The 72,089-nt window shown below is 34.9% G+C and overlaps 2 long non-coding RNA genes across 2 annotated transcripts; one reads left to right on the top strand and one right to left on the bottom strand.

The window, feature by feature from the left end:
* Window positions 1-32,079: 32,079 nt before the first annotated feature.
* Window positions 32,080-35,889, bottom strand: LOC145088533 (uncharacterized). Its single transcript, XR_013701168.1, has 2 exons — window positions 32,492-35,889; window positions 32,080-32,382 (listed from the first exon to the last, which is right to left on the bottom strand). It is a non-coding gene; the product is annotated as an uncharacterized LOC145088533 (long non-coding RNA).
* A 23,857-nt stretch (window positions 35,890-59,746) lies between these two features.
* Window positions 59,747-69,666, top strand: LOC145088531 (uncharacterized). Its single transcript, XR_013701167.1, has 2 exons — window positions 59,747-60,648; window positions 69,227-69,666. It is a non-coding gene; the product is annotated as an uncharacterized LOC145088531 (long non-coding RNA).
* The last annotated feature ends 2,423 nt before the right edge of the window (window positions 69,667-72,089 follow it).

Here is a 72,089-nt window from a genome sequence, read left to right as displayed (position 1 = left end):
TAACGACCCTCCACCGATCAAGCAAGCGGTGGGTGTGAGTGTACACCCATTAAGCGCCATTTTATAGGCCGCAACCTTATACCCACCTTATAGATCGGCTTCGTGAATGAGGCCTACTAACGGTAAGACTAGCATTTAGTTATACACACACACACACACACACATATATATATATATATATATATTAATCTTGTAATATTATATTAGTATAGGGTTGTATTTTAAACTTTTAAAATCTAGTGTTTTGAAATCTAAATTGTCTAAATTAAAACTTTTAATCACAAAACATAAATTTCAAAAGTTGAGGACAAGTTTTAAACATTTAAAACATGAAGGATCAAATAACAAATAATCTCAATTAACAATTAATTCCATAATTATCCATATTTGATTTATTTAATTATTTCTTGCAAGATAATTACCAATTTAATCAAAATAATTAATTAATTATCACATAAGGAAATTAAATATTTAATTAGTTGATAAATATCTTTAATTAGATCAAGATTATAGTCATATATATCAGAAAATCGGATTAAGATTGATCTAATATGATAAAGGTAAGTTTCCATAAGATAAGTATGGAAAAATCCCGAATCTGGCCTTTCCTGACGCTCGGACTCGCCGAGTGCACCAAGGGACTCGCCGAGTCAGGCCAACTCGCCGAGTCCACTATGGAACTCGCCGAGTCCATGACTCAGAAACACAAAAATCGAATTTTGCACACAAGTTTCAAACAAACAAGCAACAATTTAATAGAAACCAATCTAGGCTCTGATACCACTGATAAGTTTTAGCCATAAGAACTTTCCTATGTGCGCATGCAAAACCCTAATGCTTGGATCTAGGTTTTCTAATTAAACATGCTTTGAATCCAATACTTCTAATGACTAATTAGGTATAAAACAATACAAAATCAGATCTAGAAGTTTACCTTTGAATCTCTTGTTTTCATCTTGTTGTCTTGGAGCTCTAGAGTCACAATTGTCACTCCTCTAATGGCTTACAAACACCAAATAGCAATGAAGATGATTTGAGAGAGGGGAGAGGAGGAGGAAATTGGCCAGGGTTTCTTTCTTCTTAAGAGGTGCCGATTTCCCTTTGCCATAGGGTCTATTTATACTTGTAGACTCCTTAAGGGTTTCACCTTAAACCCTAATTGGATAATCCTTTCCTTAAAGCAATCCAAATCCTTACCATAGATAAGCCTTGGACGATTTTGAGCTATCCCAAGCTCTAGAATCCGTCCAATCCTTATCTCTTAAGGATTTACAGTCTAAAGTGTAACTATCAAACAATTGACAGTTTATACCCTCTTATTTAATTAATCTCTTTAAGTCACCAAATTAATACTAATTAATTTATGACTTATATTAATCAAATAACAATATTATTATTCCTTATATTATTCTCATAATATTAATAATATTTATTCTCTCATAATAAATCATCCTATCAAGTTGCTATGGTGAAGGCAACCCAAAAGGACCATGCACAATCAGGTCAAATACTTGCCTAATATAGTTGCAGCTTTAGACACTATTCCAACAAAAGCTTAGTGAGCTTCCCTAAATACCAAATATAGCATACATATAACATAACAACACGTGGTTGTGTCAAGTCCGTATCAACTCAAAAATAACAGCAAGTAGCTGTGTCAGGTCCGAATCAACCCTTGAGTCCGTATCAACCCCAAGTCCATAATGACTCCGAGCACAAACTAGCTCAATACATAAATCATACAATCACATCATACAAAATCATACGACAACATACAATTTTACTCATACAATACAATAGGTCAGCCTTGGTGTCTTCGGCCCACTTATGGTGGTAAGAAGACTCACCTCATAGACAGACGAAAATTGCAATGACATGTTGCTCTAAAACCCATGCTATTGGTCACCTTTACAATTAACAGTAACAAAAGCTCAGACTACCATTCAAATGCTTTAAATACCCCTAGATCAAACCCTAGTCAAAATCCATGTCAAAGTCAACCGAGTCAACCAGGTTCACCCAGTCAGTACGTGGGGCGTACTTCGTAGTTGAGCGAGGATCGGGGAGATGACCTCGTACGTGCAGCGTACCCCTCGATATGCCCAGCGTACGTGACTGCTCACTACCCCTCTTATTAACTACTTAATCCCTTAAGCACTTACGTCCAAATTTTAGATCTAGCTAACAAAATATGTTCTTAACCATAAAGTTTCCAAGTTTATGGTTTAGCATGGATATTAAGACCTTAACTCCAAAAACCCTAGACTCTTAACCCATTAAGACAATCTAGCATTTGCATGGAGAGAAACTAATGATCAAAAACCCAATTTTATGACTTAACACCTCTAAAAACCTCTAGAAGGACAACTCAAATGCCTTTTAGTACCTTCTACTCACAAGGACCAAGTTTGGGACAAAAAGTGAACAACTTTGAGCTAAAAAAGATCCATAAGCTTTCTACACCAAGGTTGAAGCTTTTTACCTCCACAAGGTGCATAAGGGAACAAGATGATGGATCAAAAGCCTTAAGTGAAACATTACAACCCCAATGTTCTTCCTTCTACTCCAAGAGCTTCAAATAGCACCAAAAATGGATTTACAAGCTTCACATTGCACCAACACTCTTTAGGGTTTCGAAATGAGAAAGGAGGCTGAAGATAAGAAGGTGCATGTGGCCATAAATGTGTTTAGATAGGGTTCAAACCCTAAAATGTAGGGTTTGTACCCTGTCTGCGTACGCCCTGTGTACCAGTGTATGTGCATCATACTAATGCGAACCCGAGTATGCCCTGCGTACGAAGGTGTATGCCCAGCGTACCCAAGCTGACTCTGGAATTACGGACTAATTTTACAAATAAAATACAAATCAAGGGTTAAAATGAGTACCTGAATAATAGATGTTACAACTCTCCTCCACTTGATCAAGACTTCGTCCTCAAAGTCTGGTGTCGTGAATAAATCTGGGTAGTGCTCTCGCATCTCCGCCTCAGGCTCCCATGTCCGTTTAAAGCCTTTTCGATGTTGCCACTGGACCTTGACCAATGATACTTCCTTGTTGCACAGAGCCTCTGTCTTCCAATCTATGATTGCCACCGGTCTCTCCATATAATTCAGGCGATCATCAACCTGAATATCATCTAGAGGAACAATTGCGGACTCATCGGCCACACACTACCTATGACTCGATGCATGATCTCCCCCCCAGCAAACTAGGGTCCTACACCTTTTTCCATACTACATCTCAAATGGTGGTCGGTCAATACTGGTATGGTAATTATTGTTGTAGGAGAACTCGTCCAGTGGAAGGTAAGTATCCTAACTCCTACTATAACTCAAGAGTTTTCTAATTTATATATATTTATCACTTACAACTCAAGAGTTTTTAACTTATGGTTATTAATTAGCAATCACTAATAACTTTTTACTTTCCTTTCATTTATAAGGTTGTACAGTTTTGCTCATTAAAAACATTTTTGTGTTATATATATAATTATAAGACATTATAGTGTTTGATATCATAATATATTTGTATCATATCATTTTAGATCACAGAGATAAATTTAATTATTTGCTTTTGGATCCTAATAGGTTTTTAGATCATAGCAATTTTTAAATCATAATAATTATTGGTTTATAAAAAGGATATTTGAATAATGAATAATGTAGCATAAAATACATATAGTTTTTATAACGCACTACTAAAAAAGTACACAATATAGGTTTTACTCATTTGAATCATAGTAGACCATTTGCACCATAACAATAAAAAGTACAATGTTATGTAGAATTCTGACATTATAATGCATGAATAAAACAATTTAGAAGTAATGCATATTGATCATTTGAATCATAACATACTGGTATATTTTGTACGGTCAAGTTCTATAATTAGTTGGATCTTCAAAAGTCCAATGATATAACTATGAATATTTGTATGAGTGTAATGTCATAGTTTTAAACGTTTGAAAAGACAATATTATAATTAGCTAAAACAAAAAATTATGTTTTTTATTAATTTAATACCATAATTTTCAAATTACACCCACAAACTTACATCACTCTATCACTATCTGCTAACCTTGTGAATGCTACGGCTATACCCACAGACTTACAACACTTCTCACACTATATGCTAACCTAGTGAATGCTACGGCTACACCCGCAGACTTACAACACTTCTAGCACTATCTGATGCTAGTGAATGCTACAACTATCCCTACAGTCTTACAACACTTTCCATACTACCTGATCGCTAGTGAATGCTACGGCTACCCCCGCAGTCTTACAACACTTCCCATATTACCTGATTGCTAGTGAATGCTACGGCTACCCACGTAGTCTTACAACACTTTCCATACCAGTCGAACATGCAATCGACCTAACACACAACTGGACTTAATTCATGGCTAGAATCCCAACTTGATTCCCCAAATTTTGCTATCAAGCACCGAGAAGACGCGATTCACATGTTGGGGAGTTTTACCAAACTCCCAACTCACACAACCCTCAAACCAAACAACCACTTGGGTTGTCTTCCTTCCTAAAAACGATGCGAAACTTATCCCATTTTCAAACCGCTCCGGCTTCTGAATTCCAGGATAACTCTCCCCCACTTAGATTCGACTAAGTCTTCACAATACATGAAAGTTGGAGAATTCCCAATAGTCCTCGCTTTCTAACGATCGATCTAATGACAACCAACTCTTTCCAACTAGTGCTCCATTACCAGCCAATCCCCAGTGATCACACACTTCTAAGAACTAGTTGAACACTTCCCGAATCCCAGCGAAACCGATAGTCTCTAATGCTTGAATGATCCCACACTCAAATATTGAAGACCTAAAGATAGGCGATCAACCTACTATCTCAGCAACGAGCTACTTCCCTTGCTGCCCTCATCCGCCAATCAATAACGGTTACTAAAACCACTGAATCCTGACAATGCTGAATAACCATCCTGTGGGACCCTGTTCACATGCCTCCTACCTAATACCCCTCTTCCCAAGGTGCTCCAAACAAATCTCCCACTCTCGGACTCTAAAAATCATATCATTCAGGGTCTCACACCCTGACTCACTCACCAGCTCAGTCGTCCACAACTGAACTGCAGTAGCTGAAGCAACCTCTACCCTATATCGGGCTACAAACTACTCCCAAGACATAGTCTCCAATCCCAAAAGTGCAATATATCGCACAATCAACCCTTACCGCCCGATACAAGAGATCCAAGGCGAATCGGATCTTAGCTCCTATGAGCAAGGACGGTAATCGTGTGCACCTCACAAGATACTCATGCCACATCGACTCGCCCGCGCTGAAATATTGCCACCAACCCCTGCGACTAGCTGACCCCGAGCCGGAACACAACCTAATCATAGGGTTACAAGCCTGTTCACTCCTTCGAGCTCGAAGACTGAAAAGGCACAATCCTTGCCCTATAAAATGACATTACAATCCATCAATTAACCATTCTACTTCTAGCTTCAAAAAACCCTAGCTGAACATAATCATTACTCATTTCTGAAGTCCCCGCGACTCACATTCCGACCTCAAGCCTAACCCCCAAAGCCTCCAATCTAAGAACTCATGTGCTAGCCTCTCCCGCTCAACCCGCGGTATGTAACGAGTACGGACATCTCCCTGATCCCAAGTAACTGTAGCCCTCAGCTCATCAGAATATGTCTTAGTAACAAGTCTCGGTATTGGAAAGCTCGACCAGCTCCTCCCCTTGTCGTTGTTACAACTGCTGTAACTGCCACGACAACTGTCTCGGCAATGACTGCATAACGCTCGTCGAAATACTCAACCATGGCAGTCTTAATAGACCCAAACATCTCCGGAAACTTTCCCAAGACAACCCCGATCACCTCCTACCGGATGATCTCACTAACACGGTCCTCTGATAATGCTGGCCTATCCTGGCTACCAGCTCCCGATCCTAACATGGATCCGGTCTCAAGACATCTCGTAACCACGATTCTGGTAAGACACACGAAATATCTCTGATAATCCATATAATGACAGGGGACCAACTCCCAACCCAACCCTAGGGGTTGTGACTTCCTTGCTACGCATATGGGTCATGTGCTTTCAGTAGTACGGGCCCATACTACCTTCCACGCCTACCCATATTTGTGTCAAGTATCACCACAACAACCTAACAATATACATAAACATAGCGAGCGCTCAATTCTCACTCCTAGAGGAATGCTAAATATCTCATAACTGGCCTACTGGCCTCGCACAACCCACCCATCTATGAAACTTCCACCAACCCCGCAACACTAAGGTATGCAAGCGATACACAACGCTGGACCCCATAGACTTTCAAATACCTGATCCTACCCTAAGCCCTTCATCAAACAAGAACATGAAATAAGTCCAAAGCAAACATTCTCAGGCTATAAGATCTTAATTATGTATGACCGTAATGCATACACTAAGCAACTAAATTAATGATGTCAATTTCATATAAGGAAATCCCTAGGCTATCATGCATCATATAATCAGGCAATTATATCATGCAATTCCTGAAGATCCCTAGCCTAGTACTAGCATGCTGTTCTAACATATCACAATATCAATAACTGTATGGTATTTAGGGGGTCTACTTACTGGCTCTGGCTGATCGTACACTCTGCATCCTCCTTTAGTATTTTGAAAACCATTTAAAAATCATTTTGAAAATCCTTTCCTTGATTTGAGACTGGATTCACACGAGTGTTCCTCCAATTCACTCAAACCAAGGCTCTAGTAACAACTTGTAACACCCATAAAAATCAAGCCAATTTAAAACTTTTTCAAACATCCAAAAGTCATTAGTTATTACAAAATGTTTTCAAAATAGTTTAATATCAAAGTATCCCAGAAACCATAAGTCCAAATGACAAGGAAGTGTAAATACCTGCATAGGTGGGTTTTACTTTCCCATCCTTTAAGTCTTGCTGTTACTTTGGGCAGTTCTGCTTCCAATGCGACTTTTCATGGAAATACAAGCATTTAGCCTCTTTTAGGCTAGAAGAAGCAGTGAAGAAACCTTTCTTGGTTCCACTTGAAGAGGAGCCATCAAGTGTCTTACCCTTGGTACCCTTCGAAGGGCTCTTCCTCCTTTTTCACTCTACCTTTCCCGATTGCCAGGACAGGGGTGGAGTTTGGAGTAGGAGTTGGAGTAGGAGTGGTAACAACCGACTTACCTTTAAGACCACTTTAACTTCCTCCTTGTTCAGGTGGTATGTCATGGGGAATTGATCATAATACGATGGTAAGGAGTGCAAAATGATATCTATTGCTAACTCCTTAGTGAAGTTCACATTAGATTCAGCAAACGGTCCACATACCTTTGCATTTTCAACATATGGCACGTGATGGGTTCACCATCCTTCATTCGGGTTGTTATCATAGAGGAGATGATTTCATATCGCTCTTAACGAGCACTCTGATGGTAGCGGTCCATCAAATCCTGGCGCATCTCAAAAGGATAGTAGTCCTCATAGGAATTTTGGAGCTCGACTGTCATAGTGGCTAACATGATGCATGCCACTTTGGTAGCATATCTTTCATGTGCCTCATATTCAGCGACCTCCTCAGGAGAAGCAGACGGCTCGGGTACCTTAAGCTCCTTGTCGAGGACATATTCTTTGTCCTCATACCGAGTGACCATCCTGATGTTCCTGATCCAATCCATAAAGTTGGATCCATCAAAGATGACTCTCCTACAAAGGTTCATGAGAGAGAAGGAGCCGGTAGGGTTTGAGCCAGAAGCAGCATTGCTGGAAGACATCTAAAAAGAAGAAAACAAGTTTAGATTAGATATAAAGATAGTCCTTAATAAAACACCCAAATGTAATATTAAGGCTAGGATCCAATCACAATATATCATAACTTAGAAGAAGGATGTCGTAATCTAAGCTATAACATATTTGAAAGGTATGTGAATGAAGATTCACCAATTTCCACCATGAAAAACGAAATACATAAATTTTTAGGTTTTTTAATTGGTTTTTAGAAACTCCTAGATTCTTTTGAGATTCATTGAACTTTTCAACGACATGTTTCAATCTCGAGTGTGCCCTTCATGTTTTGTGAATGGGATGTCGCGGATCACAATACAAGGTGTGAAGTAACCATGCAAATTACTTGGTACCCTTAATGTTTTTCACTCAATCGATGTGCCGGTTAGCCACACGCGCTCCATCCACCTATGAGAAACCTTAAGTCACCCTTTGCCTACCTTGTTAAGTCCAAGTTAGTGTCCCGGTTAACCACACACGCTCCACTAATGACTTAATCAAAGTGCAAAGTGTAATTTCATGGGTTAGCACCTTATTCACATTTTCCTAAAGTAACTAAGATTGAGAATCTATAAAAACATTTAGTTACTTTATAATAATCATTATACTTTTAATGATAATTTTTAAGTCATTGTCCTACACGTTCGGCTAACGACCCTCCACCGATCAAGGAAGCGGAGGGTGAGAGTGGACACCCATTAAGCTGCCATTTTATAGGAAACAACCTTATATCCCCCTTATAGACCGACTTCGTGAATGAGGCCTACTAACGGTAAAGCGACTTGATCTTACACACACACACACACACACACACACATATATATATATATATATATATATATATATATATATATATTATTCACTTATAATATTATAAAGTATAAGGGCTGAATTTTAACTTTTAAAAATCTATGGGTTGGAACTAAAGTTTACTAGATGACTTTACATGTTTCAAAACTTAAGGGAAAGTTTTGTAACTTTACAAAACTTTTCAAATCATAACTTATGAGTTATTGTTTATTAAAATTGAAGACTCTTCATTTTTTTTGTAACTTATGTGTTCTTTTAATGGATTTATTACAAAGTGAATTTTGGTTATCCATAACTTGAGGACAAGTTACGGACTCCATTAAAACACATCATGATCATGAATTAACTACCAATCAATAGCACATAATTTCTATGATCTTACAAGAACTTATAAGAACATGAATATTCATATCAAAATTTCAAGAACATATGAACACATATAAGCATGAAATTTTGATATTAGCCATTGTAAATGGATTAGAACAACCATTACACCACCTAAAACAAGTTGTAAAACACCAAAACAATTTAGGGTAATGTTTCTAGTCCATTTCCAACAGCAAAAATCTAAAATCTACACTATGCCGTGCCAACTCGTCGAGTGCAAGAACTGACTCGTCGAGTTGGTTGAAGATATGCTTGGACTCGGCGAGTCCCCTGTGCAGACAACAAGAATTTCGACCTTTTTCAGCTATTTTGCATTAAGTATCAAACAAAAAAGCCTAGTCTCTGATACCACTGTAGGGTTTTGAGCATTCTAACACTCCTAAGGTGTTCATGCAACCCTAGAAACCTTGGATCTATGTTTGACTAAGATACATGCAAAATTGATTTTCCAAGGTTCATAATCCTATCTAGCATACAGGGGGAACTTTTAAACATAAAAGTAAGCTAGAAAACATACCTTGTAGTAGTTTGGATTCCTTGAAACCCTTGTGAGCCTAGCACCCCAAGTGTGATGCTTCAAATGTCTCACACAACACCAAATACACTTGGAATAAACTTGAATGAAATTTAGAACACTTCTAAAATCGGCTTGCCCTCTTCTTTCTTGCTTAAGTGCCGATTTTGGTGAACATAAGGATCCTTATATAGTGTGTTACAATTAGAGTTACACCATGTAAACCCTAATTGTCATGACCTTACATTTCCATGACTCATGGGTTGTATAACCACCATGGAGCATCCATGGTGCATCCTATGGGTTTTAGCCCAACTTGATAATCAATGGAGCATTAGACCACTATATAAGTATGAATGATTTACACAATCAACCCATATATTTAATTAATCACCTTTTGATCACTTAATTAATTATTGATCAATACTAATTAAATAATACTATTAATATATTAGAACTTATAATATATTAATAAACCATAAGTGTTATTTCTCTCATTTTAGTCTATCCAAATGCATGATGCCATGCAACCCAAATGGACCATGCCAAACCGGGTCAAGTACATACCAGAAATAGTTATGGACTTAGACACCTTATCCAACAATTACAACACAATCCAAATAAAACACACACACACAGCCGCTCTGTGGTGGCAGGCGGTGGTCGGAGGTAGCAACCACACCTCACGTTGGTGGTGGTGGCTTTTTCAGATGAATAAACACCCACACGCATCTATTGAACATGTAACAACAGCACCCGGATACTAACACAAGGTAAATCCTAGAAACACACCCGAGATGGCTGCCCTCAAGGTGGCAGTGACAGTCGAAACACGGCAGCAAATTTTCAGCCTCTTGGAGTGACGACGACAGCGGCCATCGGCAGCAAAAGATGGAGGCGAGGAATGCACACAAAGTCCAATGGGGAAAACAACGGCAACGACGTCGTGATTCTCCTTACAGTCTCTCCTGCTTCGGCATCCATCAACCGGCTCGCCGGTTCTTCAATCATAGGCATCTCCGACAGCGATATGTGGCATAGTGATGGCGAAGGAGCGACAGCAACAGGCTCGGCAATGCAGCGACACGACGGCGACAACGTCTCTAACGACCAGAGATGGCAGCTACGATCCACTTCCCTTCGTTAACGATTGAACGAAGACATCACATGGTGGTCTCCATCTTCAACAATGACGAAAAGGCACAATGGTGACGCGGTGGTCGGAGGAGCAAGAAAGAATAGGGTGGCGGCCGGTGGTGGGAGGCATAAGGGGGAGGTGACGGTTGTAACATGGATTAGGGTTAGGGTTTGGGACGGATGAAGCTTATATATCTGATGCCCTACAAGCTTCTCTCCATAATGCCATCTTTGGTCCCTCCCCTCCCTTTTTCTTTCAAAATGAGTCTGAAATTTACCTTTTTAACCCTAGCCATCCAAAAACCCTTCAACTTAAGTCCCACATTTTACTCTTTATCCCTTAGCATTAAAATCCATTATAATATAGGTACAATATTTACCAATTACACCCATGCTTCCATCCTTTCAAATTTGTAATTCACCAAACAACCCCTTAGCCCCCAAAATCTCTTCAAATGAAGTCCCAGAAGTTACCATTTAGACTCTGCTTTCAATAATACTTACGAAACCAAATCCGGAACTTACACTTTTAACCCTCAACTTCTAAATTATGCCAGTTAACTCCTCGAAATCAACACCATGCTATAAAATTATTGATTTTAGGGCTACTATACATTAATTAATTAATTAATTAATTAATTAATTAATTTAATAAACGGGGTGTTACAGATGATAGTCCTTAGGCTAGGTCCCTTATATTAGATGTTTTAGGGACGTAAAGTGAGGATAACGGGAACGGGTAATCGGGTTTGTTTGGTTTGATGAAATAAATAAACTTATTTATTATGGGTTGAAAACCCTATGTGCTTACCAGACTCCCCAGCCCGACCCACTCAGTTTCTTGTATTACAGGTAGTGGCAAGAGCATAGTTGGATGATCTGACGAGAGATTATGGATTTATAGGCTAGTAGAAACTAAATAGAATGTTGTAAGAACTATATTGTTTTTTAGGCCAATTTTGTTTTGCGTCATATGATGTTTTGTTTATGATTTTGATCTGTATTGACAACGACATCCCAAAGTTTGCAATGTAATGAAAATACGTTTCTTCGGAAATTCTTTGATAAAACTTTATCATATTTTCTTTTGGGAACAAATTCCGCAACACTTTCTTTAAAAAGTTACTTTGATTTTATTATAAAGCATAAACAAAATCGTTCTTTTCTGTCCGTAAAAATGGAGATGTCACAGTTGGTATCAGAGCATTAGTTTAAGCGATTTCATAGGATTTTTAGACTTAAACTTAGAATGCTAAGTGATGATCGTGAGATGAGTGTCTACAATATTTTAGACACGAGCAATAGTTTATTTTAGGAAATATGCCTAAAATGTTTTTATATGCTAAATGTTATATGTTTGCCGTATATGCTATTAATTGTTCGGATCTATGGTCTATTACCGATCGGATCTGGAAACCTTATGTGTTCAGGATTCTAAGCGTACAACTATGATATTAGAACTAGCATGTAACGTTTTGTGACAACCCGAAATTTTCATTGGTACGAACTCTACCATCCAACACTTCAATTAAAAGTTAAATACTTTTCTGCTAATTTTTAGCCAGTTTAAAGTCCGTTTGAGTATTTTAATTAATTATTCACGAATCGGACGGATAAAAGGAAGTCATTTCTAGTTAATCGGGAATGTAATGGAACGATCAACACCTTGAATTGGTGTTCACGGCCAAACAAAGAGAGTTTGGGCCGTGAACTCTCTTAGGGCCGAAAACTCATCCCTTAAGCATGAGTTTACTCTCCATTCTTTCATTTCCTAACTTTCAAAGTCAAGAACCAATGCCATTCTCTCTCAAGTAACATACCATTCTTCACCCGATCTTCCGAAGATGTAAGTATTACTTGACTTGATTTGTAGTTATAACCGATCTCCTAGTCATTATACATCATTTCATCCATTCAATTGTTGATTTTCATTAGATCTTCAAAACACCAAGAACACCAAGAACACACACTAGTGTTCTTGGACCTTAAACACCCTAAGTGCACTTGCCCTAGCTTCTTGTATGCTCAGTATGATCTTAATAACACTTGAAAATCATCAAGAAACCATAGAACAAAGGAGTTTACGACCAAGGATGATCTTGGACCGTAAACCCCTTTCAAGGTGGTAAATTGGACCTTAGTTCCTTCCTATGCCTTGGATGCCAACCTTGATCCTTACTAGAAGTGTTTAAGACCTTAAACAAAAATCAAAACAACTCCGCATAAGAGTTTGTGGCCGTAAACACCTAAGGAAAGGGTCATTAGGCTGTAAGCTCTACTAGGTAGTGTTATTGTGCCCTGAATGCTATCCTAAGGCTTGGACTTGATCATTTGATGCCCAATCATGACTTGTAAGACCTCAGAACACAATTTGGCAGTTAGTACCATGAGTTTACGGCCCTGAACTCATGGGGAAATGGTCATGGGCCGTAAACTCCATAAAGGGGTGGTTCATGAGCCATAAACTCCAATGCCATGTCATACAACCCTTAGGTGCAACCCTTTGGTACCTGTAGCACTTGAATCAAAGTGTTTTCATGACCTAGGGTGTCTTAACTTGATTAATTAGTTATTAATTTACTAATTAGATTACATATATGTTTATTATATGATAACTAGGATCATTGTGTGTGTACAAGTCCTCACTTGACACCTAGCAATCCTACATCATTCAGTTCATTCAAACCACCATCTACAGGTGAGTTCATACCCCTTAATCAATGTTTTAAATGTTTTTAAATGCTTTTATGGGGGGGGATACAAGTTAAGTCATGCTAGTTATTATATCAATCACATGTGATTAATAACCATCATATGAATGGATTTACTACACTTTTAGCTATTTTATCAAATAGATTACTTCAGATAGCTTTCTTAAGCGTTTTTACTTGTTTAAAACTCTTTATTAAGCTATATTATGTTCTGTAAGTTTCCTTTCAAACTCTGTTATACTTTGTTATCAAAAGAATTACTTTCGAAATGCTTTATAAAATGACATCAAGTGATTATTATTTATTTATTGTTCAAAACCCTTAAATGTTTTACAAAACTTCTTTTATACTTTTAAATTGTTAAAAGCATGCCTATATATGTATAGTTATATAAGTAATGTTTGAAGGACTTAGGAAGGCTAGCTCGCCTTATATCCTTTTCCTCGTTGGGATGTGGCTTTAGGGTATCGGTTATCTGTCCGAAGGTCGTTCAACTATTAGTTATATATCATGTATACATATATAGACATAAAAGTACCCTCAGTCCGTTCAGTACCTTTGGCTAGCAAAGGTATACCTTCGTTATACTTGTACCTTACTAGTAACTATTATAGGTATAGTTAGGAGATACTACTTACCATTCCAAGTACAAGGAGTACACCAGAGTTAGTTCATTCATGAGTCTATACTAAATGCTATATGAAGAGATACACTTACATGGATACCTTTACATAGATACCTTGTTAAAAGCATGCCTGTATATGTATAGTTATATAAGTAATGTTTAAAGGACTTAGGAAGGCTAACCCGCTTTATTTCCTTTTCCTCGTTGGGATGTGGTCTGTGGTATCGGGTATCCGTCCGAAGGTCGTTTAGATATTTAGTTATATATCATGTGTAGATAAACGGACATAATAATTCTAATCAGTTAGTTCAGTACCTTTGGGTAGCAAAGGTATACGTTCATATATCCCTAGTAAGCTATTATAGGTCTAGTTTGGGCTTATATATGATTTGGTAATAAATATGGATTTCGACCTAGCGATTCGTTGCGGAAGTCACTTTTAGTTCCAAACGTAGAATAGGGACTACCAATCATATTATTACATATTATACGTGTAGATTAGTTTTGTCTATCCTAGTACAAAAGGATACTATACGGGACTAACCATTCCGGAACCCAACTATTAGTAACAGAGGTAATGAACATCTACGGATGCCTACGGTTAATACTTATACTAGGGTACCTTTACGGAACTAACCATTCCGACAACCTGCTGTTAGCTGCAGAGGACAATGAACATCTACGGATGTTCAAGGTTAATACTATTCGGCAGTCGCGATGTCGGGTTTATCCTAATACAAAAGGATAATACTTATATGGCTATATTTTCCCTATTGCTTTTATTTTGTGATACATTCGCATAAACGATGAGGTAGAATATATATATATATATATATATATATATATATATATATATATTGTTAATAGTAGTCATACGAGGGAAAAACCATCTTTGTTACTTTCAAAACAGTCTAGTTTTGGTAGAAGACTACCTTTTTATACTAGTAGGAAATATGGGATTTCCTAGGAAATTCAAACGTTTCCACCTTTACTTATAAGACTTTTCATTAATACTTATATAGATAACGACATTAAATACTTATGAATTCACCAGCTTTAAAGCTGATACTCGCTTTCAAAATAACTTGTATTCTCAGGTCACAAATAGACAGGTACCGATGCAAGGTTTAGAGAAAACGGAGCAGTCAAGACTCGTCTTTTATTTTGAGTAGTCATTATGTTGTTATTACCATAAAAGAATACACTTGTAAGCAAAATTATACTAATAATGCAATGGATGATGTTGTTGTTTGTTTACTACTTTGCATTGTTGTAATACTGTACATGACGTCCTCCGCCCCAGAACGTTTCCGCCGTTCCGGTTTTGGGGTGTGACACGTTTCAGAGTGATAAAGAAAATTTAAGCGTCTATCGTAAACAAAGATCTAAATTCACATACCTTGGTGTATAGATCAACATGGTGGGAACCCGAAGTGGAGATGGAAATGTGAATGAAAATAAGAATCAGCGGCCTCGTCCCCAAGTGATTTAGTAGGTGCCGATAGTAGGAGCTACACCTGAGCCAGTCATGATGGTTGGAGTACAAGCCATGATCCGGGCTATGATGGCTGAGCAGAAAGAAAAAATGAGGCAATTGTTGCTGAGTAATAGGAATGAAGCTTCGATGCCTGTTGAACAACCAGAACTGAATGACGGACAGTGTGACATCCCAAAAATGACGGCAAAAAAAACCAGTTTAATTTATGCTTTTAAAATAATTTCAGAGTAATCCTTTGATTAAAACAGTTGCGGAATTTGTTCGCAAAAAGAAATATGATAAAATAAGATTTACCAAAGCATTTCAAAAAGAAATGTATTTTTCATTATATAACAAAACTCGGGATGTCATGTTCCGATAAACAGACCAAAAGCATAAACATTACAATACAGACCTTACAACAGTTATATAAAACAACAAGTCTATAATCCAAAAGTAACTTGACAAGTCATCCAACTTATGCTCTGACGCCACTACCTGTAATACAAAGAAAACTGAGTGGGTCAGGCTTGGGAGCCTGGTGAGCATATAAGGGTTTCAACCCACAATAAATAATTATATTTAATTCCACCAACCAACAATAACCCAATTACCCATTCCCGTTATTCTCACTTTACGTCCCTAAGACAACTAGCATAAGGGACCTAGTCCAAGAATATTTCATCGGGGCGACAACACATGCTTCGGGGGTTCCTTAGAAATATAAGTCAAATAAGGCAACCATGAGGGGGATGGAGTACAGCGAATGAACACCCAAGTTCATTAACACCTACAGGTGGCGAACCTGCTAGCGTTCCACAAGACTGTCTAGAAAAGTTTGTGGTCGTCATCTAAACTCCGCTAGATGATTAAATAAAAAACATCGAGGCCTCTCATCTTTTTATCACAAGACAACTATCTACCCATGTTCTACCCAAAATTTTAGTAGATAAAATATACGTTTTTATACATAGTTTAAAACCTGTATAGTATGTTCATTCAAAACACATTTCAGATAAAAGATGAGACACATACACATAACACGTATTTCATAGAGAATAAATCATATTTATGAGATAGAAGAAAGTGAATATACATTCACATATATAACAACAAAATATACACATAACACGTATTTCGTATAAAATACTTCGTAATTATGCGTTAGAAAAAAGTAACTACACACTCACTTGATCAGAAGACAATAAGACAACACTACGGCTTGTAATGGTAGTATTCTTCGGTGAAACCGGGATCACTTCACACATCGGGCTTCTCGCGGGCAGAGTTTCGGCTCGGAAACTCTTTTCTTCTCGGGATCTTCAAGCTTCGGGACTTGCTTCGGGTCTCGGGATGAATACCGGGGCTTCGGGGGGGGGGGGGGGGGGGGAGGGTAAAATAGGTCTTAGAGAGAGTATCGGGAGTGGGAGAGTAAGAGATGAGCAACCAAAATCGGCTGACCCTTGAATTCTATTTATAGGGAAAAAATTGCTAAATTCACCTCGTGAGTTTTTAATTCTCACCTCGTGATCTCGATACGTCATTGCGTTCGTCATGACCACTTGCCCTGGAAGACGTCCATCATTTGCTCACCTTGTGAGCCACTTAATGCTCACCTCGTAAGCTCTAACAGGGGTGGAAGTTCGTGCCTCGAACTTCAGAAATTCATATCTTTCGCATACGAGCTCCGTTTTCAACGTTCTTTATATCCACGCGTAGTTGAGATTATGATCTACAACTCTCATTTAGACTCCATTGGCTAATTTTGACTTTATTTTTAATATACAATAAATATATTATTTTTAGTAGGCCGGGACAGGAAAACTCCGTTATAAACTCATAACTTCTTCATCTATCGTCCGTTTTCGCCTATCTTTTTATCGTTTTACTACTATTAATGAGATATTCGATTCTCGTTTAGATTGTTTCGGCTAAAAACTGCTCGATCTCAAATCGAGTATTCGGGCCGCATACTGCTAAGTCGAAACTTCGGAAAATCATAACTTCCCCATACGAAGTCAGATTTGGGCGTTCTTTTTATGCACGCTCTCGGTTTAACGAAATCTACGAATTTCATTTAGATCACTAAGGCTAAATATCTCTCTAATGTAAATTTCACTTTTTACGTCTTCAGCGTTGCCGGTTTTGTCGCGAAACTTCGACAGGTCATAAGTTCTTCGTTATAACTCGGATTTCGGCATTCTTTATATCTTCGAAATCCTTGTTTCAACCACTACCTCTTCAAGCAAAGATATCAGGCTTATATCACACTTTAATTTTGACGCTTATTTTATTCTTTATTAATTATATCTTTATAATTAAGTAGTAAGCACACAAATACACATAATTCACATAATACTCAAATATTTCAGCATTAATACTTCAAAAAGAGTTACAAGGGTTAACCTAGACTATTACATCAACAATAATGCCTAGCCTGGAAATGCGGGCGTTACAGACAGTCAGAGGAAGGGAATTACAACCACACTGTCAGTCAAGCGGAACCCCTAGTGGTAGAAAGGAATGACCCGAAGAGGGAAATCGACAGAGATGGACGTATGTATAAGAACTTCTTGTGTGCCAAACCGCCAAGTCTTTCTGGAAGCCCAAAGTCGGTAGAGATTATGGAATGGATCTCCGTAATGGAGATGGTATTTGAAAGCTGCAACTATGGCGACAAGCAAAAAACCGTCTTTGCGGTCAAACAACTGAAGACCAGAGTTTTAAGCTGGTGGAAGTTCTTAGCAGATACGAGGCCATGAAGAGAAGATCTGAAGATGTCTTGGGAAGCGTTCATATAGTAGTTGAAGATGCGGTACTGCTCCGAAATAGATCTGATAGATCTAAACAATTAGTTCCAGAATTTGAAGAAGGGGAGAATGAGCATTGATGACTATGCTACTTCATTCACCAAGAAGATGAAGTTATTTTCGTACTTGGTGCCGACTGAACTCACCAAGATAGAGAAATTTGCTAACGGATTGCCAAAATGGCAAGCACGTTGAAGGTTGCCGTTAGAGCATCCAAGAATGTTAAGACCGAGTTAAGAGAAAAGGGTCTGGAGAGAGCTGAGGTTGGTGAGAAAAGAAAGTTCGATGGATCTTCAAGGTACAATAAGAAAAGTAAATTCTAGAAGTCTAATTCAAAGGAACTCGGAGGAGGAGAAGGAGGTGAAGCGAAGTGGTGCGAAAAGTGCAAGAAGAAGCACCATGGGAAATGCGACGGATAGGTCACATGTTTTACGTGTAGAACGTCCAGACGCTACGCCAATGAGTGTACATCCAGCAAGAGGGTGTGTTATGAATGCAATGAAAGATTACATATTTTGAAGAGCTACCCAAGGAAGAATGAAGTAGCAAGGCCAAATGCACCACCCAAGCCAAAGGAATTCCAAATGATCCTTAACGAAGCATATGACAATGCAAGGAATCAGGAGTGAGGACTGATATCTGAAGATCAAGTTATGAAGTGGCCATGTGGATGGCATCATGTGGCATAGCTTATTAGAGGCATAGTATAGGATGAACTTGAACATCTATGTAATCATTTCAAGAAACAATATAAAACCTTGATTTTGTTATCTGATGTATGATTATGTGAAATTCTTGAATGATGACTTGGAAAACTACGAGACAATACTTGGAACGAGTATGAGTAGGTGTGAATGGTAGTAAAGGCCTATACTACTGGAAGCACAGGACTTAAACTTGGATCGGGGAAAGTCGCAAGGTTACCAAGAAGCTAGTAATTGATTCCATTTTGTTCATGTCCGTCTTTACCATCGTTTTGGTAATGACTAAGAAGAAGAATGTTATTCCGACCCTAGTTGTCATATCAAATTGAGTCCGACTAAGATGAGTATGTTACGTGGTTCAGAGAACCAAGTTCGATGTAGTATCTAACTTAATCCAGAAGATTGAAGTGAAAGATAATCAAAACAATCAATAGTAGTTGTCTCAACGATTGTGGAAAGCATCAAGAAAGCTCAGGAAGAAGCTTCAATTAAAAATGAACGAAAGGAAGAACATTTAGGCAAAATGTTGGTATTCGGTACAAATAATCAAGGATCAAAGGTATTACAAGATAGGATTTTGGTACATAAGACGGGAGGAGTAAGAGATTTTTTAATGGAAGAAGCTAAGGGTGTGCACCAAACCGCAAAAACTGCATAAACCACCCGCACCGCACCACACCACACCACATAATGCGGTTCAGAACTTTTGCGGTGCGGTTTGTTATATCGTTAAACTATATTATGTGGTGCGATTTTCAATTTCAAAGTCGCGGTTTAAACCGCACCGCATATATATATATATATATATATATATATATATATATATATATATATATATATATATAAGAAATGGTATTGTTTGATCAATATGATTAATAAAATAGTAATAGTTGTCTGATTACAAGTTCGTAACAGTTAGAATGTTGGTATGGATAAAAATGGATATGTTAATTAGCCTAAAATTAGTGAATATAGTCATGCAATAGGAATTAATTAACCAACGTATTGCAAAAAGCAACTTGTTTTTGAGATTTTTGCAAAACATTTCTTGTTTCTAGTTTTATATGTCAAAAGATCAAAAGGTTTTTTTTAGTTTTTTCAAAAGTTAGAAAATGTAGCAACCCATCAAACCGCAAAACCACACATAAACCGCACAAACCGCCCGCATAAAACCGCACCGCATAACGCGGTTTTGAACTTCTACGGTGCGGTTTGCGGTTTCAAAAAAAATCAAACCGCATATGCGGTTCGGTTTGCAGTTTTGACTTTAAACCGCACCAAACCTTACCGTGCACAACCCTAGAAGAAGCTCACAAGACCATGCACTCGATTCATCCCAGCGGCACTAAAATGTATAGGGATCTGAAACCCTACTACTGGTGGCCGACGATGAAGCTCGATGTTGCAAAGTATGTGGCCGAATGTGTAACCTGTGCGAGTGTTAAGGCACAACATCAGGATCCATATGGGAGTTTAGAACCTTTACCTGTACCCATGGGTAAACGGGAAGACATCACCATGGTTTTTGTCACTAAACTGCCCAGAACAAAGAACGGTCACGACATGATTTGGGTGGTCATGGATCGGTTCACTAAAAGTGCACACTTCATAGCAGCCAATGAAATATGGTCTATGGATAAGCTTGCAAATGATTACATGAAGGAAGTAGTAAGACTTCACGGTGTTCCTTTAACGATTGTATCAGATCGTGATAGTCGTTTCACATCAAGGTTTTGGAGGAGTCTACAAGAGGAATTGGGTACGAAGTTGTGTTTAAGTACAGCCTACCATAAACAAACCGATGGTCAGAGCGAAAGGACGATTCAAACATTGGAGGATATGCTAAGAGCGTGTACCGTGGAATTCCAAGGTAACTGGGATCAATAATTACCTCTAGTAGAGTTTTCCTACAATAATAGTTTCTACTCGAGCATCAAGATGTCACCTTATCAAGCTTTGTACAGACAGAAGTGTCGTACGCCGTCATGTTGGATTGAAGCTGGAGAAAAGCAGTTTATGGGCCCCGAGATAGTCCATAAGACTGCTAAAAAGTTGAAGGTGGTTAGAGAATGGATGTTAGCAACTTAGGATCATCAAAAGAGCTATGCTGAGAAGAAAGATGACCGATGACATTCGAAGTTGGAGATTCGGTTTTGCTTAAAGTCTCATCTTGGAAGAGACTTATAAGATTTGGGAAAAGAGGAAAGTTGAGTCCAAACATTGGACCGTTCAAATTTCTTCAGATAATTGGAAACCAAGCTTACAATCTAGAACTACCAGAAGAACTAGATGGTATTCATAACATTTTCCGTGCGTGTTATTTGAGGAAGTTCACAGCAGAAGTTCCTGACATAATTCCAATTTCAGAGTTAAGGATGGATGAAAATAAGAGGTTAATCGAAGAGTGAGAGGCGATTGTTGAACGTAAGACTAAGAAGTTGCGACACAAGATGGTCGACTTTGTGCTTGTGCGATGGAAACATACGAATGGGCCAAACCTCACCTGGGAAACGGAGAGCGACATGATGAGTCACTATCCACATTTGTTTGCTAATGCATGATTGCGGGACGAAATCATCATAAGGGCGAGAGAATTGTAACGCCCGTGTTTCGAGGCTACGCATTAATTCGATGATGTAATAGTCAAGGTCAACCATTGTAACCTAGTTTAAAGTAATAAAGATGAATTACTTGAATATTATGTGAATTACATGATTTTATGTGATTATATACTTGTTTATAATGATATAATAAATTAAGAGTGAAAATAAGCGCCAAGAATAAAAATATAGATAAAAATGATATCTATGAAGAAAGTTGTAGTGGTCGTGATAAGGATTCTGAAAATATAAAGAATGCCAAAATCCGAGTTGTAACGAATAAGTTATGACCTGTCGAAGTTTCTCGACAAAACTGACACGACGTTGTGTGACGTAAAAAGAACGTCCAAATCTGACTTCGTATGAGGAAGTTATGAATTTTCTAAGATTTGGCATATCTGTGTGCAACTTGGAGTTCGAATTTTAGATCAGACGATTTTTAGCGGACACAACCTAAATGGGAATTGAAGATCTCATTAATAGGAGTTCAACGATAAAAAGACAGACGAAAACGGAGTCTGTATGTAGAAGTTCTGAATTTTACACGGTCATTTAACAATGTAATATTCTAATATTGTTAAATTTAAAATCGGTTGAGAATTAGCCAACGGAGCAAACAAAATTTGTAGAGTATGTTCCCACCCACACGTGGATATAAAGAACGTCAAAAAACAGAGCTCGTATGTGAAAGTTACGGGGTTTAGAAGCCGGAAAGGTGCTGCAGCGGAGTGGGTGACGTGGCGCAATCTGAGCCATTGCTTTCTCTCCACTATATGACGAAACGTGGCATCAACTCGACGAGTTGGACTAGCAACTCGACGAGTTGGGGGCCAGAAACTTGATGAGTTGGGCCAGAAACTCGACAAGTTCAACACTTTTTCAGCCTATAAATACCACCCGAGAGTTCCTTCATTTTTGAAACTTTTTACCCTTTCTTTCCCTCTCTACTCACTCTTTAAACCTCCCAAAACATCCCCAAAAGCCTAGGAAACTTCCCTAGCACTTAAAGAAATCCCCGAAGTGTCTGAAGGCTCCGAGAAAAAGAGTTTTTTGGTTTAGAAACTCTACCCACGCAGAACCCAGTTTTCAAGCAAACCTCCCGATTTCGGCGAAGCGAAGCGCTGTCCAAGTTGGAATCACCACCTTATCAAGTGAGTACATAGTCACTTTCATCTTACACATAGATATGAATTATTTTATATAAATTACGTGCTATGTGCATATATTATCTGTTTTACCTGAGATCTATGTTAGATGAAAGATCTACACTTCTTTCTTTTCAGATCTAAACTTTTTCTTTCAGATCTGAACCTTTTCCTTCAGATCTAAACTTTCTCACTTCAAATCTAAACTTTTTGGATCTAAATTATATATGGATGACGACCACAAACTGCTAAGGTATCCCCTAAGCAGTGTTGTTACCCTGACGGTAATCCTTAGGCTATGTCCCTTATATTAGATGTTTTAGGGACGTAAAGCGAGGATAATGAGAATGGGTAATTGGGTTTGTTTGGTTTGATGAAATTAATAAACTTATTTATTGTGGGTTGAAAACCTTATGTGTTCACCATGCTCCCTAGCCTGACCCACTCAGTTTCTTGTATCATAGGTAGTGGCAAGAGCATAGTTGGATGATTTGATGAGAGATTATTGATTTATAGGCCAGTAGAAAATAAATACAATGTTGTAAGGCCTATATTGTTTTTGAGGCCAATTTTGTTTTGCGGCCTATGATGTTTTTGATGGGTTTTGGTCATAAGACATCCTATGTGCTCATACAAACCCTAATGCTTGGATCTAGGTTTCTCTATTGTACATGCTTTGAATCCAAGACTATAAACCCTAATTCTAGCATACAAGTAATCATATTAGATATTAGAATAGGTTTATAATGTTACCTTGATTGTTATGTAGCAATAACAATCCCAAATCTCCTTGTATTGACTTTAGAAGGCTTAGAGTCACAAGTGTCACTCCTCTAATGGCTTACAAACACCATAAGCAAGTGGAGAAGGTATAAAGAGAGAGGAGAGAGGTAGGAATTCGTCCTTAGGACTTATTGGGAAGGCTTTGACGAATTCATGAGCCTTAGGGGGTTTATATAGGTGTAAAGATTAGGGTTTTAGTCCTTATCCTTATCTAGTTGCTTGCCCACCAAGCAACCATAAGATAAGTCTTAGAAACCCTTATCCTAGTCGAATTCTAAGGCATTATCACCTTAAATTCGTTCACCCTATATTTATGATAATCCTTACCTTATTTTGTAACTATCACATAATTACAATTTAGCCCCTCTAGTTTAATTAATTACACTTGATCACAAAATTAATTCTTAATTAATTATTGACCAATATTAATTAAACAAATATGATTTCTCCTTTAATATATTATTCTTATAACATATCAATAAATCATAATAACCTCTCTCTCTATTTATTTCTCCAATCAAGTTGCTTTGGTGAAGGCAACCCAAAAGGACCATGCACCATCGGGTCAAGTACATACCAAAATAGTTATGGACTTAGACACTAATCCAACAGTCTCCCACTTGGATAAGTCTAATAACTATTATGCGTATGACTTCAGATCCTGATCTGCAATCGTAGCTTTCCAAAGCTGCTGTCAACTCTGATCCTATCAGATACGCGTGTCCTTAGATAAGGGATCATATATTCCTCCATTCTAGATATCATATGAGATATGATTTCAAATCATTCTCTTTGTACTATATCTCGATTTCCGATTTATGACGACTGACTAATTGAACAAATCAAATTAGCCTAGCCTGGCCGAGCATTTACGTTTGTCATCACTAAACCATCGAGGGGCCCAAAGATATCGCTTTTATCCTACTTTGAATAAAAGGAATGGATAAACTTTGATACAATGCTCGCTTGCACTCATGCACCGAATCACACACAACAATATGTTTTATAACACCAAGTTACTAGTGCGTTTACATATTATCAATGTGCAACCGATTCGCAAGATACAACTCACACATCTCGGTTTCAAGAATATAAGATGTTATCGTCTCACTAATCACTCGTGATACAATTTCATGGAGTGATCCAAGTGAGTGTGGGTTTAATCCAATGCTCAAATCATATTCGTAAGCACTCATGAACGTTGCAGCAAACATTTGCTTATGTCTAATACTTTTCTAGACAATCCACACACCAATTCACGACAGTCTTCATTCATATCTACTTCCATCATATGAACGACTGTGGCCCGTTTGAATAATTCGATTATTCTTAATAAACTCAATTATTCTGGAAGTCAAAACATGCAAATATGAAACACAAGAATAATACTAATCCCATATGGCCTCAACTCTTTGAGCATAAATAAAACACCTTTTATTTATCACCATATCGATTACTCATTATTTGTCGTTTCGGGTAATCAACTTCTTACTTGAATTACAACACTTGTCCCATGCTCCTAGCATACACACAATGTTTACCTATGGTTCTTACTTTGTGAAATAGATCACAATGAACACATTTCCAATCATTCTCATTTCACAACTCCAAATCCATTTTTCATAAGTGAAAGAATATCAAATTCTTGCTACTTATAGAATATGCTAGATTATAATATTCTATACAACGATCCTTTCGTAATGTCATTGCACCAAAGTCACAAAGACTATTGCCAATGATATTACAAAGTCCCTTATCAGAGATTGTTATAATACAATTCCTTAGGTATGATGTCTCTCACTCAAAGTACATTCCTTTGAACATCCTTTTGCATAAAAGTTTCTAATCTAGACATAGATTTTCAATATTCAATTTTCAATATGAACACGCTTCCATATTTTCCATAAGACAACTCATTCTTAATAGAATCATTTCTATCCATGATAATGTCGATATTGTCCATCCAATATGGAAACATTTCCATATATTCCAATACTATACTTCCAACTACTCACAAGCAACCAATCGTCGTCGAACTTTGGATTGTCCCTTGATAGTTTTTTAATTATTTTAGTCAAAACCGATTCTATTCCTTTTGCCCTCTAAATGCGCTAGACATTTGGAAAAATTTAGAATGGTCAAACATTAAAGCATTCGCAATCGATCCTATACCCGAAGCGTATGGGACACGACGCATAATGTTTTATTTGCTATGTTCTCAAAATTCGAATTGTGAAGAGGAATGCCGTAATCATAATCAAAATTTTAAGAACACACTATGTACTTTTGACTAAATTTATTAACATTTCTCAACCTAAGCCTTTAGATTTGAAATGAAGCATAATATTCTCTCCCTTAATTATAGCAAAACAACTCTTCAACTATTGCGACTTTGCAAAGTATGACTCTTGTTTTCTATAATTAATATTGCTAACCTTGCAATACTTTCCTTAATAATCATACAATCATAACTTTTATGCTCCCACTATCATGATGATTATTATAAAACATAACACTTATGCTCCCACTAGCTCCGACATGTATTCATAAACATCTTAACTTTCAGAAAAACAATGCTTATTGAATTTCTTAAGTCCATGTTTCTAATTCTTAATGCTTTGATAATCTTTTATCAAGGCTTCTTGAACTTATACACCTTTGCCTTAGATAGTTCATATGTGTGTGTAAACAATTGCCAAACCTCACAATTCAAATTATGGAAAGGGATACCGTAACCATAATCGAATTCGAGAATGCAATTTTACAATCACTATCTTCTTAAAATCTTTCTTAGTGAAAGCATTTCCTCACAATCATTTTCATGAAGGAGGAAATCTTATGACACTTAGATTTAAACGGTGTATGTGTTCCTATCCATGTGAATTTGTCAAAACTAAAGTTTATGACAAATTCAAACTCATATGGACCGAACTTTCTTGATCTTGATTTCTTGCCTTATGGTAGCACAGCTGCCCACCATGTCTTCCAAGTAGTTAAGCAGCTCACCCTTTCCTATCAATGTACCTTTCATTGATTAAGGTGCTTTGCCTCTTATGCGTTCAAAATGAGAACTCATAGAACTCACATGCATAATTAACTCGATTGGATTGGCACAGAAACAAAATAATGTCAACACGATAGGTTGTAAACCTCAACTCGTGTGCTAGTGATGATTGATAAGGTTTATTTGATTTGTTCTTTAAACCTTTAAAGACCATTAACACTCCCACTTACTCCTTGACATATAAGATTCTCTTGTCAAAACATTTCTTGACAAACAAATATTCAAGAGTTAGTGTAGTTTTTATCAAAACACTTCATAAATTGGTCTTAGTTGGCTTTGTCTTATCCAAGACATCATAACTTTCACATTTGATGAATGTTATAAACCTTTAATACTTTTCACTCATTGTCACAATCTTAACTTTAAGACTTGTTATTGGAACGAAGTATGATTGACTTCTTGATTTAACCATTTCTTCAATTCTTGATTCCTCTTCTTAGACATGCAATTGTACTAAGACTCACTTAGAGGATCAATTGAGATATGGTTCTTAATCATTAAGACCTATCATAAAGCATAAAAGCTACTCTCCCTTCTTCTTAGAATGGAGAACCTTTTATCTTTCTGCCTACTTGATTCTTCTTATTCGTTCTGCTATTGATCTAAACCCTTTAATCAATTCAGAATTACACTTAATCTTGTAAGTATAATCATATTTACTAAGCTTTTAGTAAATCATGACGAATATCTTTGTTACTCTTATGGTGAACTTGATCAGCACACAACTTTGTGTACTCGATCTCCTAGTCCTTCACTTGACACTTTGTCAATGAATTAGTCTAATTTCCAAATATGAAATTTCTCATTCATCGTGCAACTAAGTTGCATGATTCCAAGTTTCTGTCCAATTGAACCTTGGGCGATGAGAAACTCTCCCTATTTGGTAAATTCTCTACTTTCCATAAATAACATAATAAGAACCAAATCCTTTATTGCTAATAATAGAAACATTTTAACATCAATTTTTCATACACGCCATTGTAAGGATAAATAAATAAAATTTAAAATCAAAATTTATTTTATTGCGGAAAAATTTGTCCTTACAATGCAACTCATTGAAATACTTATGCTAATACATCTTTCTTAGCAATCTAATTCTAACTCTAAGTAGTAGCTCAAGAATCCAATCTTCGAGAAATGCGATCAAAATCCATTCCTTCACAGTTAGATTCTGCTCACTTCTTCCTTTAAGCTTCCTTTCTATTCTTCGATCTTACAAAACATCAATTGTAATCTTATCACATTATGTATTAAAAATCTATAATAGAAGCTTACAAGAGTTAGTCAATGGATTTTACCTAAATTAGAGCCATACGTTTCGACTCTCCCATCTCTTAGATCTCTTAGGTAAATATGGCAGCTTCGTCTCCAATGCCCCTCTTTTTGGCAATAAACAAATCGACTCTTTTGGAACAGCACATGGAACTACTTTAGACATTGCCTTTCTCTTATGATCAAACTTTTCGATCATAGCATGTCTTTTGTTTCTATTGTCTATATCCATAGAGGTCTTGAAGGCAGATTCACCAACCAACTTTGCTTTTCTATTGCGTCAAACCATTGCTGATTCAGCAACAATAAGCATATAGGTGAGATCTATAAGGGTCACGTCGCGGTTCATCATATAGTACTCTCTTACGAACTCACTATATGAGTTAGGAAGTGACTGAAGAACCCAATCAACAGCTATTTCCTCACAGACAACGGATCCCAACATTCTTAACTATTAATGTGTGACTTCATCCCTATGACGTGTGCACACACCGACTTTCCTTCTTTATGTTTACTTGCCAAAAGGGCTTGAGTGATCTTGAACTTTTCAAGCCTTTGAAATTGTGGGTTAGGGAGAATAATTGGAGGAGGTGGAGGAAGTGAAGCATGATTTCTTGTTCCTTGATCGAATCGTGGAATATCATCTTCATGTGGAATGCTTGTTCCACGGGATTTGAGAAGACCATAGTTGTCAAACTTTGACATCTACAATACGGGAGAAAACGAATTCAAGTTAGTTGATTGATTGAGTCCTTAGTAAATCACCCAAATGAGATACTAAGGCTAGGACCCAACACAATGTTCTACAACTCGGGAGAGGGATGCCGTAACCCTAATTGCAGAATATTTGAAGGTAAGTGAATGCCGATTCACTAATTTCCACCACGAAAAACGAAAAGGAATTTAAGTTTTAAATCTATGAAAACTCCTAGATTCTTTGAGATTCATTGAACTTTCAATGGCATGTTTAAATCTCGATATGCCCCTCTTGTTTGTGACTGGGATGCCGAGGATCACAAAGCGGGTGTGAATAACCATGCAAACTTACATGGTGCCCTCACATGTTACAGTCACCTATTCGATGTGCAGGTAAACCACGCACGCTCCACCGAACTATGACAAACATTGAGTCACCCTTTACTACCTTTGCTTAGAACCACTTAGTGTGTCGGTAAACCACACACGCTCCACTAACATCTTCGCAAGGGCACAAAGTGTAATTTCATGGAATTGCATCAATTCACTTTTGCCTAAGTAACTAAGATTGGGAATTTTATGAAAACATTTAGTTACTTTAATAATTCATTATACTTATAATGGAAGGTTTCTTCCTATCCTACTCGTTCGGCTAACGACCCTCCACTAGTCAAGAGTGCGGTGGGTAAGAGTGGATACCCATTCAATTGTCATTTTATAGGCAATTTCCTTAAACACCCCTTATAGACCAACTTCGTGAATGAGGCCTACTAACGGTAAGACTGACTTTTACCCATACATATATATATATATATATATATATAATGTTAGACTTTTAATGTTATATATAGTATAGGGTGTATTTTATACTTGCAAAATACTAGGTGGTCTAATTTAACAATTATACTTTTAATTCAATTAAATTGTAAACCTAAACTTTTATGGATTTATTAAATCTCTATTAATTATACACCTTAATTAATTAATAAAACCATAAGGGTGTGATTTGAACTTTTTCAAAACTATACTACAGTTTTAGAATTTAACATTCCTAATTAAACTTTTAATCAACTTTTAAATTCCAAAACTTGAGGGCAAGTTTTGAAACATTTCAACACATTAGGGTTTAGAATTTAAATATACATCAAAATTAAACCATTTAATCAAAATTTAAATTCCAAAACTTGAGGGCAAGTTTTGAAACCTTTTTTTTCAAAACATTAGGGTTTCAACTATTTAAATTTCAAAACAACAAAACTTTTGGGTTCAAATTTAAACTATAAAACCTAAAGGGCAAAATATGAAACTTTTCATAACAACAAGGATCAAATAACAAATAATTCAAAATTAACATTTAATCACATAATTATCCATATTTGATTTGTTTAATGACTTCTTGCAAAACAATTTATCAATTTACTCAAAATAATTAATCAATTATCACATAAGGAAACAATTATCTTATTAATTGATAAATATCTTCAATTAGATCAAAATTATAGTCAAATATATCATATAATCGGATTAATATTGATCTAACATGATAAGGTAACTATCCATAAGCAAAAACAACAATAAATCCCGAAGTACCCTCCATCTGACGAGCCGACTCGTCGAGTCACCTTGGACTCGGCGAGTTCATCTATGGACTCGGCGAGTCCAGCCTCCAGAAACACAAAATTCGAAATTTTCAAACTTATCAAGCATCAATACAATAGAAACCAATCAAGTCTCTGATACCACTGATGGGTTTTGGTTATAAGACATCCTATGTGCTCATACAAACCCTAATGCTTGGATCTAGGTTTCTCTATTGTACATGCTTTGAATCCAAGACTATAAACCCTAATTCTAGCATACAAGTAATCATATTAGATATTAGAATAGGTTTATAATGTTACCTTGATTGTTATGTAGCAATAACAATCCCAAATCTCCTTGTATTGACTTTGGAAGGCTTAGAGTCACAAGTGTCACTCCTCTAATGGCTTACAAACACCATAAGCAAGTGGAGAAGGTATAAAGAGAGAGGAGAGAGGTAGGAATTCATCCTTAGGACTTATTGGGAAGGCTTTGACGAATTCATGAGCCTTAGGGGGTTTATATAGGTGTAAAGATTAGGGTTTTAGTCCTTATCCTTATCTAGTTGCTTGCCCACCAAGCAACCATAAGATAAGTCTTAGAAACCCTTATCCTAGTCGAATTTTAAGGCATTATCACCTTAAATCCGTTCACCCTATATTTATGATAATCCTTACCTTATTTTGTAACTATCACATAATTACAATTCAGCCCCTCTAGTTTAATTAATTACACTTGATCACAAAATTAATTCTTAATTAATTATTGACCAATATTAATTAAACAAATATGATTTCTCCTTTAATATATTATTCTTATAACATATCAATAAATCATAATAACCTCTCTCTCTATTTATTTCTTCAATCAAGTTGCTTTGGTGAAGGCAACCCAAAAGGACCATGCACCATCGGGTCAAGTACATACCAAAATAGTTATGGACTTAGACACTAATCCAACAGTTTTGTTTATGCTTTTGATCTGTATTGAGAATGACATCCCGAAGTTTGTAATGTAATGAAAATACGTTTCTTCGTAAATGCTTTGATAAAACTTTATCATATTTTCTTTTGGGAACAGATTCCGCAACACTTTCTATAAAAAGTTACTCTGATTTTATTATAAAGCATAAACGAAATCGGTCTTTTATGGCCGTAAAAATGGGGATGTCACAGATGTTGAGGCTGATGGTGAGGGTGATGGTAAGGATAATGAAGCAAATATGGAAGGAAAAGATGTTGATGATGACGGGCATGTACAACTCAGAAGGACAAGAAATCCCTCGGAAAGGATCATCCTGCAAAAGCTAAAGAATCCTTGTTTCGGAAAAAAGGAAGGGGTTCCACGTCTAGCTATCTAGTAGATTTGGAGTAGTTAGATAAGTATATGGGGGCAAAATGGGGATGGTATAGTTAGGAAATTGTATAGGTAACCCTTTTTGGTATAAACCCACTACTTGCAACATACATCCATTTGTTTAGTGTTACATTATGTCTTGTCTTTTTAGATATTTTTCAGGCTTTTGGGTACATGTTTTGGTATACAAAATAGATGGCTGCTATATGCTAGTAAAACTTATATAATGGATGATTTTTATTTAAGTTTATAATGGATGCCCCAAATTATGGTAACAATGGTGCTTTTTTTTCTTGTGGATGTTAAGGCTTTTTTGGTAGGTATGTTGCTATTATAATTGATTACCATTAATATAACCAATTTACCCTTACAGTTCATTACTATATAAACATTAAAAATGTACTTTCATTGTCAATGTAACCAAGTGTACTTCATCCTTAATACCATACCATTAACAAGTAAATAACATTATTAACTGATTACCATTAATGGACCAATTTACCCTTACATTTCATTACTATATAAGCATTAACAATATGCTTTCATTGTCAGTGTAACCAATTCTACTTTACCCTTAATACCATACCATTATCAAGAGATCAAGTGCAACATATAAATGAAATAACAATTAATTACCATTAATACATCAAAAAGATGTAACAATTCTTGATTACCCTTAATACATTGCTAATACATGAAAAAGGTCTTCACTACCCTTCCTACATTACCATAAACAGATTGCAAAACCAACAAAACTACATATTGATAACCACTATTGCTACCATCATCAATATAAGCACTAACAACCCTATGATCACTTCTAACAATGGCTTGATCTGCTTTGTATGAGACATCTCCATTTCTTGATCTAGTTCGCCATCCACCCATTTGAAAAAAAATTCATAGTTTCCTCCTTCCACCTACAACGAACAAAAATTTAGGGTTCTATTAAATATGGTCCTCTTTGGAAACTTAGGGCAACCTGAAAATTTTAGGGAGAAATTAGTACGAAAATATAGAGGTTTTTACCTGATAATTAAGGCAACCCCAAAATTTTCGTCCTGGGTTCTCAGGGGTTCATGAGACTGATATATGACAAACATCACCACAGTCACATGTGATTACCCTCTTCTTCCTCTTTCTTGAACCACCTTTGAAGCTTGATCTTGCAGAGGAAATTGTCATTTTACCATTGTAGAAAGAAGAATTTGTACGACGAACTGTGGGGGTGGAAGAGGTCAAATGGAGATATGTTTGAATCGGTCTACATAAAGGGATTTAATGAGCCACGTATCTTCCAACTAAGCAACTGGTAACCGACTCATTAAAGGGAAACCAGTTAATAGGTAAAAACGCAACATTTAATGCAAGTTTGAGACAAAAACGAACACAAATTTGAACTTTGGGTAAATCCGATAATTTCGTGCAAACTTAAAGGTTTTTATGACATTAACCATATCTATTAAATTAATGTTTTTATGTTATTAAAAATTATAATGTTTATTTTTCATATCTTTTGTTATTTGTTGTATATATATCTTTTTTAATATAAATGTTATAATAAATGTTTTAGTGTTTTTATGTTACTAAAAGTTGTAGTGTTTATTTTTTTTATACATTTTGTTATTCGTTATATATAGATCATCATATGTTTGATATATAATTTATATAAATTTAAACGACATATAAAATTAGGGATAATCTTATAAAAAACCTAACATATTTTCATCAACATCTTAAAAAAACCACTATATTATTTTTTTGTACGTTAAAACCCTTATATTTTTTAAAATGTATCATTTAAGGCATTGAGCTCGGTAAATCCTAGATAGCCAAAAATGTTAGGTACTCGATTCTTAATGTTTCTATTGTTACAATTCATTAGATTAAAAAAAATTTAAAAATTTGAGGGTTTAAATGCACTAAAAAAAAAATAATATAATGGTTTTTTTAATCCTTTCATGAAAATAGAGTAGGTTTTTCTAAACTCAGAAAACCTTAAATAAGGATTTTAGAAAATATAAGGGTTTTAGTGTACTAAAAAACAATATAGTAGTTTTTTTAAGCATTTGGTGAAAATATGTTGGGTTTTTCTAAGGTTTTCCCATAAAATTATCAAATAATGGTATACAATGACTTAAAAATTAAAATATAATGTTTAATAAAACCAATATATTAATTATATGTTTGCTTTATTACTAACATTAATAAGATTCAACGTAAAAATATTAAATAATAATTTGGTAAAAATTATTATTTAAACTCTATAATTTTCTTGTTTGTGAAATGGGTCACGCGTCATTAGTATAATCCGCTACATGCTATTTAGAGGCTAAAAACTTGCATGCCTACTCTGCTACTCATGTTGTGCAAGATTTCTTACATTTAAGCCTTTTTAGAATACAGTAAATTAAAGATTTTGAAGTTCCACTATTTCTTAATGTGCAACTTTAGTCGATTTTTTTATTGGTAATTTAAAACTGTTCTTAACGATTTGGTAAACTTGATCACATGACTTTTAGTAAAAGTTCCTAAATAAAAAAAGTTTATATTTAATCACCATGTGCAAGATTCCCTTTATTTTTAAAATTAGTTTCAAAGACTTAAAGTTGCTGAAAAGAAGCCCAGAATTCATTGGATTCCAAATAAAGTCCCTCAAGTCTAAAAACTCATGTGGCGTTGGACTCCCTTTCTTAAAGGGCTTCACTCATTCTATATGCCCATTGTGTCTTGAGTAGCCTATCCTACCTTTTCTCCCATGTTCATACAATCAGAATATCACCAACTTCCTTTTAGGGATCAATACCTCGTTTAATTTATTTTTTCCTATAAAACTACAGATAAACTATACTGGGAGGATAGAACTTGTGTATTTTTTATTATTTCATAGATAATTAAAGATGTTTCATTGAATTCCCTAAAGATTGACTTTCCATACACATGCTACAACCACACGATCGATGCATTTGATCCAAACGTTATCCATACATCGTTTTTGGACTTGTCAAACGAGCTCTAGTCACATGGCAACATGCGTCCATCAAAGCAAACGAGTTTGAATTTCTTATGTTAATGTCGACAAATATCCTTCCCCACAACTATTTGACATCGATAGTTGTCTTGTTATTTTATTCGTTGGTTTTAAATGATATCTAACGAGTTTTTATTCGTCGGTTTCTTAAGGAGCATTGTTTCAAGAAAAATCATTAGTATATGAAGTTCATATTCTTTTGCATGATAGAAAGACTTAGACTTTAGTTATGATCGTGTTTACATATGAAAGCAAAATAATCGTTAGAATTATTCAAATTTAGTTTTTCAATCATTTATTATGTGATGATATAAAATAAAAAATGGAAACAAACTAATTGTATATATTTATGTGTGTATATATATGTTCATCGATCATAACATACTTCTAAAAGTATTATGAGATGTATCATGACCAAAAAGATTATACTGATAATAAGCATTACAACCTTCTCAGTGGGAAATTTACGTTCACACAAGAAAAAACTTTCATAAAATTTTGAACTTGATGTAAACCCGCTTAAGAATAACACGAAGAAAAACTAATTTTTATATGGGGTTCTTTTGAAATGAAATACAATAAAAAACCCCATACAAATATTACACACTTACAAGATTGTATCAGCAACATAAAAATTTTAAGGGCATTGTGACATAACTCTTGAGGTGAAATCAAGAGTTAAAAGGTTAAATAAATGAAAATATACTTACTTGTACTTGGAGAAATGTCCACCAATATACTCTCTTTTCCCTCCTCTCTCAGTACTCTTCAAGTTGCTTGAACTTTCAATCGAATAGTTTAGTTTTGCTTATGAAACTGAAAGATAAACTTCACGTTCTTTTCCATCTTCAAAAAAAATACTTGGAGCAGATATTTGATGTTTGTAAAGCTTGAAGCAACCAAAGGAGGAATCCAAAAGGATGACATGATCCCAATTCGCTACATACATACACAGAAACACGACATATAAGATTTGGGATCAATGCGATCCCTTTGGATGCCTTCTTGAGCTACCATCATAGTCTTCATAGGAGAGAGAGAGAGAGAGAGAGAGAGAGAGAGAGAGAGAGAGAGAGAGAGAGAGAGAGAGAGAGAGAGAGAGAGAGAAAAGAAGAAGAAGAAGAAGAAGAAGAAGAAGCACAAGAAAGACTTAGAGAGAAATGGAGGATGGAGGTTCAATATAAGAGATTGCCAAAGTGATTTGTAACAAAGACAACTTTGCTTTCATCTTTAAAATTTTGGTTTTTCAACTTCTATTAAATTTGCTTTGCTATTTGCGTATCATAAATCGCGCAATCTATATATAAAAAAAGGTCTATCGTCTAATACAGTAAAAATCATAAACGCAAACGTAAAAATTCTTATGAAAAAAAAATTAATAACAAAAACAACTTAGTTTTTATTCATTCAAATATGGTTTTGGAAAAAGGACATTTGTTAATTAAGTAGACCCCATATTGTTTATACAGCCAAGCACATGGAGAGGTCTCACCAAAATAGTGGGTCACCCTATTCTTCGTTAGAAATTCCCACCAATTTGGGGGTGCATATTATTAATATTTCTTATTTTCCTTAAAATAATAATTATTACATAATTTATATTCAAAGGATGTGGCCCTACGCATGTTCATGTCTTTTTATAGGTTGGAAAATTTCTGTAAGAATAATTTTTTTGCGAGTCATATATTTATGTGTTTTCCAATATCAAAACAATAACATCTAGATTAAAAAATGAAAAGGTTTCAAATGTTTAAGTAAATATAATTACAGTTAATTTAATAAACTAAATAATCTTTAAAATATGCATGTGGTAATGTGGCATAAAACTAGTAAGAGAATTGAATCATAGTGATAAAATGAATTGGCGATATGCTTGTTTGGGAAGCAAAATGGGGCCTTTTTCACCATGAGTGTGTAGCATGTGGGAGTTTTTATTAAACAAATATGATTAATAATTATGTAATCCAACAAAATCAGTCCAGAAATATATTCAGATCTTCATGGTCAAAGATACGTGATTTAAGGTGCTTCTCTTGGGCACATGTCTTCATTAGGCCAGCAGAATTCATCATTATTATTATTTGCGAAAAAAAGAGAGAGAGTTCTATTATTGATTACATTCTTATAAAAGTATATTATAAACGCCATATTATTCGTGTATTAGTTTTCATATGCCCTATGGTCTACTTTTTCTATTGAACTCAAGCTCATTGTATGTTTACTATTTATTATTGACGTAAAAAAACCAATGGTTGTTGAAATGTATATTTGATTATATGATATCCAAGTTATAACCGATTTTCCATCTTATCCGTGTATTGATTTTTCGCCATATTCTTCGTGTATTGGTTTTTCGCTGGAAGTTTTGCGGATATGGGAGTTCACATTTCTTCATCTACTTCCTTGCATTTGATAACAAAAGTGCAATACAAATTGAGAGAAATTCTGTTTTTCATGAGCGGGCAAAGCACATTAAGATTGATTGTCATTTTACTCGTCATCACCTACAGCTCGGGACCATATCACTTCCGTTTGTTTTATCAACCTTGCAACTTGCGGATATTTTTACGAATGCTCTATCGGCTTTTCGGTTTCGGTTCTTGTGTGACAAACTTTCAATGCTTATTGTTGTGGCATTATGAGTTTGAGGGGGATGCTAGCCTATATATTATTAGTCCGCTTGTTTATGAGCCCTTTAACCTTTAGACCGTTAGGGTTTGTCTAGCTAGTATTTTCCGCTTTATTCTTTGTAGTCTTTACATTTTTCATTGAAAACCCTTGTAATTTCTCTTTATCATAATCACATGGCAATGTTATCAATCATATCTTGTTTGCAAGAGATATCTAAGGCATCACACCACCTTTCGATATTGTGTCGGGTCGATTTCGGGTTCATCTTCGGCCTTTGACAATTTATTTCCCGGTTCTAATGGAATGTGGGTTGGATTGCAATCAAGTAAAGCGGCTTCTTTTAAAATACGTTGAGCATACGCTTCTTGGTTTATAGTAATCATCAAATCTTCTTGTTTAACTTCGATGCCAAGATAGTAAGTTAGTCTTCCAACATCTGACATCTCAAAGTTCGTGGACATCTCTAATTTGAACCTTTTGATCATGTTCAAATTTGTACCTGTGAAAAACAAATCATCAACATAAACTGCCAAAATCAACAAGTTAGATCCTTCACTTTTTCGGTACACCGATGGTTCTTTCATGCACTTTTGAAATTTCATACTCTTCGAAATCCTGTCAAGCTTTGTGTTCCATGCTCGAGGTACTTGTCTTAGACCATATAGTGCTTTTGTAAGGCGATACACTTTATGCTCGTTGCCTTTCTTTATATAGCCTTCCGGTTGCGATAAGTAAACGATTTCTTTCAATTCTCCATGCAAGAATGTTGTTTTAACATCTAAGTAGTGAAGCTCCCACCCATTAGTATCAACTAAGGCTGTAAGAAACTGGATGGTTTCGATTCGAGCTACCAGAGCAAATACTTCTTGAAAATCAATATCGGGTTGTTGTACGTAACCTTTAGCAACCAACCTTGCCTTGTATTTATTAATAGTGTCGTTTGCATTTTTCTTCAATTTGAACACCCACTTGAGTCCAATTGGCTTCACCCCCAAAGGCTTGTGCACAGGAGTCCAAGTATTATTATTGTTTATCGAATTGATTTCCGCATTCACGGCTTTGACCCACTCCGTTTCTTTCTTTGCCTCTTCAACCGATATCGGCTCGTCATTGGTTGTTAGGAGAAGTTCTTCGAGATTATCAAGATCAAGCTCATAATCTTGAAATCGTTTTGGAGGCACCCTTGGTCTCGTAGGCCTTTGGTTTCGAACATTGTTCACATTATCGTTGACCATACTTGGTTGTTCATTATCTTGTACTTCCGCTTCGTCTTCAAACTCATGATTCGATACAATCAGATCATTGTTTACATCATTTCCTTAATTGTTGTTCCCCTCGTCTTCTGGGTAGTCCCATGGTATTATGAATGAGCCCGGCTCTTCATTGTTGGTTCCTTCTTTTTAATCCAATCCCACCCCTTTGGTTTCATAAAAAATAACATCTTGAATCACGATTATTTTGTGTCACCAGGTTAAATAACCGATAAGCTTTCGTACCCGGTTCAGAACCAACATGCACTAGTGGTCTTGATCTTGCATCCAACTTCTTTAGATTCACCGGATCGACTTTTGCATGTGCTAGAGACCCAAATATACGAACATTTTCTAAATTCGGTTTTCATTTATACAACTTTTCATATGGAGTTGTATCACCAAGGACTCTTGTGTAAACGCGATTGATTAAATTTGTAGAGTGATTTACCGCTTCTCCCCATAAGTAATTTGGAACATGCATTGCTTTAATTATACTTCATTTCATGTCCATTAGTGTTCGGTTTCTTCGTTCCATAATTCCGTTTTGTTGTGGAGAGTAAGGAGCAGTAAGGTGGTGTTTGACTCCTTTTTGATCACAAAATGTATTAAACTCGAGAGAAGTAAACTCACCTCCTCGATCACTTCTAAACACTTCAAAGACTTTCTGATCTCATTCTCCACCAAATCTTTGAGCTTTTTGAAGTGTTTAAACGCTTTACTCTTCTCTTTCATGAGATAAATCCACATAAAGCGTAAAAAATCATCAACTAGTGTGAAGACATATTGATTTTGACCTTTGGTTGACGGCATGATTAGACCACATAAATCACCATGAACTAGTTTCAATGGTCGTTTTGCTTTGTATGTCGTTATAGTAGGGAATGACTTTCTTGGTTGCTTGCCTACCAAGCAAGACTCACACAATTGATTATCATGATCAAATTGGTGTAGCCCTTTGACTAGACCCTTCTTGGACATCTTTTTCATTGACTCAAAATTGATGTGCCCAAGTCTTGCATGCCATCGCCACATATCTTCACTTAATCTTGAATGAAGGCAAATAGGTACTCCAATTTGTAATTTTATTTTATAAAGGCGGTTTGGAGTTCTTGAATGAAGGCAAATAGGTACTCCAATTTGTAATTTTATTTTATAAAGGCGGTTTGGAGTTCTTTACACTATCATTAATATGCAATTATCGACATCATGCATTGTTAAATAGTTGTCGTTCATTTGAATATCACACTCGACTCCGGTTGCTTGTCCGAGACTAATAATATTGTTCTTGAGATCCGGTATGTAGTAAATCTTCGTCATCAACCTTTTTTGACCCTTCTTGCCTTGGAAAAGTATAACACATTTTCCTTAGATTTTTACACACGAATTATCTCCAAATTTAACCCTCCCGGTTAGGCCTTCATCAAGTTCGGAGAAAAACGACCGGTTTCCTGTCATGTGATTGCTCACCCCCTTATCCAAATACCACACATCGTTATCTTGTGAGTCGTATCGAGACGGTATCACATTTTCTTCATTTAAAAACACGATCTTGTGTAAAAATACAGTCTCATTGTTATTGTCACTTTCGACAAAATTACTTTCTTGTAATTTTTTAATTCGGTCTGAACATTGAGATGCAAAGTGGCCCGATTTTTTAAACATCAGTAACAAATAACCTTGGATCGGTCCTTTTTCGAATTGGTTTGGATCATTATTGGACTGGTTGTTTTGATTAATGGACTGGGTTGAATTTTGATTGTTATTAGACCAATGTTGTTTGGCCTTTCCACCATGAGAAGCCCGATTAGCATTATTTGATCCATTAGACCCATTAAACCCATTCGTATTATAAGACCCATTAGGACCCTTCCCCTTCGATCCCCCTTCCGATACTTCTAATCCGTACTTCCACCATGGTCGATGAACAAAACCTTTGGCTGATCCTCACCATCGATTTCATCCTCCCTGACCCGCTCCTCATAAGCTTTTAACCACCCTACTACATCTTCAAAGCGAATGGTTTTCAAATCGAGTATCTATTCCAAAGAGGCAACGATATGTATGAACTTTGATCGAGGCAAGGTTTTGAGAAACTTCTTTACTAATTTCGATTCGTCAATAACCTCTCCTAAAGCTGTTGATTTTGAAGCAATCCCTGACAGCTTTCCAGCGTATGCATCAATTGACTCCGAATTCGACATCTTGAGTCGATCGAATTCGACGGTTAGGGTTTGCATCCTTGCCTCCTTGACCCACTCAGCCCCAACGCAACGAGATTTAATTGCATCCCATAGCACCTTTAAGGATTCAACATCTCCAATTTGCATAATTAGAGATTATGGAATTGCCTGATAAATCAAACCCATTGTAAGGCAATCCTTTTCTTCATTCTTATCTGTTCTTGGATCGATTACGGTCCATGCCTTGTGAATCCGTAACACTACCTTCATTCTAAGTGCCCATACAATGTAGTTGGTTGAATTGAGCATGGGACATTGTACTAAAGTGGCTCCAATCTCCAATTTGCATAATTAGAGATTCTGGAATTGTCTGATAAATCAAACCCATTGCAAGGTAATCATTTTCTTCATTCTTATCTGTTCATGGATCGATTACGGTCCATGCCTTGTGAATCCGTAACACTACCTTCATTCTTAGTTCCCATATAGTATAGTTGGTTGAATGAAGCATGGGACATTGTACCAAAGTGGATCCAATCTCCTTCTCCCTCACCGAAGCACCGCCTGAAGTCCCTTCATCTCCTGCCATGTCGACCACCTTGTCCAACAAGTAAGTAATTTGATCTCAAAGCCCTATGTTCTTGGCTCTGATACCAATTCTAGTTTAGAAAACAAGAATGCAAAACAAAAATTAATTAAAATTCACTCTTTGATTACTCAGAAACTCACTCAAAACCGATGTTTTTACAATTTGTTCTCATAATCTTAAACTCGATTATAGACGTGTATATATAGATTCTAATTACCGACTTGTATTAGATTAGGAAACTAAGAACCAACTTATTCTATTGTTTCCATATTTTGATTGCTTGGACCCCAAGACTTAGGATTCCAACAGGAACAAGCTTGATCAACTAGTCAAGCTATGATCTATGGAACCACGAGCAAATAGCAAACCCCTAATCCAGACAATACTCAAGAAATTGTGAAAGCATTAAAACCTTTTCCGTGAAAACAAAAAAGCATGGGCAATACAGCTTGACAATGACCTTCAGGACATTGAGATCAATGACCTTTCCATCGCTAATTACTATTAACGATTCAAGGTCCTCTCCGATCTCCTCCCAAACATTGATTAATCTATATCAGAGAAGAACTTGGTCACCTACATGATTAATGGATTGGGATAAATATATGATCATATATAACAGGCATTATAATCACCATTCTCATATATATACATGTTCCTATGAGATCAATCAATGCTCCTACTTAAAGAAACCTGATTCAATCATGTTCGCCTACCCCATGCTACAGATTGTAACACTAGATCCTATCTCATCATTCTCTGTAATGGAACTATACTCATGGTAAACTCACCTTTAAGTACAAGTTTCAACAATGAAGGTTCCCTAAACATGTATAAAGCTATTATTGTTGCCAAGGACCATAGTCAACAACTAGGTATTGATTGTGCTAGTACTTTCGTTCACATGGTTAAACTAACAACCATAAGAACCATCATCAACCTTGTTATTTCCAAATAGTGGTCGGTAGATAAACTAGATATGAAGAATATGTTTCTTCACCGCCATCATGTTGAGATTGTGTACATACATCAACCCTTTAGGTTTTCCTATACAAATCACCTTCACAATGCTTGTCACCTATAAAAATCATATAACCTCCTCAAGCGGACCTTATGAGTGTGGTTCTACTGGTTTGCTAGCTTTTTTCTTGGGATCGATTTTCAACACGATAAAACTAAATCATCATTATTCATATTTTTCATTAGTGTGAGGAACTAGCATACATACTTTTATACATAGACGCCATCATACTAATAGCCTCCTCTACAAACCTCTTCCACCAATTCATTTCTTTGTTGAGTCGTGACTTTTTAATGATTAATTTGACTCAACTATTTTCTAAAAATATTCGTTACTCGATTACCCAAGGCATGTTTCTATACAAAATAATTATGTCACTAAGATACTTGAATGGTAAAATATGCTCAATTACGATCCTTCCTATTCTCAGTCGACACTAACTCCAAACTAGCTAAAAGCTACCGACAACACCACATTTGATCTCACCTTGTACCATAGCCTTGTGAAACATTATAGTACTTGAAATTCACTCATCTCGATCTTTATTTTTTGTGCAACATATATGCATTTATATGCATGACATGTGAAACCATACCTTCACGTATTAAAGTGCATATTGGATTATGTTCGTGGGTTACTTGATCACAATCTCTAACTATATGCATCCCTTTTGACCACCCTAATAACTTACTATGGCATGCATTGGACTAGATACCTTGCAACACATTGTTAAATATTCGGGGTATTATGTTCTCATAAGCAAAAACCTTGTGTCTTGGTCCTCTAGACGACAACACATAATCTCCCTTCTGAGAGTCAAGGTAGAATATCAAAGAGCTGCTAATGTCAGTGTCGAAACTGTTTGGCTTCAAAAACTGTTTTGTGTGTTTCATTTTGCTCCTCGCATTACCCACATTGTCTATGACGACAATATCAATGTTATATATACATTGTCCAACCCAGTCCAATACCAACATACAAAACACATTGAACTTGGTTTCCATTTTCTTCTTGACAAATTTGTCATTGGGCACGTTTGCATTTTTCATGTTCCATCCAAATTCGAGTACTTTGACATATTCACAAAAAGTCTCATTTGTTTGTTGAATTTCAATCCAATTTGGTTGTTCGGTCTCCTTTGCTCAAAATGAGAGGGCTTATTATAGTACTTGTATTCATAGGCACTTTTGTATGGTTTATATTTGCATTCAACTATTGTACTATTTATTATTATGAGAAATGAGAAACAAGTCACCTATGGAAAAATACCTCCCATTACATATATTTGAAAAACTTTCTTTAGATACCTATGTTGCTGCAAGTTTGTGATCACATATAAATTTAATAGCCTTGTAAAAGTCTTAAGAAAATATTAAAATTTGAGATTGTTTTTATATAAAGTATTAATTAGTGATCATTATAATCAACAAAAAAAATCTTTTAGGGTTTTTTAATAACATAGAGAAGTATCTTGAACAACCTTGATCGAATTAGTTGGTAAAGGAAGTGATTACCATATTGTATTGTAAAGCTCTAAAATTCATGTCAATTTTAGAGGTTGAAAGTTGGGTGAAGAAGGTCAAACCTCATGAGTGTTATTTTAGTGGGTTAATGGGGCCTTGAGGAAAGAAGAAAGAACAATAACAATCAAGTTAAAGGCTAATGGTGTTGCGCTCTCAATGTTTAAATATTTATCGATAAATTATATGATAATTGAGTTTTTATATTGTTAAAATTCATCTATAAGTAGAAATATCAATTACTTTTCTAATTTAAAAAGAATAATTGATATCAAATCGTTCAATTATGCCAAAGAAATAGTGAGCTCTAAGACAAAATTTGATCGTTTAGACGATATAGATCATAAATTTAAGCATAAAAAGGTTACAAGATTATGTCGTAGCATTTCAAATCAAGGTATTTTCGTTAATAAGTGTAACTTTTATGTTATAATTTTTTTTAAAACAATATATATGTAAGATTGTGTCAAACAATGATATAGCGTATGAATTTTAGCATAAAAAGGTTACAAGATTATGTGGTAGCATTTCAAATCAATGTATTTTCGTTAATAGGTGTAACTTTTTATGTTATAATATTTTTTTAAAAAAAAGAATATATATGTAAGATTGTGTCAAACAATGATGTGTAAATCCATCATCAAATTAAGAAATTTTACATCTAGGTGGAAAGTAAACAAGTAAAAAGCTTGCTTCCATAATCTTCTTGACAAAACTAATCATTTTCGAAATAATATTAATCGATCTTGAGGTTATAAAATTACTATGCATGACTAATTGGACTCGAAATTTCATAACATTTGGTTCAATAAAACCAAATATATAAAAGGGGATTCATAAAAGTTTTTATAAATGATAGTACTATTTGAGATAACGAAAATTATATAAGTGTAGTGCATATTCAAATGTATCTTAACACACAAAATATATATATATATATATATATATATATATATATATATATATATATATATATATGGACCACCCAACGTGTGGGTGTCGTAAAAGACAAGTTAGATGAATAATAACTGATGATTTACAATCTGAAAAAAATATATCACGAGACAAGCATGTATCATCAAACACAATCAATATACTCCTTTAGGCTATGATGAATTACACATGAAGATGATAGTTTTTAGAATAAAAAAATTAGATATACGTGGAGTAAATTTGTAAGAATATATCTTAATATTTTGTTTAATAAAAAAATTGTTTAAAATTTGGTTAAATAATGCAATGTTATTTTGAAAATTTACAGTGGAAAAGTTCTTGTTAATTAGGTAAGTTAAAAGCATATACAAATATATAATAACACTTTTTATGAGTTTTTGTTTTACTTGCAGTAGTTTGGAAGCAAAGTTGTAATATTAAATAGGAGTAATTTTGTTGATGGGGCCCAAGTGATAAGGTCATTAAAGTTAGAGGACTGAAGTAACAATTACATTATTGTGGATGGTCACGGAGTCATAGTGGTAGGGGACTGGGGGGACCTTTTGGACATTTCTGCCATTATTAATTGCAATAAACACCTTCCATAACTTAATCCTCCAATAAGAACATCTTTTACAAACTACCCCTCCGATCTTTAAATCTGAAACTTATATACAAACATTTTTTCTTGTAATTATATTAGCTATTAAGCTAATACCCGTGAAAACCATGTTTAATAAAAAAAATATTGTTAGATAATTTAAAATGATAATGCCAAATCAAACTATTTATAAAAATTTATTAAAATATAAAGATAGAAACTTTGTCTATAAATTTATAATGGTTAGTATATAGCTGGAATTTAATGTGGTCCTCTTCTCTTATTTTTAGCATAAAATAGAAATGTATTTTTAAAATACATTACAATAATCGACATAAATGGTTCCTGTAGCATGATCCATTCCCGTCGATTATAGCAATGTAGTTTTAAAGTACATTGCTAAAATCGACAGAAACAGTTAATGTTAATGTATTTTTAAAGAAAAAAAGTGTAAGAAATTTATTCGCCAAAAGAGTTGTTTATCGTCGATGTTTTGCATGGGTACACATCTAGTGTGTGTGTGTGTGTGTGTATATATATATATATATATATATATATATATATATATATATATATATATATAGGCTTAGGTTATTCTATTCAAAGTAATTATTATGTTATTGTATGCATAAATGTGAACCAATCAATTTTACTTATTTTAAAAAAATGATTAATACATATTATTGAGTTAAATATAATTGAAAAATATCATCTAATTTACTTACAGGAGTATTTTAGTCAATTAATAAAGGAAAATTGCATATTTTAAGGAATCAAAGATTTTATTAATTTTAAAAACCCGATTTTACGAATTATAATTCTTTTAATTCAAAGATTCTGACAGAATATGTTTATGAGTATATTCAAAAATAAAAATATTCTTGAACTATAAATATAAAAATATTCTTGAACCTATTTCTTGATCATAACTTTAAAAACTTCTTGTAGAACAACAAATTCTTGAACAATCAATTGAAGAATAAAAACGAAAAATATATTATTTCTTATAGAATACATGTAACAATTGTTAAGAATTACATTTATTGTTAAAGAATAAAACTAAAAAAACTTTCAAAACGGGAAAGATAACATCAAAATCTAACAACGACACTAATGCATTCTAAAAAAATAATGTTGCTTAGAATCACTTTCAATTTTGTGGTCCGTTCTTCAAGCATCAACTTCTGTGAAAACAAAACCAAATTGTAGTTTAGATTTCAATAATGTATTAGCAAATGAAAAATAAAAAACTAAATTTCTTTGGAAAAATATGTGGACTTATGAATTGCACCAAAACCAATAACCAAGAATTGTAGAAGATGCATAAATCAATGAGAAAATATCCATACTCCATTCCAACAGAATTATAATTCATGATTCCATTCCAACAGAAATGGAATTCGTGATTCCATTCCAAAAGAATTTGAATGACATCAATATCATCCATTGAATCATCTATATAAACAAATTGATTTTTATCATATAAGAAGAAGTAAATTTTATATGAAAATAGTGACAAACTACCTTCACTTTGTACTTTACAGATTTCTTACCCATCACCGTTAACAGCCTTCAAACTCCCAAAAAACATCACCCTTCTCCCTCCTTTATTCCACCTTCATCACCAATGAATCTACCTTAAACAACCACCTATGAGAACCCAAATCACAGCAGCCAATCGAAACCACCCTTATTCCCCCTTGTCTCGTGAAAACTGCCACCACTGAACCACTCGGTACCACTTTATACCACTTTCCAGCCACCACCATCACCAAACATCCAACCTTATAAGTCCATTAACCTTTGCCGAACCACCAGTATTCATCAATTCTGCCAATAAAAAAATAGAAGAGTGTGGTGTTATTCGAATCAGAAATAGAGGAGGAAAAAGGAGACAATTACGTTCGATCAATCAGCAAGATTAAGGAGCTGGTAATTTCATCGATCGATTGGAGAAGAGAGAAGGGAGCTGCAATCATTTGGCTTCTGTCGACCGGAGGGAGGAGACGCGAAGAAGAGGAGGTGCGATTTTGGGAGGTGACGATCAGATTTGAGAAGTGAAGAAGGGAAAAACGATATTGGTTTCAATTTAGGGTTTTGAATCTTGATGCCGATTGAATGTTATAAATATATTTGTGCTTCTTGTGATTTACTAAGAATATAGCTAATATCCAATTATATATCTATTTTACTATAATTAACTAATAATAAGATTACTATAATACCCTTATATTATTTATTAAATGATTTGATTTATCTAAAATCTGAATATTGGTGCATACAATAACACTATATATATATATATATATATATATATATATATATATATATATATATATATATATATATATATATATATATATATTAAAAATACTAATAAACAAAATACATAAATTGAAAGTTGAATTATCATTTTATGCTAGTAACACTTTTAATACTACATTAAAATTTAATGTTAATGGATAGATATTCGATGTTATATTATTTTAATGTAATATTTGGTGTTGGTTGGAGCAAGTTTACAACATATATGATGAAAAAAAGATAGGTTTAGTATTTAGTTGGTGATGTTTCTATATAAAAATGTTATTTTTTTCTTATGTAACAATGTTTTATGTTTTACCAACGTTGACAACATTGGTTTACCTTTTCCCCAACTTATGGAATGAACATAAATTATGCAACCACATTTAAACGTGTCACACGTGAAATTATATATCTTGTGATAGTAATATAAAATAAGTTTTTTTCTTTAAAGGCCACCTTATTTCATAAACAATAATTTAACCCATTTTCATATAATATTGAAAAAGAAAATAAATTCCATTTTCAAAAGTAAATCGTTTTTGTTACATTGCACTTTTTATCCGAAACAAGAATCCGTTTCTGAGTTTTAGAAATGGAATACCTTAGCTTTTTACATAAAAATCAACACAAATTTTTCTGCGTCTTTGTGATAAGAAGGAATATTACACCGATTTTACAGAAGGGATATTACAGTAAAAATGATCAAGAAAATAACCAAACAATATATATGCATGGTTATAGCAAAATGAAAGCAATGTTTTAAATAGGAAAGGGACATGCCCAAATAAAGAACCTGTAAATCCATCTGAAGAGGCACCTCTACCCTATAATTAACAATCTTTAAATAGGGCCTGAAGTATGAGAAATTATGTAATATAGAAACAGACCTTGCTTCTGAAAACTCCCATAATCAGATTTCAACTGTGGAGTTCCTCTCATTGTGTAAAAGATGATGAAAAGTTACCTTAGAAATTAAAAGATGAATAAGAACATTGATGATATCAGGCTTCCTAAAATGGTCCAGACTTAGGCCTGTTGGTGTGGAATGGGATTGCGGACCCCATATCACTTACAAAAAGGTTGGGTTCAAAGTATCTAGGATCTAGGGGCGTGTAATTTTCTTCCATCTTTATAAGATTATCAGTCCAGTTGTTTGTAGGGGGATCGTTTTTCATCTTGCCAATGCTACATGTTTTTTTTATCAAAAATATTGACGTTTTAATCATTTTCATACAACATTTAGTAATCAGTATGACAACAAAAATATTATACAAACACATAACTTAGTAATTAGAAGTTCGAAGACATTTGATTTATCACCAAATTGTTGAACCACGTAAATATTTATGAGAAGAGTAGAAGAGCATCTAGGAAGACCGTATTCTGAGCCGTTGGATCAATGTTGGTTGACATTCTTGATGATGATGATGATTGTGTATGATGCTAGATTTTGTCCACATCAGTGAAACATCAATGGACCACATCAACTATGCAGGCTTTTCTATGGTGCTCTGTAGGCCCACATTCAACTAAAAAAGTATTTAGAAGAAAAAAAAATCAAAAAAAGAAAAAAGGAAAAGAAAATTGATATAAAGATGCATATAAAAACCAATCAAATTTGGTGGGACACCAAAATGTGAGTTGGGTTATACTGTCTGGTGTTAAAAGAAAGAAGGTTTGTTTTGTAATGGTTTTATGGTCATCACAAAAATAAATCACCCTACCAACGTACAATTGTCTCTTCTTTATTGTACATGAATATTATATCCACCCAGTTTCTGTTACCCATCTTTTACATCATCAACAAAACTACCTTTCTTTTCTTTACTTTTCCAACTACTTTCTACCAAATATTAATAAACAAGGGCAGTTCACCGGTTTATTATGCACAAAATGATATTTTTCGAGTAACCTTTAAGCTGATACACAAAATGATATCATGGAATTTACTAGGAGATAATAAAATACGAGGCAACTTCAGGCTTAAGCAAGAAATTGGAAGTCTAATGACTAAATTATTTTCATAGAGAGCAAAATGCTTGATATATTTGTGTATATATACTAGTAGTTCCATCTAAATGAATACACATTGTGAATGAAAGTTATATATATGACACTTAACAACCGTATTTGGTAGTTGCTTACATGACTGCACATTAGGTTGTGGAGAGTAGTCACCACCAACCTACCGAATAAAGGGTGTCACATCTGCGTCACGTTAGATTCACCACCAAGCAACTACACATAAAAAATGGTTACCATTAACAATATTCATTTTTTTTAAAATTTTTTTTTACTTTTTGTAACATTATATTAAATAAAAAAAACATAATTTATAACAAAAATAATTTTTTTATTTTTTATTTTTTGTAACATTATATTAAATAAAAAAACAAAATTTATAACAAAAATAAATTTTTTGAAAGCACAAAAAAATAAAACTACATTTCATTAATTTAAAACATAGAAATTTAAAACCTAAATTACTAAAATAAACATAAAACATAACAAATCAAACATTACACTACTTAATTAAAAAACAAAAAAACCTTAAAACATAAAAACCATAGACAAATATTATTTGTTGTCGTCGTCGTCCTCAACGCCCTCATCCGCCTCGTCGTCATCGTCTGCATTCGTCTCATCATCATCGCCCTCATCTTCTTCGTCTTCATCGTTATTTCCCAATTGGAGTTGCCTCCCCCATATATGCTCGGTCAAATCGTGACGTAGATTGTGATGTGTTTCACGATTTTGTATTTCCAAAACCCTAGAGAAGTATGCCAGGCTGCCAACTTGTATTATTGCAAGTGGATTAAGTATATAATTCCCGGTATATGAACAAATAGTCCTGTCCTTTTCTTCTATTATCATGTTATGTATAATAACACAAGCAGTCAACACCGTCGTTAGTTTTTCCCTATCCCATGTTCGTGCTGAATGTTTGATTATGTGTCACTTTTGTTTTAGGATTCCAAACGCCCGATCCACATCCTTCTGTGCTAACTTGAACAGTTTTTGTTTTTTATCGACTGTAAATGAATATGACTTGACAAATGTAGCATACTCTATATAGATCCCATTAACTAGGTAATACCAATACTTATATTAATTTTCATTCACAACGTATGACATGTCTGGTGCTTTACCCTGCAAAATATTGTTAAATAACGGAGACGCTTGAAGCACATTCAGGTCATTGTTGGATCTCGTCATACCAAAGAATGCATGCCAAAAACATAGGTCATGTGAAACAACTACCTCTAATATAACAATTTGGACCCCATGATCATCTCGTGTGGATTGACCACGCCACGCATTAGGACAATTTGCCCACTCCCAATGTATACAAGCATCCCTGGAAAACCATGTTAAGCTTGATGTGCGGCATACAATTGTTCAACATCACTTTTAGTCGGATGTCGCAAGTATATGTCACGGTAAAGCTCTATAACATACTCACAAAAATTATATGTACATTCTCGACCCGTCATCTCAGACATTTTCAAATACTCATCTGATGCGTCTGCGGTTATGTCATATGCCAATTGTCTAAGAGCGGTTGTACATTTTTGTATTGTAGTAAAACCACGTTTACCTCTAGCATCTCATCGTAATTGGAAAAATTCATAACTACGTTCCAAATCTCTAGCTATACGTAAGAATAAATTTCTACTAATACGAAAACTTTCTTCAAATTTCGATAGGCCATATAAACTATCAGGGGCAAAATAATCACGTACCAAAAGTTCATTTGCCACCTCTTGATCCCGGTCGATCCATTTTCTATTTTTTTTCTCGTCGTGTGAACTTTCGCCTCTCTCATGAATCATGTCTTGTGCCGCAGACAATAGTGTGTGCAAAACCAACTCGCCATCAGAATCGTTATCCATTTTTATTGAATGTGTGTGTTTGATTTGAAAGAGTTTGTGTGTTTGTTTTGAAAAATATATGTAAAAATGGATGTATATATAAAGAGAATAAGTTAAAATAAAAAAACATTTTTTATTTAATGCTTTTCAACGGTCAAAAAATGGCCAGCCAATCCTTTTCTTCGTCTTTGTCCATCCTTGGCTTCACGTCACAACCAACCCACCATTAATGGGGACGGTGTTCACGCGTGGAGAGACCCTCCACATAAGCATCTCACACGTGGAGAGGTCTCCACTTCAGGCAGCCTTAGGAGCGAACATGGTTTCTTTTGGTGTTGGGCAATTGCAACTAAAAAAATAATCAGATTTTGATTTTAGAAAAACCAGTTATAATTGAGTAGTTTTGGTTTCGGTTTTTTTTTTTGTATTTTTCATTAACATACCGTTAATATTTCACAAAAACAAGTGATTTTACTAACAAATAATAGAGTAAGAGATAAAACATGTTTATTATTTAAATTACTTATTAAAACCATAAAAACATGATGATTATTTAAATTTTAACATGTTTAATCATTTAACCTTATACACATAAACAATGTCCTTTTGGATGTTCACTTCAGTTTTTATATATGAAAAAAATGATTAAGGCGTTGATAACGTATCCCATCAGGAATAAGTCAAACATAACGGAACCGTCAGTCTGATAGACGGTTTGGGCAAAGGGTGGTGTATGCCTAACGCCACGTCCTCGCCCTCGTCATTGCCATCCCGTATTCGTTCCTTGGCGCCCAAGCGCCAAGGTCAGCGTCAAGACAAAATGTATCAATTGCCTCCCAGAGCGACAGGTGTAGCGCTCATGGCACCGCACCTGACAAACCTGCACCAATAGCAAACAACCACCAACGGAGCACGATTTACCAATCAAAGACCATCTATCCCTACCAAACCTGAAAAGGTAAAAGATACTATCGGGGATCTGTCCTCCTAACCATATGTATAAAAAGGCCCCTTCTCCTCCAAGAGAAGAGATCAAAAAAACACCACCCTTAACCTCTTACTAACCCCTTTTTACACCTTCTCTCGAAGAGACCAACTGACTTGATCGTCGGAGCCTTGTTCCGGAACTGCCTCCTGGACGATGATTGACGATCTTGTTTTCTTTGCTGTGATTCTCAAACCCTTCATTCTCATCCCTTAAAGAGACGGAGTTAAGCTGGGGACATATCACAACAGTTGGTGCCATCCGGACGTGCACCTAGTACGACACAACCCACTTCACAACATCAGGCGTCGGAAATGACGAATAAATGACCGATACGGCAGGAAGGTGAAAACATTAGCCCGGTTAGACCAATGCAGTCCCTTGACGGAAGCGGTCCTTCGACACTGGAAGGACAGCCGCTCAATCAGACGCCGTCAGTCGGCCCCGCGACGGAGTTGATCGCTAATCTATGGTGACCGCCGCCCGTCGCAACGGAGCATCCGGCCACGACTACTAGAACAACGCCTCAAAGAGCGTCGACCACCCAATCACAACAAACAATAGATCAACCACAACCATCGAGGCGACAGGAGGGGACCAACGCTTGGTCCCCTGAAACTATTCTTTCAGTCGCATCACCTGCAGGCCATCAATCTTCCCCGATGGACGCCATGTCACATATCTCACTATTTTCACAACAACCACTGTTCAACCCGTATTCATATATACCACTACCAAGACGTGTACCCTCAAACGCAGCCACAAACCCACAACATTCATGTAACATACACGTTTTGAAATCGTGTTTTGTAATGAATAATATTATGAAATATTATGTGATATTGAGTATTGAGTTCTAACAGATCGTTTTTACTGGAATTGAAGTAAAACTATGTTTAGAATCACTCGGAAAATATTGGAAGTCTTATGAGATTCTAATCTAATGTCAAATATTGAAATTTAATGAAAATATAAAATTTGAAATATGTACAATTTTATTATTGAAAGTTGTAGAGAATCTCATTAGAAACATTTAGGCGAAAACCTCATCGAAATCCGAGTTATAACGAAGAAGTTATGACTATTTGAATTTCGCAACTGAACTGGCATGACACCGAATGACGTAAAAAATGAGTTTTCAATAAACTACTTTTTAGCCCTTATGATATAAATGAAAGTCGTAGTATTCGTTAAACCGATAATTTTCATAAAAGGAACGTCCAAATCTGACTTCGTATGAGGAAGTTATGATTTTTCTAAGTTTCGGTATAGAAGTAGACAGCTAAAAACTCGAAATAAAGATCAAGTGATTTTTAGCCAATGCAACCTAAACGAGAATCGAAGGTCTCGTCAATAATGGTACAACGGTAGAAAGACAGACGAAAACGGACATTGGATGAAGAAGTTATGAATTTTTAACGGACTTTTCCTGTCCCAGTCTATTAAAAATATAACATTAAAAATAAATTCAAAATTAGTCAATGGAATCTAAATGAAAGTTGTAGAGTATAATCTCACCTACGCGTGGATATAAAGAACATAAAAAACGGAGCTCGTACGCAAATGATATGAATTTTTAAAGTTTATAAATGAAAATTTGAAGCCTTATTTGAAGGGTACGCCCAACGTACTTCGCATATATGCGACCCGTAGTTGGCCACGTCCTTCTCTCTTCGCACGAGACACACGTATCAGATAAGATAGCCACGTCCGAGCTCGAGTTCTGATTCGATGACACATCGCATGTACGCCCCGCGTAGATGGCCGCCTCGCAGTACGCCCAACGTACCGAGGACTTACGCCCAGCATAGTCAGCAGCTTCGATCCCCTATAAATAGAGACCGAGGGTCTCCGGTTTTAGGTTACATTCGCGTATATCTCTCACTCTCTAAACCCCTTTTTACCCACTTTTAACCCCCCCGAAGCTCCAGTATCATTCCCGACACCTGAAGCAAGCCCCGATGCTCCGAAGTTCTCGAGAAAATTATATTTTCAAGTCGAAACTCTGCCCGCGTAAGGTCCGGTTTTCGATAAAAATCCTCGGTTTCGTCACAGAAAGTTATATTTAGAGCCGAAGTGCTGTCTAAATTATCATTTAATCCCCGGTTATTTCACGGTGAGTTCAATATAGGGACAATTGTATGTTATGTGTTATATGTACAATGTGCTTTCCCATGTTATTATGATAATGAGCTATTCCTTTGACCATAAAGTGTATGACATAAGCATCACTTGGGTACTGGTATGTAGCCTTTAACCCTGAAGTGTATGACATAAGCATCACTTTGGCATTAGTAGAATACAAAGACAAGGCTGAAAGCCTGTGTATTCTAGCAAAATGGAATTCTGAAATTATATTTTCTGCGCCACTTTGGCTGAAGTCTAATTGATGTATATCAAGTATTGAAATTGTTATGTCTCATCGAGTACAAATCTTTGAATCTGATTATTCGTTGATATGAAAAGTCTGTCATATGATACTATTTTTTGCCTTTCTTGTTCCTTGACCCTCTTTGCTTATGTCATATTGATATGTATATGACATAATGTTATATTGTAACTGTTATTGAATTCACTAAGCGTCACCCGCTTATCTCTCTCAATGTTTAAACTATTGCATGTGATAAGCATCAAGTATAGTTTTGTACTGGTAGAAGATGTAGAATATATAATATTATAACTTTTGTATTGTATTCCTGGGAATGTATGTAATATATATAAAACTTTGTAAAAATCTTAATAGTTGGTTTGTATCCAGTCTATGTAAATAAACTATCAATGTAAAATATTGTTTTATGAATATACATGTAGCATGTTTTGGAGTAACAATATTGAAGTATGAAAGTTTGGGTCTTTCAGAAATACAAAAGTTTAGAAAGTTCAGGTTCTTTCAATTCAAGGCACACCAACGCAGGGGATGAACTCACACACTACGAGGCCAACGAAGTCGAGTTCGCAGCCGAATCAGCCGATGCATGAGTACTCCACACATGTATCGTATATACCTCAAGAGACCATGTATAATCACAAGTACCATTACAAGTATAGCCAATGGTACAACAGCCTATACCACGTACAACAGGCGATGGTCAGCGGAGCGCCCAACTACCTACACATGAACAGCCCCGTAACAAGTATTAGCTCGGTGTTCTGCCAAGAGCTATTACAATATGAAATATTACATTCTGCCATGATCCCAAACATCCCAAAGTATGACGGCACGACAGATCCCGACGAACACATAGACACCTACAAGTAGACAATGACATCCCTTCGGATGGACAAAAGATTTACCTGCACCTACTTCCCGGTAATGCTATCGAGAAATGCTAGAAAATGGTTCAAGGCGCTACGTTCGGGAAGTATCTCCAGCTTTGAACAGTTGATGTATCTTTTTCTCCACAAATTCATACAGTTGAGGAAAGTCAGAAGAGCTGTCAACTCTATCATGGAATGCAAGCAAAAAGAGGGAGAATCCATCTGATCATACTCTGATCGGTTTACCCTCGCGACCCTGAGCGTCCCCGGTCACGAGGAATTTCTAGTCACGGGCGCCTTCGCCTAAGGGCTACTCTTAGGCCCCATATCAAGGAAAATGCAAGGAACAGTGCCAAAATCTAGGGACGAGCTCAAATATAGGGTTGAAAAATACCTCAGGCAAATCGAGGGAGAAGAACGTAAACAAGCCAATATAGTTTGCAAAACACACAAGAAAACAACAATCTAAAAGGGGAGGGGGAGGAGAGGTACTTACCGTCCTTCTCAACCTAGAACTGAGGCATCATCCCCCGAGCCCTCCAAGCAGCGCTCATTCGAACTGCAACCAGCATATGATCCTCCCAATCCTCGCCATTGATGTAAATGGTCTTCAATGTTTGTGCCACAGTGGCACTGGCACCCCACAGTTCTGGTGCTCGATCAGAAAAAGTAGTCAAACGAGGATAGCCAAAACCGACATGGTTGCGATTTACCTAGAGCCACCAGTCTTGCTAGTTCTTCTTCGGAGCTTTATGGTTAATGATAAAGGCATGAACACCCCGAATTTTGGAAAAAGTCTGAGCACCAGACTGAGTAGAAGAATTGAAGAAAGCTTTGGATGCCCAAAACTGTAGCAGAACTCCAAGGGTCCGACAGATGAGTTCAAAACCAACAATCTTGTTGATAGCGTTTGGAGTTAAGTCATCCACGCGGAAGCCATACTGACACATTACCTCATCGAAAAAGTATGTCGTTGGCAGCCTGAGACCAGCCTCGAAGATCAGAATGTGGACTTCAACTTTCCCCTCCGGTGGACGAGAAATTATAGCCCCCTTTCGAGGGTATTCCACACCATTTTAGGGAGGAAACAAAACCGCTCTTGAAGACCGACTAACTCGCTCGGAGAAGAAACGATTTCGGTATTTGGGTCAACCATTATTCGTCGAAAAACAGAGAGAAATAGGAAAATATGTAGCTGAAGTAGGAAGAAGCAAAAAATAAAAGGGGAACTGACACAAATGGGGGAAGATTTAAATGCAAGTGTGAAGTTCAAGCAGTTATGATCATGAAAACCGTCTGTACAAATGCCTCCATCAAGTCAGAAGTTGTCAAAGAGCCATCCCCAACTAACGTGTGTCCAGATCTAAGCTAGAACAACTCAGCTACCCTAAGCAAACGCCCAGAGGATTTGATAACGTATCCCACCAAGAATACATCAAACATAACGAAACCGTCAGTCTGATAGACGGTTTGGGCAAAGTACGGCGTATGCCTAACGTCACATCCTCTCCCTTGCGATCCGTGTTCTTTCCTTGGCACCCAAACGCCAAGGTCAGCATCAAGACAAAATAGTACCAATTGCCTCCCAGAGTGACAGGTGTAGTGCTCAGGGCGTCGCGCCTGGCAAACTTGTACCAATAGCAAAAAACCACTCACGGAGCACGATCTACCAATCTTATGTCATCTATCCTTGCCAAACCTGAAAATGTAGAAGATACTGTCAGGGCTCTATCCCCCTGACCACATGTATAAAAAGGCCCCTTCTCGTCCAAGAGAAGGGATTGAAAAAACACCACCCTTAACCTCTTACTTACCCCTGTTTTTTCACCTTCTCTCGAAGAGACCAACTAACTTGATCGTCGGAGCCTCATTCCGGGACTGCCTCCCAGACGACGACTGACGATATTGTTTTCTTTGTTGTGATTCTCAGGCCCTTCATTCCCATCCCTCAAAGAGACGGAGTTAAGCCGAAGACATATCACAACAGGCGTTGGTGTCATATCATATTGAAACATGAGTACTCTCTCTCTCTCTCTCATGTTATAACATTGGAACACACCACTTCATGTTATAACATGTTGGAATGTGAGTGACAAGGTTTGGTGTTATAACATCCAATCCTCAACGGACCTATACCTTGCAACCTTAGCCAACTTTCAATCCTCAACGGGCCCATACCTTGCAGCCTTAGCCAGCTTTCAGTAATCACTAGTCCTTTCTTCCTAATCCTTCCGACCCTTGTTAATTTTTTTTCCTTTTACTTCCATCTCCACAACTTAGTACCTAATAAACCTATCTCACAACCATCCTAATTTTGATTAAAAAACATTAAAACATTTAATAAATTAAAAAATAAATAAATAACTAAAATTTTAAAAAAAGAATCATTTCATTAAGAAAAAACACAACTACAAACGAAAATTATAATCCTAAATACGAGAATTAAAACGATAAATAAAATCCAAAAATGATTTGATTGTTTGTTGGGATTGAAATTATTGGTGTTGATTTTGAGTAGACCGGAGTTTGTATATGTAGTTGGATTTTTTTTTTAATTATATGCAACGACTTTAATATTCTCGTGAACCTCATGAAGCCCCATCTTGTTGAACCTGTTATGGGTGGAGCGAAGGGCCCGCTAGTGTCGGCAACGGTGGAGGCCATTTTATACTTAATTATGCATTTCTGCACCTCCTAACTCATATGTGAGCATAACTTAAATACCCTTTGGTACTTGTGTAAATTCCAATTACCTAAAATGTTTGATGATACTAAAATCACCAAGATGGTTCGCTAGGTGGCTGGCATAAGCTTGCGGTGTCCACAAAAAACTTAATCTATATTGGAACCAAAACTTCTAAATTGCAACTATTGAGATTCGAAACCTTGACCATTTATGCAAATATATCACTGCTAAACCCCTAGGGGCAAGAAGAATCCATAACTTGTTTTCTCAATAGCTAGCAAATGGACTTTTAGTACCACATAAATTCAATTTGGAGGGCCTCTAGAAAGGACAAATCAATTAGTGTCATCCCAAGGACCCCCTTAAACCCTCCTACACCCTCTATTACCAACTTGTTATTGGTATAAAAGTCCATTACTTGAGTCATGTCACCAACAACTAAGACTTGAGGAGTGATGATAATACATAGTACATACAACATAAGTGTAGTTGTTCATCTTTTTGCATATTCACACTTAAAGATGAGTAAGGAGTTATAATGGGAATAAAGTTATGCAGTTGGAAGATGGTGAAGTGGGGATAAAGACTGATACTTTGAACTTATTGTGCACTTAAGTTTGTCTGGTTGTGGTCCTAAATCTAATTCTTTACCTCAAATAATTTCATTCTACTAAATAAAAGGAATATTGGTCCATTAGGGCGGCTTGCTGATTGGTCATTTGTAAAGTATGCTTCTCCTTTGTTAGCCATATTCATATTCCTTTACTTTTCTAAAAGATATATGCTCCCCATTTTGCAATTTTACACCTTTCTTTCTGCATTTGAAAACCAAGATCTTTTTAAAATCTTAAAGTGGAAGGTACTAATGGAAGTGTATGTTGAATGACCAGTTCCTTACTACTCAATGATGTCATCTTTAATGATCTTTTTGACATTCTACTTGTTTATTTCTCATTCATCTTTTGTTTTCCATTTTCTATTGTTTATGATTACTTTTTATTTTGGCTAAAGTTTTTTTTTTTTTTTTTTTTTTTTTTTTTTTTTTTTTTTTTTTTTTTACTGTGAGCCATTGACAAGATAAAAAATAAATTTAGAAATCTTGAAATCATGGAGTTAATGTAAATGCTAAAAAACGTTCAAGAGACAGAAAAGACACAAGATTCTGTCTATATGTTTCACTTTGGTCTACCACTACAGAGTCCCATTCCTGTTTTCTGGTTTCTACCTTTAATTTCATTCTCTTAATAACCACCACCCACCATTAAACTTTTATTTTTCAAATCTTTTGACTATATATATTGTGCTGTTTATCAAGTTATCAAGCGTGGTTTTCAACAATGGTAGTCAGTTTCGAACAGTCATTATCTGCTAATTTGAGTTTGACCCGAAACCTAAACTTTCTGGATAATAAGGTATTCATGGCAGCAAGTATTTCTTTCGTATGTAAGATTATGACAGTTTCTTTACTAAAAAAAAGTACCACTGTCGTATTAAAAATCTTTAGGGAATTGGGATGAGGGTGTTGAGTGGAGGGTTTCAATGGAAGCATCAATCAGACAACTCAAAATGGCATATTCATAAACAGATGGATGAAAATGACTTTGTTAATGTCGTTTACGAAAGGTGAAATAGCAGAAAGATAAGACAGTTACAGTGGTCTCCGTTATGAAAGACATCAAAGCAAAAGACAAAAGATGAAAGAAACTATCGCATATATGCACAAATGGCAATAGTTCTTTTCACTGATTTGATGAAAATTTAGGGTTAGGGATTTCACATTTGAAATTACAATCAACGGGTGTTATCGTTCAAACGCTCGAGTGATGTGGATAGAGAGAGAAAAAGAGAGAGAGAGAGAGATGTACCTACCTGGGTGATGATCAATTGGGTGATAAGATAGGACGAAGATCCGTGGGAGATGGCCCCAAAGGTCCCCCCAACAGCCAGCCATGGAGCGTGCACATGATGTGAAACTTTAGGGTTTATGAAATCAAAACTTCGAAGTTAATGGAGTGGTTGATTTCACTCCCTTTCAAAATTCAATCTTACAGTCCATTGTGGTCCGCATTGTATGTATATTCTCTTTCAAATAATGCTAGAACTTTTTATAACGAATCCTAAAACCATGATTCAGAGATATGATCAATTTTGAAAACAGAAAGTGATAACCGAATCTATGACAATAAACTTTAGATTCCTCTCCATTAATGAAATAATTTCATGAAAAAATTGAAACTTGAGATTGACAACAAAATGAGGTGAAGCAAGTTTCTATCCAAGTTTGAAGCTAGAAACCAGGGTTTTCGCATGTGATTGAAGGTACGATTCCCTCCATTATTGAAAAATAATTTCATAAACAAAATTTAGATCTCAAGTTCGTGTATATGGATTGGTTCTATTTGATGAAGCAAACTCTTTAAAGGGATGTCGATTTTTTATCGGAATTTTATACAAAAGCAACAGATCTTCAAACTTTCATTTCATTTTGCCAACAAATCAAACTGACACTTTGATTCAGTTTTTCAAATTCAATTGTTCATCTGAAAGATAAACTTAATCAAACTTCATAGCGATAACAAATCATCAGGCCATGATGTTGTTTTGCACCTGGTAAATTAACAAAAAACTAGTCGAAATTGATTATTAACAAGAGAAAACATGTAAAGCATTTCAACGGAAACAACTATAAATCTTGTTATTCGTAACTGCTACCAAGGGTTTGTTAAGGTATATTCACAAATAAAATGAATATGGACAAATTGAGTACGAATAATGTTACTGTATGTAACATCTAGCAATTTTATGATTTTATGCTTAAATATTTTGACATGTGTAAGATGTCATAATGTGATTATGAGATTATGAAATGATATTGATTAATTGATGAATGCTAACAGTGATAACATACTATAATATTTATGAATCTTACACACTTACGCATATAAAAATACATTACTATTTATGAAACTAGGTTGCCATAATGCCATTGGTAAGGGTGGCCAAAGTGTAAACAGTACTTTGTAACCAACATAATTGGGTAATGTCTACACTTGAAATGTAATGTCTAAACTTGAAGATAACAACAAACTTGACTTCATATATATCTCAGCCACAATTACAAATTATAGATATTAATATGGGGCTGTAAATAGCAGAAGGATAAAGAATCGAACATTATGATGTAGATGATAGCATAAAAACTAAAATTTTCGACAGTGGGCAGATTTGCCCCTTAAGAGAAAGTTGACATTTTCTCCCCTCCGATTTGGTTCTAGTACTGAAAATCGGTACCATGACCGATACCACAATACTCCTAATTCGGTTCTATGCTCGCCTGCTCGGTACTGAGTTTCCATCCATTTTTGTATTCGGAATTCTTGGGTCGGTACCGATTCGGTTTCGGTTGCGCCCCATGTTCATCGCTAGGTGAAGAATATGAGTTAGTACATATTAAAATAAAATAGAGTAAATTACAATATTGTCCTTACATTTTAGGGTAAATGGCACAAAAAACATTTTTTTTACATAGAAATTCGATTTTGACACCGTGTTTTTTTTTTGTGTCAATTTTGACAATGTGTTTTTCAATTTGTTATAATTCTGACCTCTTGACCGGTTAACCAGGTTATATGCTGACGTGGCATGCTGATATGATATGCTGACGTGTCAAAATTGAATTTTTTTTCTCACAAAAAATACTAGGTTTTCATTTTTTTCGATTTTGACACTAAGTTTAATTTTTTCTTTCAACTTTGACACTATGTTTTTTTGTTCCAAATCGAACATCATTTTTTCCAATTTTGTTCAATGTTGACAATTTTTTATTTGAAACCGTATAAATATTTTTTTAATACATTTAAACCGTATAAATATGTTTTTTTTCATTTATGTATAAATATGTATTAGTTATATAAAAATTGTATTTTATATTAAATATGCAACTTTAAAATGTGTTTGGAGGTTTGGAGGCGTGTAGTCGATCAAAACTCGGATATCAAGTTTGCAATCCATCAAATTTTTACATCTTATTAGAAGCTTATGGTAAGTTTGATTCTCATGATATAACTAATGCTTTGAATGTAAAAAAAAAACACCTTGTATTTAAATAAAAATGTGGTTTTTAAAAGAAAAAAATATGTTTATACGGTTTAAAATGTAATAAAATATATATATATTTATACGCTTTCAAATGGAAAATAGACAAAATTTGATAAATGATGTTCGATTGGAACAAAAAAAACATAGTGTCAAAATCGAAAAAAAGTGAAAACTTAGTGTTTTTTGTGGAAAAAAAATTCAATTTTGAGACGTCAGTATATCATGTCAGCATGCCACGTCATCAAAACTGACACGTTATCATGCCACGTCAGCATATAACCTGGTTAACTGGTCAAGTGGTCAGAATTGTAACAAATTAGAAAACACGGTGTCAAAATTGACAAAAAAAAACACGATGTCAAAATCGAATTTCTGTGTAAAAAGAGTGTTTTTTTGTGCTATTTACCCTACATTTTAATGAATTTTTTTAACCGATTCTGTTTTTCCAGTTATAAGTTATAACACTTGATTGTCCTCCGGATCTATTTTATTTTTGTTTTGGTCTAATGAAATCTAAAATGACTACTTTGTCCTTAACTTTATTTTCCATTATTTGATATTGTAATTGTAATTTTAAAACTTAATGGCCCCATTTTCTATCACCACCACGTCTTTCGCACCACTAGGGATGTTATTCGGGTCGGGACTAGACCGAACTGATCCGGATTTAAATAACCAAAAACCCGAGTAAGGGTAATTGCATGAACTGAAAACCAGACCAAATAACCAATATGGGTTCGATTCGGTTCGGGTATTAATCGATTTGGTTCAGTTATTACCCCGATAACATATACAAGATGATTAACGACCTAATATAACCGAAAAATACCGAATAAACCGTATTAGGTTTCTATAACCCGAATAACATTTACAATATTATTATAAACATTGTATTTTTAATGATTTTTTTAGCTTATGATTCCATAACAAATCTTTTAAAGAAACAAATTTGTTAATTAAAAATAATGCAAAATATACATAATTGTTTCAAATGTGTAAAAAAATGTTAGAATTTGTGTAGTAAGAATGTAAACACGAATTAACTATTCTTGAGATATAAAAATGTAAAATACAAACACCAAAATCTTGAGATATAGTTATGAAGCAACATACGACTCAATCACAGAAGGAGGGACAAGGAAAAACACGATCGAATCGATTGAATGTAGGTCATTCGGTGTAGCAAGAAAAATATGATTAAAAAAATGATTTTTCAATTTCGGGTCGGGTATTTAGAATCGAATAAACCCTTATTTGGGTAACTCGGACCGAATAACCCGAAAACCAAATAAGCCTAACATAGATACCTGAGAACTAACTGAATTGAATTGCTTATTTCGGCCTAATTCGGTTCGGATTTCCGGACCAAATTCTCATCCCTACGCATCACAACCAACTTCTTTCCCAATTACCCTAACCTGATTCGGCGCTCACTCACCAATTACAAGTCATCCCATACCAACTCTCTCTCTCTCTCTCTCTCTTGATTGTCCTCTGTGGTATGTGTTTGATTCCTCGAGAATGTCATGCCATGCACCTCACTTCATTCACATTGATACATTTAGCCAAACAACTCCCTACATTTAGATATAAGTACCAAACAACCCCTTTAAACATTTTTGTACCAAACATCTCCATGGTTTTTGTTTTTTAGTTCCAATACCTATATCGGTTATTTTCGGTTCCAAAGCATACAATCCATGCATTTTGGTTATTCCCGATTTTATACCCGAAATAACCAGCTAAGACCTAAACTGAAACATGTCCCTAAGATCGCTCAATTTATCAATTCTATGCTTTGGTGAATTCTGTTTTTTGTTATTTTGGTTCCAGGCCTGTTTCGGAACCAAACACATCCCTAGTAAGGATCGTGTAGTTGATACCTCATTCGATTTTATCTCATACGTACATTAAATGAGTTATCGAAAAAATGGTTACCGAAGTAGATGTTAAACATCCATCATAGATTGTGAAATTTTGGGCTTGTTTATACAACTCAAAATCATCAAATTGATGTTGGGACCACAAAGGAAAGAAAGGTGGCGTTGGTAAGAGACGTTGATGAGAGATTATGAGAGCAGCTAGACGAAGCGACAAGCAAGTATGGGTATGAGAAACAAAGGAGAGGAAATGAGATTGTTGCATTGGACAGAGGTGATCGACGATAATGGTGATGTAACTAGTGTGTGTGTGTGTGTGTGTGTGAGAGAGAGAGGCAGAGAGTTTGTGAGAAATAGATGATGATGATGATAGGCTAGTCTTACGGGGAGAGATGTTTATTTTACAGATTTAAAGTAAAAGATATAATTGAAAAACATAAGATATAGACGCAAACCATACCAAATTAAACCATGATGACAATCAAAGTTACAATTGAAAAACCAAGATTTATTTAAAAAATCAACCAACCACATGGACCATTTTTGTATTTTACTCAACTTCTTATTCTATTTAAACACAAGTCTCGTTTATTAAAATTTGACCACCAAATATTAAACTTTAATATTTGACTGTTGTTTTCTGTTGACTTCTAGTATTCTACATATTTTTTCGTGGATTATATAAGTCAATACAACACAAAATCCTCTAATATAACAAATTTGTTTCAAAAATAAGTTTATGAATATGCATTTTAACCCCTTGCACATACCAAATTTCTTAAATCAGTCACCAAACAAGTGATTTAGAATGTTACTTACCTAGCGATGACTAGATTTCATATTTACCCTACCAAAAGTCCTATTATTCAAGAATTCATATTAACAACTAAATGAAAAGTAATGGTATGGTTGAGAAAGATATATTAACATACATATTCAATGAGCCAAATATTAGCATTACATGATTTCCAGTGTTGTAAAACTCGTCGAGTTGACCAACTACTCGGTCAAGTACTCCTTACTCGGTCCCTTACCGATGCGAGTTACAAAATCCAAGTACTCCCCTATTGGCCCCTTACAGAAAGGACCAGTAATGTAAAACTCGGTCAACTCAATGATTAATATGTATAATATACTTAATGATTTATTATTTAACACACTCATATGTGATTAATACTACATATATATCTTAAAGTTTTAGTAATTATTGTGAGGCCATTGTATGTTTTTCAGTTTTTGTGTATTCACATGTATCTAATTTTGTTATATATTTCAATTAAATTACGACTTTAACTTAAGATTTTGACATATATAATTTCCCTAAAAATATTTCTACATGAATTACCGAATCTGAGTACTCCCCGAATACTCTTGAGTACTTTCGAGTACTCGTTACTCGACAGTCGGCCAAACAGGTACTCCCGAGTACTCGCTACTCGACAGTCGGCCGAACAGATACCGAGTAGCGGGTTCTACAACCTTGATGATTTCAAAGCTAAAACTTAATAAAGTTATTAAAAAACACTTAACCTGTAATATTTAACAAGAAAAAAATATTATAAACTATGATACAAAAGGAAATGTGCAAGTAATGAAGTATATAATATAAGTATAAATAAGAGAAATGTGAGGAGAGTGGGTTGAGCGGCATGGTGAAGCCAGCTAACCTTCACATAGTTGAACCTGTCTTATGGCGGAGTCATGGTACCTCTAGTACTACACTTGACTCAATTTCATTTATCGTCATCTCTTAAAGACTCCATTTATACCTAGATAAAAAAAAATATAGAGCAGGCAAAAAATAACTCATCTTCTCAACCAAATTGCTAAGTTGGGTTATTAAAAAAATATGTAATATTTTAAAAAGGTTGGGTAAGACAAAAATACATCACATACTCTAACCAAAATTACTAAATTATATTATTGTGAACTTATTTATGTATAATTTATGAAGTTATTGTGAACTTATTTATATATAATTATTTTTGTAATATATATTTTTCATCTAATTGTGTAATATTCTAATTATTCTACATGTGTAATATTCTAATTATCCAACAAAAAGGCAAATAATCATGTATTCGCTATAATTAACTAGTTATCACTTTGTTGTTTCACAAAGTCGAACCTCAACAAAGAAGCAAATAATCATGTATTTGCTATAAGGTCGTAAGGAGTGGTGTCTACGAGTGCAAACGAGTCAAGCTACTCGTGAGCTACTCGGAATCGGCTCATTAAAAGCTCGACTTGAAACCGATTTTAAACGAGTTAGAGCCGAACACGAGCTTAATATTAAGCTCATTTATTAAACAAGCTCGAGCTCAAGCCTATGTCACTATGCTCGATTAGGCTTGCGGGCCTAAACGAGCCTTTATATAATATGATTTCTTATTATTTTTATATTTTAAAATAAAAACATATTTGAGGAATTAAAGATTTAGGGTATTATTAAATGAGTTTCTTAACGAGCTCGAGCCGATCTTGACCTTATTTAGGCACATCAAACAAAAAACGAGCCGAGTCGAGCTTGTATAATTCTTTACGAGCTCGAGCCGAACTCGGTACAAGAAAATTGAATCGAGTCGAGCTTGAGCTCGAGCCTTGTATACAATTTTTCCATTTTAATAATTAAACAACATCAGGCTTTTTTTTTTGCCTCAATTCAATTTCTTGTACTGAACTTGAGCTTGTAACTTATTTAAGTAAGTTTAGGATTTTTCTTATACGAGCCGAGCTTGAGCTTGTAACTTATTTAAGTAGGTTTAAGATTTTTCTTTTGGAAAATTAAATTGTTCTAATAGTTTGTCAAAGAAATTAGGTTGAAAAAATTATAAACATGTCAACTCCTCGTTAGTTGTGTTGAAAATCTTGACATGTTCAATTAAATTGGATTGATTGAACATAATTAAAATTTTCAACCAAATAGAACCTGAATCCAACACAACCTAGCCCCATTGATTTGATCAGCACCCCACTTAAATTGGATTGAACATAATTAGAAAAACAAACATGTGTTCGTAAGTAATCGCGTTTAACCTCTAATCAACTAAAAACTTCGAAGCATTCAATCTTGAATGTATAAAATCTCCGTAAGATTGAAATTTAATAACACTTTGCGTTCATTTAAAACTTATATGAATACTATAACCATTTAATCTGAACCTTGGGATTATGGAAAAATAAAATAAAAAGAAACACAAAAGTATAGTGAAAAGCGGATAACTATCTTGGTTGTTTTGGGCTCATTTGCATCACAAATAGTTTTAAAATTTCAATATCAAGCCCATACTGTTGCAAATTTCAAAACTCCAAAAAATTAATTATCAACGCATCATAACTGCTTAACAGCTTTGAGCCTTGTCCTGGGCCTGGCCAATATCCAATTAATAAAATCTCTAGTAATATAATATATGGTCCAATACACAAAATAAAAGGCCCGATCGTTTATGCCATTTTGGAAACTAAAGGGACTAGTGAAATTTTTTGTTAAGGTTGCACAGTTAAAAAGACCGGGTGAAGCCTTTTTAAAAAACAAGTTAACTGTTCTATACTTTTATTGGTTAATACTTAACTGGTTCTATTAAAAAATAGAGGTGCACACAAAAACCGGTTTATGATCCGAAACTAGTTTGAAAACAAGAACCGCTCTGATTTTTAAACCAGTTTGAATGAAACTAAACCACCGTTTTTTTACCGGTGTGAGTATTTTGCTAGTGGAGCTGGTTTGGGCGAAGGTTTTCAAACCTATAAAAAAACAATTTTCATATAGTAAACAAAATTTGTTTTCATCCATTACGCTTTTATTTGTTGTTTATACAAGGTTTAAAAGGTCTCTTAATACCGGTTTTCAGCATATTCAATAAATTCAAGTGATGTTCAATTAAATAATGTAATGATATTTTTTATATTTATTTATTGTAAGATTTGTGTAGGGTTTATAAAAGCAAGTTTAAAACAAATAGAAACTTATGAAACGAAATTAGTATCATCAATCTTTTTATAATTAAGATAGACATATCTTATTAGCATAAAAAGACAAATGCGGAAAACATTATAATTATAAACTAAAATATCATATTAAAAGGCTAGATATATCATCATGATTATATATTTATCGTCTATCATTGATACGAGTACTGGTTGCGATCAAATGCGAATGGTTGCAAGTCATTGGACTTGTAAAAAGCTGTGAATATTGGAAGTCGTTGCAGTTACTTGTGGTCCATATGACTAGTTTGCGGTCCTTGGATTGTTATCAGTTGCGATTGCTGCTGGTGATTTGTTATCAATGTTATTTAAGTGTAATGAGATTACTTTGTTGACCAAAAGTGATCTTGATAAATATTAAACAAATAAGAAGGTGTGGAGTACACATTTGTTTAAGTTTGATCAAGTATCAAAGTACACTGTCATTTAAGGGCGAAGCCCCTGAACGAACGGTGGTCCGGGGGCAGCGTCTTTGAGAGCGGGGTCCAAGGGGCACAGCCCCTGGTTGGGATCGAGCTGACCCGTTTATATAGGTTATGTTACTATATATAGGTTATGTTACTATATAAAAAATGGAGTAGTCGGTTTTTTAAATTATTGACTCAATTTTGACTTTTATTCAGTTGACCCGTTTTATGACCGTTTTGGTGGTTTTCAGACAAAGATCTAAATTCAGTTTTTTGGTCTTTTTTTTTCTTCTGGTACTCACGAAATCATATCTTCTCATTTCTCTTTATTTTTCTCTGATTTAATCTGAGTCTTATCCAATTGAGGATTTGGGAATACCACCCAAATACTTCGATTAGAAAGTGATTATCACAATTCCCAGATTTCCAAGTGCCACTATACCATATTTCTAACAATTGCGACTGGTTACGACCAGTTTTGAACTATCATAATGAACCGTAGTCTCTTATTATCGGTATGACTAGATGCGAACCTCAGAGTGTTATCTGATGTGATTCTTGCAATGGATCCAATTGCGAACAACCTCAAAATATTGTCGGTTGCAATTCTCGGAATGATACTTGGATGCGAAAGTTGTTTGGGTTCCAATGGAGTAGTCGGTTCCAATGGGGTATTTAGATGAGATGGATTACTTGGACGCGACTTGTTGTGGGATGTGAAACAGTGGGATGTGACGACTACTTCAATCCTTTACACGTGAAGTTTTTTGCTTGGTTATCTTAAGGATGGAGATTCTAATTTTTTATTTATTTTTGGAAATGATTTTATTTTATTTTGCAAAAAGCCTTTAGTAGGTAGTTTCTTTTTTATAGATAGTTTCCTTTTGAAATTAGTTTACTTTTTGTAATAGCTTGTAAGACTATAAATAACCATTGATAGATCATTTGTAATACTCATTTTTGAAGAATTTTGTTCAAGAACTTTTGTTCATCATTTCTTGAATTATTGCGTATAATTCAGATTGTTGTTATTGTTTGCGATGCATTTCTCATCCGTGGCTTGATTTCAAGGCAATAGGTCTTGACTTGTCATCACACATCATTTGACGGATGCTTTCTTGATTTTGATAGCACTCAAACCAATAGGTCTTGGTTTGTTTTCACCCATATTGAATCCATAGGTCTAGATTGTTAATCAAATCTATCATTTTTCTATTTTCTTGTCGTTCTTGTTCTAGTTATTGTTTCCACTGCAATCATACCCCCCCTCGTATTCGCATCAATCATAAAATAATTATGTAAATAGCGAAATAAGACCGGAGAATTTGTGAGTTGATATCTTATGATAAAAAAATCTTGCTACTTTTATTTTTGAATGTGCAAGTATATTCAAGCTCACAAATACGTCACGCGATATATTTTTTAATGAGTATGTTTTTCCGTAGTTTGTTTCTATAAAAATCATAGGTTTTTTTTTTTGACAAATTGAGAGATATTAAAAGGAAGATGATGATGATGGTCACAAGAGGCAAACCATCCCTTCTTTATTTGTTGATTAGTTTTAGTAAATAAAATATAAGAATATTATTTAATTGATAAACGACTTCAAGAATATTATATTATTATTTACTTGTTATTTTCAACTTACATAGTGTTCTTATGTCCGCGATTGTTAAAATAACGGGAAAAGAAGGAAACACACACTTTGGCGGTACGAATGTTTAGTTTTTAGTTTTAACAAAACGTTCCGATTCTAAAAACTACTTCATGTAGCGTTTAACAAAACGTTCATGAGCTTTTGAAATCAATTTCCATAATTACCCTTAAAAATATATTTATATATTTATTTATTTTTAATCAATTGTCCTTTTATGTAATTTTATATATTTCAAAAACTTCCAACTACTTTTGTCAAACATTCATATAACAAATAAAAGGTACAGCTTCCCGCTACCAACTACCTGCTACACTCTACGAGCTACCCGCTACCTGCTTCCAGCTAACAACTATTTTTTCCAAACACGCCCAAAAAATTTGTCATGGTTAAAGATTTTAACAAGAAAACAGTGTGTTAGAGCTTGTTAACCACCAATGATTAGTGTATTTTATTAATCCATCACTTGACATTCACAATGTTATATTTATTTGGATGAAATAAATACATTAAAATGGAAAAGATCCACAATTAGATATACTCTTTTAATGTTTGTATAATATGTACTATATTTTCATGCGTTTAACTTATAAATCATCAAACAACCTCTCCTCTCTTTTTATGTTTGTCTCATTATTGACTTTAAAACATTGTATGTTTGTCATTAGATTGGATCATTATCCCTGAGTACACGAACTCTACTTCTATTCATATGAGTCATTTATATGCTTAAATAACTTTATTTTTATTTTTTATTAACATCCATCACTTTTTGAATATCAAAACAAAAGTTAAGAAATTAAGAAGTTATGATCCAATTTACTAATTTTTTTATGATGGATTTTAATAAATAAAAAAATTGTAATATTATTGAAGATAAAAAAATTTTAATATACAATCATACAAAACAATATATAGTTACCATATTAATTTCTAAAAATAACCAATAACTTAAGGCATAAAATTACGAAGAATAGCATAATATTTGAAATGGGGACACACATGTCAATTCAACAAAACTTTCTTAACAAACTAAAGCACTATATGATAGCAATGGGATGCGTTTACCAACAAATAACATAAGTTACAACTTAGGCTCTTCAAATCTGAACAAGTGCATATGAGTCCCACTCTGTTGAAACTCTTCAATACAATCAAAACTCGTTTCATAACCACATCTTATGATTGTCCAAACAACTAATATTTTTATGTTACTAAAAAAGTACATGTCATAGAATAATTCTGGATCATAATATCAAACTTAGATATACATTGTTGTCCTAAAATTAAAGTATCACTTTTTGCAAAAGTTTTCGTTGTTTTGTTTAAATAAGAATCATTATAAAATATAAATAATATTAAACAATAAAAGGCCAAAAGCCATATCAAACTATCAATGTGTGTTGGAAATATGTCTCATCCCAAGTAATAAATGTTTCACATTTCGTAATGACGAATATATATATATATATATATATATATATATATATATATATATATATATATATATATATATATATATATATATATATATATATAAAAGATCAAATGACACACCTAAAAGATTTAGAACGCGAGAACAATTCTACACTAATCAATATATAAGGGCATATCAGTAATTGCAAATATGAGTCGGCAAAAATTTATGGATTCTATTTGACTGATTCCTAAATAAAGCAATTCATTAATTTTTTAATTTATACTTAATGAAAGATTTTTAGTTCAAACTGAACA

The sequence above is a fragment of the Lactuca serriola genome, chromosome 2, assembly GCF_051521515.1.
Source record: "Lactuca serriola cultivar US96UC23 chromosome 2, Lser_US96UC23_V15, whole genome shotgun sequence".
Classification (NCBI taxonomy): Eukaryota; Viridiplantae; Streptophyta; class Magnoliopsida; order Asterales; family Asteraceae; genus Lactuca; species Lactuca serriola.
This window is presented reverse-complemented; position numbering and strand designations above follow the sequence as displayed.